Source organism: Acyrthosiphon pisum, chromosome X (genome assembly GCF_005508785.2).
Source record: "Acyrthosiphon pisum isolate AL4f chromosome X, pea_aphid_22Mar2018_4r6ur, whole genome shotgun sequence".
In the NCBI taxonomy this organism is placed as follows: Eukaryota; Metazoa; Arthropoda; class Insecta; order Hemiptera; family Aphididae; genus Acyrthosiphon; species Acyrthosiphon pisum.
In genome coordinates, this window is record NC_042493.1 from 84,271,480 (window position 1) to 84,343,568 (window position 72,089).

Consider the following 72,089-nt stretch of genomic DNA (forward strand, 5'->3'; position numbering starts at 1 on the left):
TCAAAATTATGTGACATATCGCACTAGTATTATATAGGTAGTTTATTCTATATTATAGTCACTGAAATTATAGATTTTTAACTTAGTTCACCGATTTACATTCTCCGTATAGCCTTTAATGAAACGCGATACGATATAAATACACTGATGCATAAAACTCTATACCTGAAATATATATGTATATAATATAGATATACATAGGTACCTAACCCATACGAATACGAGTAATACATAAAGACACACAGTATATTATGGGTATAAGACTGCACGTCGATCGGCAGAGGGTTTGTTGAAAATTCACAAACCCAGAAACATCATTAAACGACATTAATATGAAAACGATTTATATTATGTTATATAATAAGAGCCTATAGAAACCAACAATTACCATTGCTAGCTTATATAATATTATAATATCTTTAAACTTAATTATTATATTAATATCTTATTTAAATATTCATCACAATAAATTATATAATAATATGATGCGCACGTGTCCACGGACTGTCGGTTGCGCTTCGTCATAAATCATAATAAAATAAGTTACAACACCAATTGTAACGGTTAAAACCAAAATCACATCAGAAATCGATTTAGACACCTCCGTCGTGACGCTGCGTTATCGATAATTATTAAGGCTAGCTAAAATTTGCTGCAATTGCCTGAGTTTATTTTCGATTCATTAAATTTATTGCCTGGTGTAAGCACTAAGCAGTTAGCTATAAATTAATTCAAGACTGACTATGCATTTAAGTTTTTAGTGGTTCAAATCATATTTTTGCACATCCAGAGATTTTTTGATTTTAATGACACAGATTATCCGATTTTAAATTTTAAATTATATATTTAATGAATTTTGTGTAGGTATGTTTGATAATTATAAGCATTTTAAAGACACTGAAGTTGTATAATCTCGTCGACTCATTAACATTTTTACTGCGAACATCGTGCTGTAGTTATTAAATTATTTTCCCTACTACAATATACCGAGTTATTGTAAACTTGATGTTGGAGATTTGAAGTGTAGAAAACAATACCTATATTTTATAATTTTATAGCAATTCAAATGTAGACATCTACAAATTTGAAAAAACTTATATCATAATAATTGTAAAATCTTGCAGATACAAGTAATTAAAATAAAATCGACCGAAACGGTGTGTGTTTAGGTAGTTCGTTTTCCAAGTCCAATATATAGTTATTGGTACCGAATAGGCGCGGACGGTCATCGCCGCCGCGTCCGTCGTCACCGTGACGGTGACGCTGCGTAAAGTTTCGCGGCGAAGGGTCTTCGGCGGCGGCAAAGACGAAAATCAAACGGAAAAAAGAAAACGACGGGCCGCCGCCGGCGCGTCGGGTAACGCACACACAATCGGGCGGGCGGGCGCAGGCGGGCGGGCGCGCGCGCACTCGCACCGTCGGACCGGCGGGCGGGCGAGCCGATGGGCGGGCGGCGGCCGCGGCGGCGATGAGCGCGCCCGTGTGTGTACGCGTGTGCGTGTGTACGCGTGTGCGTGTGTGTGTGTGTGTGTACGTGTGTGCGCACACGTGTGTGTGTGTGTGTGTGTGTGGCGCGCGCGGTGTGCCGGGTCCGCGGCGCGACCGTTGGTTCTGATCAGTCTGCGTTCGGCCGTCGTTCATACGCAGCTCTCCCGTCCACGTAGACGATCCTGCTCGTACGCTCCCCCGATCCGGGTCCGAGCCGCGGAAAAACTCCGTTTGACTCCGCCGAGTCGAAAACCGTTCGCGAATTTTTTTGAAAAAAATTTTTTTTGCTAACACTCTCGTCGTATACAATTTTAATATACATGTAGTTTTCGAAAAAAATTTCGTCTACCTCCGAACCCGCCCGCGCGGCCAAAAGCGATCGCGCGATCTCGCGAAGTCCGGCGGGTCACTATGATCGGTCCGTCGCCGTCGCCGACGCTGTCTCTCGACCGGCCGGCGAAACGGTGCGCACCGATCGTCCGAACCAAACGGTAAACCGGCAACGACGATAATATTATTATTGTAACACTGCCGCGGAAATCACCGTCGCGATCCGCACCTGACAATCGTATTATATCATATTATTACTCGTACGATATATATAGTATTTTTTTTTTTTATTATTTATAATTCGTTCGTTCGATCCGTGTATTTATCGCGTGTTAAACGTTCGTCTAAGAATTTTTTCCGCGTCCGTTTTCCTATATAATATATAGAGATCGTCGGAAATATTAATAATAATATTATAATCGCGTATCCGCGGTACACCCGGCAAGAACGCGATAATAATATCGAGTATCGTATTATTATACCACTGTGTACCGGCAACCTTATACCGCACACCGGAGGCGAACCGCAGTGATCGCCGACCGCGAAGAGTTCGCACGCACGAGGAAAAGTCGGTAGGAGCCCACCGCCGCTGGCACGGACGGAGGGAAAACCGGCCAAAGGTCGACGGCAGGTCTATCCGTGCAGACATGGTGTGTGGCCGACGACGACGACGCCGCCGCTACGCACCTGAATCCTCACCTGCTGCATGAGTCGCGTTCAACCACTTACGTGAGTATAAGTACATTTTATTGTCATCGTATTATTATAAGTAACCCACCTAAATACATAGGTATTATTATTATAATATTAAATGTACGCGTACTCATATGTACAGTAGGTATGCGAATTTCGTCAGTCTGTCGAGTCTCTTGACCGTATTGGTTTTCCAGTTTTTCACGCCTATATAGTTTTCCCGCCATGCCAGTCACCCCGTATACCTGGTATACTAAACGCGTACCTATCGCACAGGCAATAATATTTATTTTTTTTTGGTTATTATTATTGTTACTATTATTATTATTATTGTTATTATTATTGTCATTATTATTATTTTTATAACGATCGCCGTGCGTGTGGTCAGTCGATTAAATGCGCGCGATCCATATCCGCGGGTTCGCATTATAATAACACATATTCCTATACACATAATATATTTTAACGGTTTCTATTTCTATTATTATTGTTATTATTTGTATTTGTATATATATTTTTTAATTTAAAAATCTTTGGATAAAAACGTGTGAAAACGACCCGGCGTTGCCTTATTCGGATGAATAAATAATTCGGCGACAGCTCAAAACGCGTGTACAAATCGCCCGCAGTAGGCGTTTTTTTTTATCTGATTTACATATAATAAATAAAATAAAAATGTGTAAATCTAAGTTAGAATCCCATTCACACACGCATTTTTTCACACTAGTTTGTTCACTGGAATATTTCTATCTAGTCACGATGATTAAATCTAACAATATATTAATCTCGTGCGTTATTCAACCGAGGCGCCGCGCCGCCAGAAGTGTATTCAAATATTTCGTTATTTAAATTGTTTTTCAAGTAATATGTATACAATAATATACATAATATAAATAATTAAATTATCCGATCAACCAAGTAATAATGTATGGCTCATTGTTTGAATACAAACAAATGTTTAAACGTATAGAGGCACCTACATAACTAATTTTTTTCACGCAATTGAATGGAAAAATATAGAAACGTAAAATAAAAAACACAATAACTACCTACCCATATTGTTATATTTTATAAAATTCTTAGAGTGTCGTAAATTTTTCCAATATCGTTACGATAATTATTCGGGGATATATAAGGGATGTGTCTGAAGTAGGTAATAAAGTGATGAGATAAAAATTAATCGACAGCGTGACGTTAATCTTAAAGGAAATTACGATGTTTTATAATTTTTCAATTTTCGTTTGAAACGACGCGTCATGTAAACCTGCCGAGGTCGATTGTCGGTCAATTTATTGGTATTCGAAGAGGGTGGGTGTCTACGCGCGCTGACCGGTGATTAAAAACCGTCTAGAGGGCTGGTTTGTAATTAAAACACAAGTTAAAGATAATACAAAATTGTTATGCGTTAATTAAGGCGCCAACCGGCCAAGTGAACGAGAAAAAACACTTACCTATGATTAACGGTCGAGAAAATGTTGTTATTATAATTATAATTATAATTTTTTTATTCAGTAAAACGCCTAAAAACTAATTAATTTTATCAGCAGGTTGTGATGTTTTTTGAAATTTGAAAAACGTGTATAAATTAATCGCGAGTAATCAATTTCCGCAAACGAAAATTAATTTAATTTCGACAGCAGATAAAACTGTTTTCAGCGACCGTTGTACCGTTTAATTATTGTTCAACTCCGACCACTAGCGTGCTAAAACCATGATAATGAATATAATATTTGCACGAAAGTATACATTTTAAATGTATAGACATACCTAATATAACTTATACCGATATTCGTTTGAATTATTTCATTCAAATCCAATGATTCATAAAGTTAAGTTTTTCCTGAAATAAAAAACTGTGTATTTTATAAGTGTTTAATAAACTACTATACTCTTACCATTAGCCAAAATTCAGAAACCACTCTTTTTTCGTTCGATTCAATTTTTTCTTACATCATTTAATCAAAAATAGGAAAATGTTATATCCAGAAAAGTTTATAAAGATTATTAAAAATAAAAACTATTTTATTGTATATCATTTATCATACACGATACATTTTATTTTGTAAACGAGTAATTGTGTATACACAGTACAATATTGACGTAACGTAAAAACATTATAAATTATCATAACATTATGGTTATGTACTTATATATATTTTTTTTTTTTAAATAATTGAAAATACACTAGTGTGAATACTTTAGTAACGAGTTACAATTAATGATTTGGTACACGATAGACCTCTATGTATATCATATTATGTAGGTATAGTTAGAAGTGCGGATGTCCCTTAAAATATAATATAGTATAGTGGTTGAAAAATTTAAATATCTAATAATATGAAACTTTTGAAACTCTTGAATTACGAACTATTGTTTAATTCACTTTCACCGCAATTACCACACACGTACACACATACGCGACGCACGCTCGTTTTTTTCTGTTTATCAACACTCCCTATATACATTATTATTTATTATGTTATGTTTTGTGGGTCATAGTCGACAATTTTCCCACCTGAATGACAAAAATAATAACAATAATAGTAATAGTTATAATAATGATAGTAATAATCATAGTAAGTAAATAACCATTTTGAAAATACATTCTAGTTTTGTTGAACTCTGTAATTTAGCCTGTACGCGGTGCCCCAATCTCGCGCCCGTACGGATCAACTGACCAAAAGAGTTCAACTGACCGTATAGCTGTATAATAGTAGGATGAATATTGTATAGTAATCTCTTCGTCGTCGAGATAGGGAATACGAGCACGCGCGTGCTCTAAGTGGCCACGTTTACGACACTATATTAATGAATTCCTTTTGAAAATCCATCACATCGCTATAGACCGATAAGTATACATCGCATATATATATAGGTATTATAATATTATTATGAGAACATTCCAAACTTCTTCCCCTCTTGGTCTTTCGGGCGGCTGCGCGCATCACGCGGTGTAACAAGCTAGACGAATGGAATGGGAGAGGGGGGGGGGAGAACCTAGTGATTATTAAGTAAACTGTAGGCAATTAACCGGGGTTTGTCGTTTTATGTGTGTGCGAGTGTGTGTGTGAATGTGAGTGTGAGTGTGTGTTTACATACGGAATATCTAACAGGAGAACACACACACACACACACACACACATATATATCCGTTATTAATAGAACGTACCTGGTATACTGCATATAGGAGGTGCGTGTCTTTCGTTTTTCACTTAGGACGCAATCCAGTATTGAGTATATAATATAATATATAATGTGGGGACCCGGAGATAAGGCTCCGGATGCTCCATTACCCGCTTTTTCTTGTTTACACGAGTCGCGTTGTGCTTATAATAATCATTATATTATTGTCTTGTCACATGTACCGGCGTAGCTGGAAACCTTGAACCGGGGAAAAAAGAAATGTAATATATGAAGGTGGTAACACGTGGAAATGTCTAGTTTCTTCGTAACGCGTATAAGTGTAAGACCATTAAATAGAGAGCCACAGATAAAAAAGATCTAGAGCTCAACTATATACACTAAACTATAACTATAACTTACACGTCGATAAGTTGTCGAATTGTATAGTTTAGCTTTAGATCTGTGGCTCTCAGACATCTACTGATATTGTACCCCATCACTGCAGATAGGCCTCGTAAAAATCAAAATAGGAATTTTTGAAAGTTCAGTAAACGACGGACAAAATTCAAGTATAATTACGGTGAATATGGACAGTATTATTAAACCAATAATAATTATTGTTCATAAATATTATTATTAACTGTATATTATCATGCTTGAATTAGTATTTTATTTTTAGTTATGAGTAAGTATATTATATGATAAAAATTAGGTTTATACGAAAAATGTACTTGCGTAAAACTAATAGATAATTATTATTTATTATTAGTTATTAACTATATAGTACGTGAATTATATATAGGTATTATAATATATAAGTGGGCTTAATAAACATGTATAATGTTTAGATTATGGAAGCTATTTTAGTTTTCTTCAGATCATATAAATATTACAATTAGCTAAGTACATGGTTGTTTATTGATTTAAAATGCTACATATTATTTTCAATTTTACATATTTTCAAAACACCCTAAGCAACTTAGTCAGAGAATTTTCCCAGAAAACTCGGAATATAGCTCAAAAATCACTAAGTGTATGTTTAATTTAATGCGTTAACAAATCGTTTATTACTACTAATGGAAACAAATTATGATAATAATATATGAATAGGTACTCGTTAAGTGAGAACTACGTATTAGTTAAACACTGGTTGTTATTGGACATATTTTGTCATTTGGTCGTAAAATTAAAAAAAAAAAATACAGCAAAATGTTCATTACGCAGTCATTGAGCAATTTATTGGAAGCGCAACATTATTATTATATTTGCCAACCTCCGGAATGTCGGTCGAATGGAATAATACGACGATGAATAGTTTATTTTTTTGCATTTTTTATTAATTATCGAATAACCATACGTTACATACAACAACCAAATTATTATACCGTGTCAATTTTTACGTTTTCTATCAATATGAGGCAATCGTAATTAAGTATGAAAATCGTAATCTCTGCCTACTTATTGTAATTTAATTTTCAATTATTGTCGGCTTCTCAGTAACACGATGTCAATCTAGAATGCTCGTCAAATCTATCAGATGATATTATCTTTTGGACGTTGATGTGATCAGTCACTGAAGAGGAAGGTAGATCAAAGGTGGGTTCACACAATTGAACACTTGCCCTCGCGGGTCATCCTCACCGGTTACTGTTAACAATAATAGTCAGTCAACTTGTTTCATCGGAGACACTAATGCGATCAGGCTCGTTCTCATTGTCATGAAAGTGCCTCGCGGTCAATATGAGAGTCATCGATTAACCGAAAACTATACACGGACAGACATCACTATATTCTCTCACCTTCTCTCTCTCTTTCTCTCTCTCTCTCTCTCTCTCTCTCTCTCTCTATTTATTTTTTTAAACATTCTAATATTATAATTGCAACTACATAGTTGATAGATACTCGGATAGAGTCGGGTAGCCAGGATTTTCGCAGTTCAATCTTCGTGTTAATAATATTATCATACACGAAATAGACCCATATAACAACATATTCTATAGAAATCTGAATAATATAGCAAAATATATATTTTTCACATAAATACAGCCGAGGGGGGGAGGGGTGATTAAACATCTAAAACACTGTTCCGATAAAGTATTTTGTGGATTTGATTTTGAAAAAGCCTGTGTTCTAGGTTTCCGCATCATAACTATTCTGTGACTTACTTAAATCGTAACATTGATTATTAAAAAAAAAAAATCATAGATTCAAATGTGAAGTGTACTATAGTTATATTTTGTTTATACGAAATCGATTTTTGCACCATACACTATCAAAATACAAATATTAACTATATCGGTATAATAATATAACATTTTTAATTAACCTTTTAGAAAAAGAAAATGAAAATTCTAAACATATACCTATTTCATGAGTAGGTATTTTATGTGTTTTTTGTAATTGTATAATATAGAATTTCTCCAATATTTATATAATATACGGATTAGTAAAATGGGGTTTCGTTTATTGAGTTTCGGTGAGAGTATTTGGTCATATTTTAAGTCGAATGACCACTTAATAGGTTTCTATATATTGAAATCCTTTTAACTTTTCTAGAAAACAATATAATATAACGTTCTGGTTACATTTTCATTTGGAAAAAAAACTATATACTTAGTGCAGTGACTAATGACTAAATAAGTAGGTATGTCATTTACCATTTGGTCCACTGCTGCTGCAAGTGTCTTGAGAAATTGTAATTATAAAACTCCAAAAGTTATAATATATCTTATTAGATACTCGTGGTGTGCCCGTCACGTCCATCGTCGAGACAATTACCGACTAATGTTTATCGATCGTCCGCGTATTCGAAATCTCAAAGCCGTTCGAAAAATACAGACCACTCGGGTGTGATTAAACATAGGAAACAAGCACAAATTAACGAATAACTATAAGATAAAAATAAGTAATATTGGCTAATATGGGAGCGATGAAGGTACATATTGAAACTAGTCCTCCTTGGATCGGTCACGAGGTGCTCTGAGTTTGAGAAGTGATAGTAGCGTATAATATTATAATGGGTTTTATTTTTATTTTTTTTCCAATCAATAAAATTTATTTTAAAATGTATACAGCTATACGTAGTGCCTGCACATTACCAGTACACGGGTATGTCTCAATGACGTAGATAGTTTTAAACGAATTTCCCTTGGCTAGCAATCAAAAAATAAAAAAAATAAGAATGACGTAGGTATCCGTCCGACAATTACTTTTCACGCGGCCGACGGAGGGATATTCCAAAACGTCACCACTGACGAAGTCTGACTCGACAACGGCATTAATTGAAATTTATGTAAAGTGATGGCAGTTTCGATAATCGGAATTTTTATTTATTTTTTGTCCAAATCGTGGAAACGGTAAATCAAACGTGTTTGTTATTATAGTAATACATCGAAACGACCAGACGCGAGCAGTGCAGCGCACACTCTGCAGAACCTACACGCCGCGGATGATAATGGTTTACAACTCATTTTTATGATCGTTTATTCATTTATTTGTTTTTTACTGCAGGTCACTGCGGGTCGGCGATATTTAACGTTGATTGTACACAGTCTGGGTCTAACAGATTCAGCGCAACACATAATATGTTATTATATTATGTAACAATACTCGCTAGACATATTTCATTATGTTTTTTTTTTGTCTTATCAAAAGTCTATTTCCTGCAGCAGACTCCGAACGCGTGCGCCGGCCCGTCGGATATGTTTCTAATATTGTCCCGACCTGGGGTAACTATAAGTTATAACCACCTTTAACCGCGCGTGTATAGGTTTATACCTTATGTCACGTGCATGGTCGATCCAAGAGCGTAATCGCCGGGGTGGAAAGTGGAAACCCAATGACCCGCGGTGCAACCGACCTTTTTGATTTCGAGAAAAATCACTGTACTTGCTTTATATCGACGTTTATAATATTTTACAATAATATAAATATTTCGCAGTTAAAGTATATAGTGATCGTATTCGTATAAATTAATATTATGTTGAGCCTAATATATAAACGTTCGTACGCGCCCATATGCAGACGCTGCACGTGTGTGTAGAGTACATATAATCGTATTTCGTCCCGTTCGTTATCAGTCGTATAATATATTATAATAGTTGTAGGTAGGCAATAAGCAATAAGCATGGTACATTCAAGTACTGTAATGTACTTTGTAATTTTACAAATACAAAACAAGAAATATAAACGTAAACGAGTTTGAAATATGTATATATATGCGCATACAACATATTATGTATTGTAACAATCAAGGTTGTGCCTTATAGTCGCGGGTTATAGAATATTCAACATAATATATACATACACACGAAGATAAGGAACTCAAAAGAATGTATAGATATTATTAAATTGCGTTTACTTGGTGTACTTTGACGTCACGGTTTATGGTAGTGGTAATTAGGAATTAGCGACTAAAAATATCGATTAATGAGTCGATTGGACGTGTGCGTTCGAAAACGGTCGTCGTCGCGCGTGCTTACAACTTACTCCCTATAATAGGTATAACTTCCGACTTTTTCAATTACGTTCTCGACTCGTAACGATATATGACGATGCAAGGACGCATATAATTTTCCATCGATTGAATGTATGATCGTTTGAGGATGTCGTCCAAATTAAAAGCTGTGAAATCGGCCGCGGACATTGCATGCGAGAAGACGAAATTCAATAAGTCTCATGAAAATCGGCATCAACTCATTCATTATATGATTTTTAAATTTAATGTTGAGGATAATCGATTGCCTGTAGAGATCGAACGAGAAATTTTAGGTATTATTAGAGCATTTAAAATTACGGTTTTGGACATGATTTAAAAAAATGTTAAACTTCAACTTCTCGATTGTAAACTAGGGTCGGATGCGACGAGTTTATAATGGCGTTCGTCCCAAACGTTATAACTCAAATTCTTTAAGTCTCCCGTTTTTCGAGTATTTACGTTTTTACTCTATATTATATGACGCGTTGGGCGCAGAAGAATTTTTATTTAATATTTGTCTTCTATACTCGTGGACGCCTACACCTCGATTGCTATAGTTATTGTTTTCACCAACCTATAATAATCCATTTTATAATGACATAGGAATACTATTTTTTTTTCAAAATAAGTATACTTTCGAAAACAAAAATAAAATCATTTTTTTTTTTTGCTTTGTTCGTATAGTATATTGTGATCCCATCGAATTGTGTTTTGTCCCTTCAAAATAATATGCATCCTACAAAATATTTGTACCTTCCTCTATAACTCAACATGCGTACCTTAGGTATATAATAACATCCTTTTAAAACAAGAATAGGAAAAAATATAATGTAGTTGCACTTTCAGCGTCAGACATTTTCGAAATACAAAAAATAATTGATTCCTGTTGATTATGTAATAATGGCGCATTAAACGAGTTGGATAGTTTGCAGATATTATTCTAATATTTTTTCGTAACTATATAATATTTTAAGAATCCGCAGCGACGCTATATAATAATATTGTTATACGCGACATGAATATATTACCATAAACGAACACCAAGCGGTCTTGGATTCGCTGACCACGGCTTGTTCATCGGGACACGAACGTCATCCGCTCATTGTAATCTATGCACGATTGTGGATCAGCCGGTGTGTAGTACAACTATCATAGGTAATATAGTCGCACTTTCACCGCTAGACATTTTCAAATTCGAAATACAAAAAATGATTTCCATAATATCGATGAGGCTCTATAATATTATGTAATCGTGCTGCACTGAACGCGTTGGATCGTTTTTAGATGTTATTATAATATTTTTTCGTACCTATATAATATTTTAAGAATCCGCAACGGCGCAATATAATAATATTTTTATAATAATATCTATACGTGACACGAATAAATTATTATCATAAACGAACACCGAGTGATCTTGGATTCGCTTAGCACGGCTTGTTCGTCGGGACACGGACGTCGTCATCCGCACATTATAATCTATGCACAGACGTGGATCAGTCGGTGTGTAGTGCAACTATTATTATACAATTGCACTTTCAGCACCGGACATTTTCAAATTCGAAATACAAAAAATGATTTCTATAATATCGACGAGGCTCTATGTTATGAAATCGTACCGCACTGAATCGGTGAGTGAGAGCGTGAGCGGAGTGAGAGTACCGGATCGCTTGCAGATATTATTATAATATTTTTTCGTACCTATAAAACATTTTAAGAATCCGCAACGACGCAACATATTAATAATATTGTTATAATATTTTTATACGCGACACGAATATATTAATAAACGAACACCGAGCGGTCTTGGATTCGCTGACCACGGCTTGTTCGTCGGGACACGGACGTCATCCGCACGTTATAATCTATGCACGGTCGTGGATCGGCCGGTGTGTAGTGCGAGCATATTATAATATACGTCATGTACGTGTACCGCAGCGCGACGAGACGGAGCCCGGCGCGCAGCATCACGTACGACCCGGCACGTAGAAGTCGTTAAAAAAAAAAAATCCACACCGCTTTGTTTCCGAACCGATTAACTGATTTTTATTATTATTATTATTATTATTATTATTATTATTATTATTATTTTACTTCAACAACCCGCCGTCGGTTGCGAAACGCGCCGATCTGAGGGGTGTGCGTGTGGGTTTGAACCGCGGCGCGACGTCCCACATAATATAATATTATTATACATATTATAATATTATACGAATGTCATATTACTCTGCTGCTGCAGCCACATCACGCTAGTGCCTATATTGTATGTGTGTGTGTGTGTGTGTTTTGTTCATAGTATCGTCGTTGTTATCGTATTATTATATTGTTACGCACTAGCCGTGGCTATTATTTTACGAGTAGTCTAAAATCGAATGTAAACGTAAGTCTCGTCGCTAATCGCAACAATAATAATTTTAAAATAATAACGTTTTGGACTATGTTGTATAATACTCATCTAAACTATATAGGCCTAACCATAATGGTCGACCAGATTTAAATATTATATTCTCTACCTACCTACCTACCAATATAATATCCATTGAGTCGCGTTAAGTACTATTATATTATACTACACGTGAACCTACTAAAAAGACATCGTATAAATGGACTCTGTAACCGTTTGACAAACACGGTTAAATGTTCCGCCAGTCAAACAAACGGTAATTTTCTTTTCCTAGTTAGGCGGCTAAATATATTATGAGCCATAAATCAGGGTCCGACTCGAGGATTTGTCACGCTTGTTTTTCTTCACGTCCTAAACGATAATGACGTTTTCCGGCAACTGCTATAGACTTTTTAAGTGTTTGAAAACCGTCCGTGCCTTTTACCTATAGTTATTATATCACTACAATGTCGTATTATTATAGTTCACTAAACGGAGATAAACGAAATGTCTGTTGTTTACGAAAACGCAATGACTTTTGACCGACTGTACGATTGCCCATGTTATTAATAATTATTATTTATTTTCCTTTTTCCGGTCTGTTGCATTGAAACGTTATCTGTTGATCGAATAGTACTCGATGCAGTCGATGATAATATTATATAGGTATGCCTGCTGGCCGCGCTTCATTAATAATAATAGCTAAAAACATTGAAAACTATTTTATTTTCAACGTAGGTACGCTGCACATTTCACAAAAGTGCGATTTCAAGAGATCTACTCGGTGGAAATATACTTCCCGAAGAATAATATTTCACTATAGGTTATATTATGATAATACACGTTAACAGACGTTGTATTATATTATCATAATATTATTATTTCGTTAAAATGCGCATAGGAAATTCGTAGGTACTGAAATATTATTAAAGTAATGTAAACGGCCGACGACGGACAGATGAGGTCAACCGCGTGCACCTATATAGGTACGGCTACGCACGCCGCACACCATTTCAAAACGTAGACATCGGTTATTATAATATTATAATGTTTATATATACTTTGGTTTCTATCGGCGCGTGTGTACCTCCATAATATGTATTATTTTTCAATCTAAACACCGCGCGTTTAGAAACACGGTTTTCGCTGGCACGACGACGTGTTAATGAGAATAGGTAGTTTTCGCTTTGAACATATATTATTATAATATTTACTCGCCGCCGCGGTGTAAACAAGCTGCAGGCGGTTCGCGAGCATATACAGTTTTTAACACCACCGTACGATAGTTTGCACAACAACAATAATAATAATCTGACAATTATACTGATCTCTGTCTGTCTGTCTGTCTGTCTGTCTCTGTCTCTCTCGGAGTCGGCCGGCCGGGCCGAAGAGTGCAGCAGCAGCAGCAGCTGTAGGTACCGGTGTGCCGCAGTATATACCATTCACGGCGAGAAGACCGTAATATATTGTATACAATTCATTCGTACCTACCTATGTATTATTATTATATATAGGTAGGTAGGTAGGTACTGCACTTCTCGCAGCAGCAGCGGCGGCAGAACAATAATTACCGGTGCATTATACCGTCCGCGCGTTTGAGTGCGTTTTTAAGTGTTCATAAAAAAAAAACCAACAACTTTACGGAGGTGTCGAGGTGGACAATAAAACGCCTATATAAATATATACCTATACATAATATGTATTTGCTCGGCGTGTATTATGATTGCGTAGAATATGCGAACCAGCTCGCGCGCGTGTGTGCAGTGACCCTTGGCAACGGATCCTGCGGCTGCTGTATAATATAATAATATATTATATTATATTGTATATGCCTATATATTATTATGAGTTATCCATATTTTACAGGTCTAGACGACAATATAATAATAATATATTATATTATTACTATATTATTATGATATTGAAATACCAGATTATCGCCGGTTATCGTTATTGTAATGTACCTATATATTATACCTAGCTGGTATAATGTGGTACGTTGCTGATTGCGCGTATCATACTAATAATATGATAATACGACGTCTGTATGGTAAAGGCGATATAGGTTTGCTGCTGCAATAATTTCGTGCGGAACCAATGATATTGTATTGCCGTGAACTAACGTCCGGATGTCGATGGCAAGACGCTTGTACCTACCTATAATATTTATTATATGATATGCGATTGCGGGTAAAACGCGACGTCCCATTGTTTTTTTTCTTTTTACTTCAAACGCGCGCGAGAAAAGTACATAAAAAAAATTTAAATATAAATAAATACTGCAAATTACAATACATCGTACATTATATTAAACACGCGTATATTTACTATAATGTTTATTCGAAATATTTATTTGCTCACCAGCCTACCCCCCAAAAAAAAAATTCTAAAAATGTATTTTTCGGTCGACGGTGAAACAATGTGCCTGATATACGGAGATCGAGAAACGTTTGGTGACTATAATGGCCTGCGGATAGCCGATACAACGAGTACGTTGCGCAGTTTTAGTTTAGCAGGTCGTAATAAACAAAATATCGTTATAAATATCCCATAAAATTACAAAAATCTGCCATGCTGCTTCTATAAAATATTATGATATTTTCTATATTTTTCTATTCTATACGAGACATGAGTATTATGATGTTTATAAGTCGTCGAAACCTTCTCCTCACCGAGCCCCCGGTACGGATACGTTGTGTAATTAATTAACGTGACATCGACTACGTTTCCAAATGTCCATCGCCGTACTTAAAAAGTCCTTTCAAATCACAACCCGTTTGGAAAAGAAATTTCGGTGGCCAGATAGGTGTACAGAAAAAAAAACGGTTACGCGGAGTACGCGACGGGCAATACGATATTCGAATTAGAACGACCCTTCGCGGCTCTGCCGAGCACGCGAGTTACCCTCCACCTCCCAAAAAAAAAAACGCGTCCGTCGTCCGAGCGTTGTTATAATATAATATATGTATACATTTCAACCCTTCGCCGGCACAATATACAATACATCAGCACGCGGTGGTGTGATTTACGCATTCGTTAAAATACAATATATATAATATATGTTATAATACGCGTATGCTGTACATGTATATATAGTATAATATCATAATGTGTGTGCGCGCGTCTGTTTTCGGCGCGCGTTGAAAAGTAATAATATTAATAATAATATAATAATGCATCATAATTCCACCTTTCGGTTTCCCGTCCCGTCCGAACGGCGCACACCCCAAAACGAAGGTGCACCGCGAATCCCGCTGCAGTATATTATTATACGTATATACGGTTTTTGCCCTCCTCTTTATTGTATCGTGCCGGCCGATTTGCAATTTAAATTGGCCGTCGTGGGCAACCCTTTCGCCATCCGGTGAAAAACGATCCTTCGTGTTTTGAAAAAAAAAAACGCAAATTCAATAATGCATCACAAAAGACACGGCAGAAACACAGAAAACTATATATCTAGGTACTATTATACCTGCCCACCCGCTTCAGTAGTACGGGTCGAGCACTCGCGAGCGTGTCGCAATACGCTTATTCTGTCCTTTAGATTTGCGTTTCTATACAATCCATTTTTGAAAACCGTTTCATGCTATTATTATCATTATCATTATCTAACCATTAATCCCGCCGATACGACAATATAAATCGCCTGCACTGTCCACACTCGCGGGTGGCGGTGTTATTATTATTTGTATTGTTTATTCGTATCGCAATCCGTCGGCGGGGTTAAAGGGGAGGGGGGAGGCAGGGCCCATGGAAATATAAACAAAACGTAAACGGGTAATCTCGGTGCAATAATCTCGATTCATTATTATTATAATGACGGGCGTAAACCGGTGGCGGCGGCGGCGACGACGACTGGTCTCGCGTACAATCGCGGTCGGTCCACTTGCAAAATCGCCGCGGTGAATCGAATGACGACGATGCGTTCGGATGGGATTTCGTCCGACCGACATATATTGTGACGCGGTGTGTAGGAATCTTCAACGGTATAACTTTTTCGCGAAAAAATCGGGAATACCATCAATCGTCACAATATAATGTAATTAAGTAACACATTTTACGATTACGCGCTACTCATATTATTATTAGTACATTATAACAGCGCGTCCGGATGCGAATCGAGCATTGTGCAACCCCGTGGAATGCATAATATAAATGTTATACGTGTTAAGGCACGTCCTTAATATTTGTACTTATGCAAAGAGGAAGAGACTATATAGATTGCAATCTCTACGTATCTCTGCGATGATCAGCATATCATGTTCACCCACGTCAACGATTATAGAACCGCGACGACCGTCGTCTGATATGATTCCACTGTACGACATACGGCGTATATTATTACTATTATTGCTGTCCATCATTGTTTATACATAATGCATTGTAATATTATGTGTATTACGACGTATCTATGTCTATCTACGATTTACCGAGTAAACGGCAATTTCTATAACCGTTTTGGTGATAAATACAGCTTAATAAAAAATTTACTCGTCTACAATTATATGACATACCTACAACCTATTTAGGCACGACACGTGGATAATATCCTATACCGAAGTCCAAAGTATAATATACATCGTCTCCTTGAAGTGATGATCGATCTGAAAATCTAACGCGAGATCTTATCACCAACAAAATATATTAATATACTATCGTTATTCTGATTTGGTGAGCTTACATAATAACACTTAGGTTAGAAATTACTTGCACTAAACAATGGCCGAAAGAATTCACGAGACCGCGATGTCGTAAACGTATATAGGTAAAATCGTCCATGATCAATAAATATTTCAGAAATAGCTCGAAAAATGCTCGACTAGGGACTTTTTAATTTATCGGCATCGGTACTGGTTCTCCATAAATAAAATAACTGTTCTGGTTCAGTTCTGGTTTTAGATAAAAAAATAAATAAAGGTATAGGTTCCAGATAATTTAGGTACTGAAAAGGATAATAATTTTAAATACCTATCCTGGTGTAATTAATAGTTTGAGAAACATTAGAAAACTCCTATTATGATCATACGTAGTTTATATGATGAATAAAATAATTTTATTTTGGAACCTAAAAGAACCTATTTAATTTAAAAATTCCCGTTCGGTTCTGGTACTTTATTTATTAAAATAAAGGTTCAGGTTCAAGTTCTCAATATGTTAAAGGTTCTTTTAAATTCGGTTCCAGTCCCTGTGTTCGACGCAGACTGCAAAATATTTTTAACACCTGGAAATCTCTATAGACTGTCAATAAATTATCATACGAATAACTCCGTTTCGATCTGACACCTGTGCATGTTATGGCCGTCATCGCGACCAATGTAACGGTGCGTCGTTCGTCTGAAATAATATATTAAATGGTAGGTATTATAATAAATTTTCGTTTGCGATAAAACAAACGTTTGACCACACGCTGCTCAGTCGTCCGTCGAATTTGTTCTGCAACGATGTCACGTTGTACGCACTGTAAACAGTTATATAATATTGTTATAGTAAGTTTCACGGGTTTTGATTTTTATTGCCCAAATTATATTACAGATTTTTAATAAAGTTGTTGTGGTAGCGTTTAAATTTTTATTGCCGAAATTATATTACAGCTTTTATAAAGTTGTCGTAGTATGCTCGCGCGATACTTTTCCTTAGAAACGATATAATATTATTTTAACAAAGCGTGCGATGTGCTTTTCATCCCCTCGGCTGACTGCCGCCGTGACAATATACCCAATGGACTTTTAAAAATGTTACAGCGATAACAATAATAGTGTTACGTCGCGCGATGACATTGGTCGAACAATATTTTTCGTTTTCCGCCGACAACGCGTATCGACCTCCTCCGCGGTGACGATGATAATGTACTTCATAATATATTATAGGTAATATCATGTGCCTGGTATATGCGGTAATATAATTATGTCGGGATAATCGAATCCGTCTTGGCGTACATAACTCAGTAAGATCATAATATTGTATTATATACAAATCGTGACTCAGTTGCGTGTATCATACAAAAATAATGTTGCTCAAATGATTTTTGGTGACCTACATCCCTCATAATTTTATTATCATACCGACCTATAAAATGTCCTATTTTTCTTCTACCCACCCATAGTTAAGGTTTTGCACTGTGTACACTCATCGTACCCGATCTCTAAGACTACACGTTATTAAAATATCATATATTATGATAATATTATTATGTTTTATACCGAATAAACGATATCATAATATAATGCGCACACACATGGGTGGGCGGTTCAACGGCGGTTGGCCGTTATCGTTTTTATGATATTATTTTCACGCGTTTCGACCGCTAATCAATATGTTTTTACCGCAATAATGTTTTATTTTATAAGTCAGAATATTGCGTAGTCATACACAAAAACACGCGCACATTATAATATTATTATTGACACTGGCCGCCTCGGTCCGACCGACGTTCGGATAAAATAGCGTTTTATAATATTATTATATTATATTCACGCGCTGTTCTCGGTCGTAACTCACGGGCATATTATTATCGTCGTTGAGATTTACTTGAGATGTCAAACGTTTTGTTAACAGTCGGTATAATTATTGATTATTATATTGTTATTACCTATATTACAGTCACTATTTATTATTTTATTAAACATTTTTCGCTCGGGGCGCGCCGAATGATGAGACTATACACGCGCGCACATTACTGTCATAATTTATAACCATCGTATATTTTTTTTATATTCCATTTACATGTATCGCGGTGCTATCAAAACACTGCTCACTTTTTAAACGGCTTTTTGTTTTTTCAAACATTAAAATCCGATGATGGATAAAATGTTTTAACGACACGGCGTTCGCTTTCTTCTTCGTAATTATTATTATTGTTCGATTTAAATCTGATTTTTATCACATCGCCGGTTCATCATATTATAATAAGAAAACTCAAATAACGCTTTTATCTATATATTTATATACCATTTGATTACATATTTTTAATACCACGTTAACGTGTTACACGCCTAAATTGCATTAATATTTAATACGGATTCGTTATACTACGTATATAATCGTTATAAGCTCGATAGATTAATAATACATATATAATACATCTCTCGACGTAATCATTTTTCAAATAAAAAAAAAAACCTTTTATCCAAGTCACAATCTCGGTCGTCTACGAACGGTTAATAGAATAATATACATTCGACATTTTCGACAGCCGGTATTATAATACCGCGACCTGTCTTAGTATTATTATTATTACGATTTTCCAACAATCGCCCAATTAGTGGATAAATAAATACATATCTATTATATTATGGTAATAATAATAATAATAATAATAATATTATCATGTCGCATTATTTAACGACCGCCGCAGACGTCGATGACGGATCTACGACGCACGTGTTTGCGCAACCATGCATGTACCTATTGCGGATTTCCACATGTACATTACATTATACCTATATTTATTTACATAGGTGTTGGCGGTAGGTGTAGAGGTACATAACACTATTGTGTTTCGTCGTAATAACAATATTGTAATATCGGCCGAGTGTCTAATTATTTGTGACGTCCGTCATCCGTTCCCCAGATAGATTACAACAAGCGGAATACTTTAAAATTATTATTGAGCGTAATATTAAAACAACGATTGTTCGATATATTGTTTTACGTTATAACGGCGTATTGCGAAAATACGATAAACCTGAAGACGTGAGTGCAATGTGCAAATCGTCGAAAGAACAAATTATATAAATACAAACGCAGAAATTATTTGGCATAACTTTATCGTAATAATATTACTATAAATATTACTTATCATATTATATAAGTATTGTAGACCGACCGCGTATTGACGGGTTGAAACAGTATATATTTTAATTTCAACCTTTTAACTTGACGTAGGTGCCTATACAGTTTTTGTGGTTTTTTTTTTACATCGATTTGGTTTAGTGTAAACGTCAACTCTCATATTAAAATCCCGTTCAAGCGTATTATAAATTTTACTCACGTACATTTATACGTCACTATAAAGGGACACATTTTAAAACGTTTAAAAAAAAAAATGTATGCATGTTGAGCGAACAGTTTTTACTTTTAATTATAGTTTTTTATTCATTAAAACTCGTTGACATCAGCCCTGGTGGATTAACCATATGTACCTTGCAGTCCCACGTGTATGCGAAAATTACGCTTCAAAAATCATTGACATGACACAAGCCGATATATAATGTGACATGTTGTTCATTTTTTATGCTGTGGGTTTAAATCATTCGTCAACTCACCCTATAGCTGCTCGGATTTCGGTAAATTTTTCGTATAACGACAATATTAATATTATACAGTATTTTCCGGCGAATTTTTTTTAATAACAGCAATTATTAATATTAACACAAGAATTTTGTAAGTTTCTTTATGTTTACGATGGGAATCGGTGGGAAGCGCGTGGAGAGGATGAGATACAACGGACGCGTATAGACACCTATGTCAAGAATCATATTTTGGTGTGGTCACGAAATCGTATTAAGCCATTGACCACCGGCTTAACGTTTCAAGTACATAACTCAGTTATAATCAGTTATAACTGTTTATTTTTTACGCCTAATTGTGATGCGGACAGCTGTATACGACAACAATAATAGCAATACAACATTTACTCGAAAAAGGCACAAAACATGAATTGTTTAACTTTTGGAATCACATGTCCACATTATATGGAATATCTCTACATTTCTTTTCTTTCATCGCTCTGTTTTTCTTAAAGCCTATGACCTAACTTATCGAATTTTTCTGTACTGTATACATGTATAGGTACTTATAATGAATACGCTGAAGGACACCGAAAACATCCCGTGTCGTATGCGACTGCAGATGAATAATTTAATTAGAATGTCTTTAAACATTTTTATGACCTGTGCTCGAGGGCCTCGTTCGATATTTAGAAAACCGTACGTCATATTTAGTTATTATTATATTGGAGCACCGAGCATGATGGCGTATAATAATATTTTGTAAAAAAGAGAGCGAGACCAGCAGCAAAGTATAAAATGTGTACACATAACTCATTACACTGTAGGTACACGAGATACATGCATATTGTATATATAACACGCGTGTTATAATCATTGTATTGACGCGCGCATGATTTATATTAATTTATGTTAATTTGGCAGAAACAATTACGCAAGTCGATTGGGAAAAAAAAATGAAAAGAATAAAAACAAAATGAACCCGCGGCGGTGTGTCATTTTCAATGTAATGCAAACACACATGTATAACTTAATTAAAATAATAATAATAATAATAGTAATGCCGCCGTCGCTCGTTTGACTCGCCGAACCGGCTGCCGTGCGCGATATTACACTACATATTATATACCTATGTAAGCCGGAAAAACCTAACTCTGCCGCCGGGCTATCGAGCACACACACACACACACACATACACGCTGACTAAGTAAAAGTATAATATAATATAATATTATATTATTACGTATGTGTACGTGCGCAGACAGTGTCCATGTGACCACCAATGGACGTGCCGGGCGATCCAGCTATAACGCCCAACCAGTGGCGACCGGTTTCGACGAGTCGCGTCCCCATGTCGGAGGTCTACGAGTTTCCCGGCGATATCCGCAAGCCACGACTTACGATTAATACACGTTTACCACCACTATTTGGTGTACAAACACGATAAATTATTATCATACTGTTGTTGAGAAAAATGTTCGACGACCGATGTGCTAACATAGCATATAACTCGGGGGTGGGGCCGGTTGGGATTTCGCCGCGGAGACTCGCGAATGCCCGTTCGGTCGTGCGAATTCATATACCTATCTCGAAGATGGCCTATATATATAATATGGTTTTCGTACCTACGTGAAACGTTGCAATCATGAGGAGGCGGCAGACGCGGTATAGGCGGTGCGGGGGTTGTGATTGAAACAACCTATATTCGTAAGACAGTGTAACACATGGCAATTTTTACGAAAATTCCTATCGACTTCAACACTTCTACATAATATTATTTTAAGTTCGGACGGAAATAAGGCACTAGGTATATTTTTTCTAAATTTGAATCGGTCCAGTTACGTGATTTCACTTCCCCGTTCGGTGGATAAGTATTTTGAAAAAAAACCAAACACCTATACACATGATACATTCACACATTGCATATGGCCACAGGAGGGTCGACGAATCTAAACGTCACGCAACTATATATAGATTATAATAGGTACCTATATAATTTAATAATACGCATTATGCAATAGGTGCACTCGAGATTCTTTTGTAACAAATTTGCCCTATATTTTGCGAGCACATTATTATATATACTTACAATCTACATACATCGTTACTATATATACGTTAAACAGCATAATGTAATACGTTATATGCACACGTTTCGCGGTCAAAGCCGATAAGCGTACCGGTTGTTATAATAATAATTATTAATAACAATAATGATAACACTTCGTCTGTTTATAATATATAGATGTATATATACATATATATATATATGTGTGTGTGTGTGTGTGTCGCATGCGATTTTCTTCATCACGTCATCCTAGTCCGAGTGCAACGCCATCGAATATACTTCTCCTGGTGGCGTGTAAGCACTCCCGAGGGCATTGTACTGATAATTAATATTATTAACCGGCAAATAGTGCCACTTTCATGTGGAAAATCCAATCTGATTCGCATCTGCGTTTTAACTCCATCAAAGTTATGTTTTACTTTATCAAAGTATAATGTAATCACTTATGGTTAGGTACCTAGGTACTGCATTATGCACTACACATACACAGCATGCTATTATTATAATATGAGTATTACGCTGCAGACGTTAAACGATTGCATAAAATATGCTCAAAACACACGATTCCAAGAAATGCTTTCATAGTTCAAACCTCCGATTGCCAAACCACTACCGTGTTTGGGTAAGTATACTTCAAAAACAGTTTCCTAGTAGTACTTACTTGGCTACTGCGATGTTATAGGTAGGTACGCGCACCTTGGCAATAATTATAATTTATATGTATACGTCGCATTGGAAAGTTCAAAAGCGTAGTAGGTGCTTTATATATTATATAAAACATAATAATTATATTAAATATTAAAAATTATACGCATTCCAAGATAATATGGGCTTGTAGACGATATATAGTTGGAACAGTGAACGCGAAACGATTGGGATTTACGATACGAATTATAATAATAATATATAATATTATACTCACGATATAATAACAATAAATCGAATTATTATGAGACAAACAGGCCACGGTAACACTCGATAGTGGCCACCTTATCGTTGTGATTGATTCTCGAATTACAGACTGCCACTCGTCGTGGAATATCTAAAACTCCTTATAAAGAGTGGAAACCGATTTAAATAATAATATATTATATTATATTTCTCGCGGTAACCTAGCGTACAATTTGTGAGTGTGTGTGCGAGTGTTGGTGTGGTTGCGTGCTGTATTTATATTATATATCATATATATGCGCACGATCGTCTCGGTATTTATCGTCATCGCGCCGTTTGTCCGCGTCCGATATAATAATACTAATTTATAATAATTATACATATACATATATAATATATATATATATATATTATATATATATATGTATGTAGGTTGTATACTGACAATCGATCGAAGTCGTAGAAATGTCCAACGTCGCGTAACATATAATCCGGGGCAAAAGCCAATAAAATGCAACGACAAGTATTCGGCTCATATATGATTACATTCGAAGGTTTTATTAATGCCTACACTGGCACTCACTCACACACACACACACACACACACACACGATATTATTTTATAGACGGTTTTTGTACTTTGGTTTTCAATAAAAATAATATTATAATAAGTTAGTTTCTCCGAAATGGTTTGAGACCGGCGGCAGTATAATATAGTTTCCTGCTACGACATTTATATATTATTATCTGTATACAAATAGGTCTTTTATTCGACGGACGACTTTATATCGAAAACGCAATTTATTTCGCTGCGGTGACAACGAGACAACACGCGACGATAGTATAGTTGTACAAGCGACCATCATAATATAATAATATTGGAAGTGAGATTGTTTTTTCAATATAATCATAATATAGAAGCAGTTGCGCAAGAACCCAACAGGCACTGTGTATACAATTTAAAAAAAATTAACCAAGTACGCACTAGAACAACAATCATATATAATAGTAATAGTAAAAAAAATATAATCGTGTTCGATGATTGAAATTGTTTGTACAGATTTTTTAATTACAATATTTTGTTTTAACTCCGAGCCGCATGCGGTAATACGATGCTATATAGGTATATACACTTTAAACGGGTGTCGGCAAGAACGATTAAAAGAAAAAAACCATTTGCCCTCGGATAATTAATAATGATTAGGTATCTACATAGTATTATAATATTATACGTTCGTTTTCTGAAAACGACATTATAGAATCGTGCCATTCTCTGGTTCGCTCGTCGAAGTGCCGGAAAAAAATGTGTTCGATATTTGTTTAAATAAATTGTTATTATCTATATCTCGCATACCTATTATATTATATACTGTTGTTTTAGATAGTATATACGGATTTCGTTCAGTAGAGGTGTCACAAACGAGACGACGCGTTAAAAAGGGTTATAAAAGTTTATGTAATGGGTCTGATAAGGCGTCGTATGGAATGCCGGTATATGCATACGAATGTGTACAAGTCATTTAAATCCCGTGCCTATATAATAATACCTATAAATTCGTATAATATATTATATTTATAGGTATATAATATAGATATATCATATTGTTATATATATTATATCGGTTGATTATACACGGGTGTCTTAAGTAAATCTACATAGAAATGTGTGCTTTTCGTGAATATTTGCCTTAGGGCGGAGATTGACGATCACTCAAAGCCGAAGGTTATTTAATATTACTATCCCATAATAATAATAATAATACATAGCCGGGAGCTGAACACAACGAACTCACTATATAAACTAGTATATTATTATTAAATGAGGAGTTGAGTGACGCAATGTCCGTACACACAGACCGACAGCGGTCGCTATACTCGAAAACTCTTTTCTTGAAAACAATAATAACATATATTTTTAAACTATAACAAAGTCCGCGTAGTAATAAAATATTATTTTTCGAGTAGTTATAAATCTCGATGAGAAAAATGTCAACGGCATAAAATATTATATTATCGACTGTAATGCACGTAGCTGTACTTTAGAAAATGTGTTTTCCGAAAAGTTTAGTTTCAAATGCCGAAAAAGATTTCACGCTCGCAATTGCTGTGACTTAGCTAACTGCGCAAACAACCGTTACTAGCGGTGCAGGCAGCGTCGAGTTTCTAAAAAGGCTTCGGTAAAAAAAATAATAATAATCGTAATCGCCTTAATTCGGACACATATTTGTCATATCGTCTTACTCGAATATTACTTACTGCAGTACATTCATAATAATGATATTATCATGTCTCTTTGTATATACGTTATAATATTATAATGTGCACCCGCTATGGTTTTTACACAGTAACTACATAATATATATACACAAGTCCACGTTATTTCTAAACCGTCATGTTATAGGTATGGTATATATATTTTATCGCCGTGTAATGCTTATATATATATACGTCGACTTCAGTTTAGACTTTAGCCGACACGTCTCGAGTGCGTTATAAAAATTACAAATAATAAAACGGAATAAGTATAATTATTTTACCTATGTATTATATAATGTGCACCTACAATATCGCATACATATTTTGTTCGTGGTATACGGTTATGTGCGTATGGGCCATAACGGCATGATGCCGCTGTACAGAAATGATTTTCTTAGGAATCGCATTGGGTCGATTTAGAAAATATAAGCACATCGATGGAGTGGGGAGAGTGCAATAAACACATAAAAAGGGTAACTATCATTAATAATATTACTACCAATATACATCCAAAGTACTTTCAAAAGTATACTTACCTATATGCATATTATGTTTATTTCTTAGAAAAGCATTTCCAAGCACATTTTTCTTTTTTACCGGTATTTCTTAACCATCCGTTTGTAACACGACGAGATACAACCTTAAATACAGAATATCTAATACCTACTTGTTAATTGTATTTGTGGTAGTTTATAACCTGGTGTATACAAAAGTATATAGTAACTATATACTATAGTTAATCAACACTAAATACACATCGTGAACATGAAATCGCACGTGTTCCTCCTGCTTCGCCACCATCAGACATAGGTATACGTTACCGAGCCTCCATGTGCAGCATATTATAATAATAATTCATCGTGTTTCGAAATGTTTATAAGCGGTGGCCGCGGCGGGAGGAATACGGTACGAAAAACGAACCCGTAAAGGGAAAATATAATAATAGGGACTCACGCAAGACGAGAACTTGTAAATATAATATTATGAAAATATTATCATTATTATTATTATGTGTCTATGCGCGTATATCATGATAATATTATACTATTTTTATTTTTATTATAATAATAATTCTCCGGTCACACATCGTCTTCGCCGGTCGTCTCGCGCGCACGCGTGTGTAGGTTTTCCAGGCAATAAACTCCGCGGCGGTGGCGCCAGCCGTGCCCCGCTCGACGACTCTCGGCGGCGACGTCCGCGCGAGAGGTCCGACCACGCGATTATTGCACACTCTTTCACACACACACACACACAAAATCGTATTATCTTAGAGTTTACGTTAAACGCACACGCGTATACATGTTTTATGTGCACACGAACGTATAATAAAAAATATAATATGGTCATAATATTATCGTTGTGGCGTTTGATTTGCGGTGGATATATTATTTCGTCGGATAACGCGCGTATTGCATTATGTATTAATAATATTATTGGGCCTGTCGTACCGCCGAAGAGATTGCGTTATTACTATATAGGTACTTATCAATTATTGTATACCGCACCATCTCGAAAAACCAGCCGAAAGAATGGCAATAATGCGCGGACAGCGCATACTAGGTAGGTATATATTATTGGCGATGGTGTGGATACAATATTATTATAATTAGCAAACTATATGACGATAATGAGGTGACTGAAAGTAAACGACTCGATTCACAGCATCAATAGTTTCTGGTGTCTGGTGCTCGAAACGGAGTACCATTCGTACATGGCCATACAGCGAGCCTTGTACCGGCTGTCAGCCTGGTGACTGCTGTTCACAGTATAATAATACGTATTATTATGTGTAAAGTTAATTTTTATGAGCACTCGTGGGTGCCTCTATACAATATATTACAATAAAATATCATTACATTACTGTACGATATAAACCGTTGTAAACTCGCACGCGCCCGCGTCGAAAAGAAAGAACACAACAATCGGTAGATAACGACTAGGTATAATAAAAATATAATATTATTGTAATACAGGTGGTAATGACGAAAAAACCGTAATAGTGACGGCAACAGTAATCGTTTATTAAGACATGCGAGTTTTTTGGGTACATATAGTGGTGATCGGCAACATGGCGTCGGACGTCCGATAATAATATAATATAATATCGTATCAAAGTATTATTTATTGATATGTATTCACATTTCTCTGATAGGACGGATTATCTATTTGTAGCTCGTCTAACACGAACTTTCACCCTCCGGGTAGTTATATTATATACCTATAGGACGGACAGTTAATTTCAGCGTAACTCGTCGTATATAGGTGTGACTTTGATTTTTTTTTACAAACTACTTATTGCGAAAGTCTGACTATACTTTCAGTCAAACGTCCGTCTGATTTTAACAATATATATTTAATACACGAACTGTTCACAACGAAATCGCTAAACTCTCTTGCCAATCCCATTCAAAGGCATTTCTCTTAGACATGCTGGTTTGTTACAACAATGGATGATAACAATTATAATAATTACTCACCATATTGTTCGTTTTGTATATTCTGTCGTTATTTTTTTCATTTTTTTTTTTTTTTTTTGTAGTCAAGTGGTATTTCATGTAAACAAGTCAAAAAACTGTGTTTTTTGTTCTATTCAAACTAAAATAATGCTTATGAAAAAACGTTAATTTAAATTTCCATTACTCCAAACCGGTTATAATTAATTTGCAGCCCAGAAATAAACACGGTTCACTTAACCTGGTGCACACCCTTTCGATACCGAAACTTTGAACGTGGCGCGTATATACCTACATTAATGACATTACACCATAAATAACAGATTTTAACGCAGTGTGACGGGAAGACTCTCAAACGGTATCTATGATACTCGTATTGATATTATTTTAAATTAAAAAATGTAATCCGATGCGTTATAATATGTCCGGTGGTACTACGAACTAAATCCGTACACACATATACGTAGTCGATACCTGACGCTGGCTCCACGTATAGGCATACGGGGACAAACAGCAATTTCCCCTTCAAAGGATTATTAATAACTACGATCGAGTTCACGGTCCGCAGACATAAAAGCAGTAGTCCGTTGGGAAATTAATGGTCATCAGATTCGTCCAAGGTATATGATGCCGAAACGATAAAATATCATGATTATTATTATTATCATCGTCGTCGTGTCCTGGGAGATTCGTATACTGCCCGGTGCATGAAGTATATGAAATTTAATAATAATTATTATAGGAATACCGCGTGACCACTACAATATAATATTATAATGCGCACCCACGGGATATGCAACACGCCGGCCGGTTATGAAGTCCTGCGACGTCTGTTAATTTTTCGATATGAATGCACATTTTTTTTTCCTTTCTCCGATCGCCATAATAATATTATCGTCGTTGTCGCCGTCAACATTCGTATACAATAGTCGTATTACAATATCGTATTGTGCAGCGACCAGCGGTCTTATACATACTATAGGTGCTCGCGTTCCGCGTGTAAGTCCACATAAATTATTGAGTGAAAAAATAGTGGAGTGAATAAAGTCCGAAGGAGCGAGTGGGGGTGAAAAAAATTGCGGTGCAGGTGCAAGACACGAATTCCTAAATCGAAATAAGGACTCTCGCAGCTCGCGGTGACCGTATAATATATCCAGCAGCGGCTATCGACGGACTTCACACACGGCTATTATATGGGCGGCGGACCGTGACTTGGGCGACGGTTAGGGGGCCGTGGATGGGTGGGGAGGGTGAGAACGACCTGGACAGGGACACTTTATTCGGAATATATAATTATTTATGTATACCTACTCTTATATTATTATCATACGAAATTCGGTCCATTGTGTCCGTAAATATTGCGTCGGCGGCGGAACACAATCGGGTCGTGCGGAGCGAGTGCCGTTCGGAAAGGTGGAAAACACAAAAAAAAAAATTTAAAACGCCATATTGGACGACGTTAAAACGGTAGTCGATTTTATTATTATATATATTATTATTATTGTTATTATTATAATACGCGGCCTGGTCGACAGCGTATCGCGTGCACGGAATCGAAAATAATAATATTATTTATACGTTCACGGTTGTTATTATTACGTTTATGACATAGGAGCATAGACGTATTATAAAAAACATACGTGTACGGTGTATTGTTGTCCCGAAGACTGCAGCAATTGGAAGACGAGAGCTGCGTAGTTGGTCGGCCGAAACGAGCGGCAGCGCGCGCGCGTGCATAATAATAATAATAATAATAATAATAATAATGTATATAGTTTGATTGATCACGATTTATTAGCCCGTACGGTTCGCGGCAATAATAATTGAAAATCATTAAGACACGGTAATAGGTTATTATTATTATAAACACATGTTTCGGTATTTTTTTTCTCCTCTCTGCCTCGGCAGCACTCATCTGGTCAGCCGCCGCCGCCGCCGTCGGCCGGTTGACAGACTCGTTTTCATCGATACGCTATTAATCCGACGAACGCGAACCGATCATTATCTCTTTCGCTATCCGGCAGGCTCGGTCCGCGGCTCGAAAAACAGGAGAGACCTGGTTGTGGGGGGGGGGGGGGGGCGGCCGTCTAAGACACAATGCGTTAGATAATAATAATATTATACACATCATAATATACATCACATTATTATATTATATACGGGTACACGCGCGTCAAATATTATACAATTATTATACTTTTGACCGCGGTGCACGTGGTGGGCGCATATTATGCGGTACACACGGCGCGTACCGCGTTTATCGTGTAAGTATACCATGTTATAAGTCATAACATATATTATATACGTGTGTATGGATACGACACGCATTATATCGTATTATAATGTATATAGTAGGTACATACATTATAATATGTATATAATGTGCGTCGGAATCGCGCCGGTCGTAAGACGCGCTGCTGTATTATTAACTCGACGACAAGCTTTCATTTCACACCGTGTTAAAGCATTTTATAATGGATCTATCAGAGTAGATTAAAAACCTGTTGTAGCGCCGCCGCTGCAGTTCTTTATCGATTCTCATAATCTCTCGCGCGCGGTCCTTCTTCTCCGCCGTCTTCGTTTTCATCTCCTCCGTATTTTCTTCTCCTCTTCCCGTCGCGTCCATCCGATCGCCCTCCCCTCCCCTCTTTGGTATATCGATTTTTATAAACGTTTTTTTGTTATTTTTTTTTTTTACTTTGATACTGGTACTTTTTCATTATCGACACACACACACGAACGGTTTAAGGCAGGGTCGGGGGTGCAGTGTGGCGGCGACCCGCGGGGGAACCCGTTGAACCGATATTAATTATGTTTGTGTCATAAATTCACGTATAGGTATATATAGGTAATATTATTATAATGTTATGTGCGCGGTGAGAGGAATGCGAGCCGCGGCGTGATAATTCAGCCGGGGAAACGTATAAATACGCGGACGACGACTACCTACACAATAATAATGGGTATAATATACCTAATGCAATATGAATACGCTTTATCGCTATCGATCGGTGTGTAGTTATCATGACATTGACGACGTTTTGGGTAGATTCGGTATATTATATAATATACGCCCCACAGTGTCTACAGATCGCGAATCCAAACACTCGTAGAAGACGTATACCCACGGTTATTGGGTACGATACGTACAGTAGTTTAAGCATATTATTATGATAATATAATAATTAATAATGTACCAATAATTTTATGGACTGTGCTACTACATAACCAAAACCAGTTTCGGCGTTGGTCTTGTGATCGATTGGGCTTCTTGCACAATAGTTTGCAATGCTCCCCGCACGCATGGAATCGTCGAGCTTGGCCCCAACTTGAGCGAAAAAAGCTCGTAGGTACCTAATGTGGTGATTGAAGACAGACTGCCAATAAAACCCAATAATAGTTTAGAAAATGTTTTCTGGTTTATTTTTCTCGTGCATTCCGGTTTGGGGGCAACACGCGTGTAAAAATGTCTATGTAACTAAATGGAATCGAAATGTCAACTCGTGTGGTATCAGGAATTCGCGGCCGACAAGCCTAAAGCTTATTCGCGGTTTATCGGTTTATCGACTTCAATTTTTTCGATTTGATATATTTTCTTAATCGGCCTCACACCATGCGTCCTATTACTATACCGCACACGACTATATTTTTTACTCGGTAGTTTCATACCGTAAAAAAACGATTTACGCTCGCGGCGTGCGCTCCTTGTTTTCGATTATGAAACACGCGGGTGTGTATGTGTGTGTGTAGGTTTGGGCTTAAGCATACGCATTCGCGTACTACAACACATACAACGACCACCCGAACGAATGCTAGGTATAATAATAATATTATAATCTGATATCATCGTACAGTGTACTTACACATAATACTATGTAAGTATAATATGCTATAATTAGGGAGCCACAGTTATAATCCCCCCTACCATAAAGTTTATGTAAGCCTAAGTATTCTACTTATTTCATTCACGAATCAAAGATTGATCAACACTCCCTAGAGCATTTTTATCAACTGGTTTACAGCATTTAACATGATTGGGGTAAATAATAGAATAACGATTAAAACACACTCGTAGTAGGCGGTAGTTAGATTTTTTTTTTTTAATATTAGCATAAACGTTTTAATATTTTCCCAGTCAATTGATGAAAGCTACAAAACAATAATATCCGTGTTTTATTTTTGATTAATATTATTGTATTAACCAGATATTTTGGCCATTTTGGCTACGGCTCTGGAAATAATAATGTTTTACTATAGCTCATCATAATACGCCAATACATATTATTATAGTGCATGCCGTGAACGGGGTTTACGAAGAACAACGTGTTTTTGTTTTTATTTTCGTGATTTTTTTTTAAGATATTATTTGTATTAATTGTTTTTGCTTTTTCAACGAGGAAGTCATTACGTGCCACGAGCGGCACTGGTCGATCACTTTGATGTTTTATTTTATTATTTATTTTGTTTGGCAACTGCAATATTTGTAACGTTTTTTTTTTACGGTTCTCTCGGTATATTATATTATTTTAATTTTTTTACGCATTGGCTGCGTCTCAAAATATTAATAGTTTTTAATGTATATATAATACGGCATTATTATTATATATTATTATGTATGCGTCGGAGGATACGCGCGAATAATTTATTGGAATTTAAATAGAATTAAACCAGCATAGTAATACGCCATACACAACCCGTACGTATTTTTTATTGCCTTCTTTACCTATGCGGCAACGAGTATTATGGGTTCACCTATAACAACATCAAAACATATCGGAGAAAGACATCGTTTCAAGGCGGCATTACATAGGTAGGTATTATATTATGCGCACGGACTTCTATAATAATGTATATGGACAGGAGGTAACTATCTAACCACGGGGAAAAAAAACCTTAATTTACCGTCAATAAACACGCATATAATCGTTTAATTAGGATGAGAAGACGCGGGAGCTCGATAAATTATTATTTACTTTTATACGAATAGTTTGTGAATTCTTTGTTTCTTCTATATTGGCTCTTTTTAAACGTTCACCTAATATAACGTGTAAATTATAGGCATATGGTCATATTATTATACGAACATATATTTTAAATCGATTTCGACGTAATAACACATTTTTGATGTGAACGACTAAAATTATACCCTTTTTACCGACGTATCACGCGCCTGCAATGTGAACGATTTCAAAAACTTTCATTTTTTACATTTTAATTTTCAAACTCATTTTATGGTGTTTTGAAATAACTTTGTTTGATTAAATGAACAAATTTGGTAAGACAATTAAAAATATTTCGGTTGAGAAAAATGATTTTACCTGCTGCAACATTCGATATACCTAACGGACTATAGTCATTATTATAATATGTAGACTCATTAAAATACAAAACATTTCAAAGATACCGATTTTTTAGATCTGTTTCCTATACCTAGTTAATAGTCATTCAATTTTATATTATGGTATTTGTATTTTCAGAACTATAATAATAGTAACTTCATTTTTATATATATATTACCAATAGTTTCTGCATTAATTGTGACGACTAGCTCGGTGGAGTGTCACTAAAACGTCACGTCATCTACCGTGTGTGGAATTTGGATGATTAGTATTGTTGAACAGTAAAAAAAAAAAAATAGTCAATTAATTCTCAATCATTTGTGGGAAAAAAAACCCAATACAATGATAATAATAAAAATTATGCTAAACACTGGCGCCGACCGGGCCGAAAAACGCACTTGACGGACCGAGCGGAATGGGTGTCGAGGTGTCCGTCGGAGAACATAATAATAATATGTATATAATATTATATTGTACCCGAGAGACCGCCGTGGGAAGTCTCGGCCGCCGAAAAACGAAACTCAAACGATAAATCAGGTGGTTTTTTTTCTCTCAGATTTTTTGTTTCTTTTCGCCATATGTCCCCCGCGAGACGTCATATACGTATTATTCGATTGTTCGAACGGCGTTAGCTTTACACACACACACGAGTGCCGTTTAATATTATTATAGTCTGATGTGTGTGTGTATAATAACACAATGCGCGTATTGTGTTAATATATATACGTATTACGCCCATAATAATAATATAATACGTACGACAACCGTTTGCGAGAGTAAAAAATATTTCAAATCCCACACGCGTTTATCCTATTCGCGCCGGTATGTGTATATTATTATATGTAAAAAAATCTAAAACGGCCTCGAGCTTTCGGCTATCGAATATTTTAATCGATTTCTACGACGACGTCCATTATAAATAACAACGCGCGTACCTACCTGTTGGAGTTGTCTGCGGTATATTTATTTTTCATGCCTAATTCGATATAGTAATAATAATAATATGTTTATAATATACATTACACACGGTCGACGTACGTCCGTACAATATCAATAACTAAAAGACGAAAATCGATAAAAGCCTGCCGCAACAGTCGAAAATATTTTTTTTTTAATTTACCGCACGGCCGTTTAGTATAGGTCCTTCCTACCAAATAAAAACAATAGGAAATCATATGGCGACGATCCGAGTACTTACATTAATTTTTATAATATACAATGTTATATATTTTATTATCTGAACATGGTAGGTTGTAATATATATCCAACGCAGAATACACCGCGTGAACAAATCTCATTAAAACATTTTGTACATAATATAATTATAATATTATATTGTATATTACATATTGTGTATTAATTATTTTATAAGGTAGTAAACCCGTTTGTACGGGTATTAAGTGACATGTGATTTTAATAAATCAAGCGACGTATTATTTATATTTTTTAATATTTTCACTTTTACATAAATTTTATGATGATTTATTAAAATTGTTTGCGCATATAGTGAGTTATGAAATAGCAACCGGTTTCTATTCTATATTTTTGTCACGCGGTAATAATAGCAACGCGTCGTGGTGATTTTGTTATTTTCTCGTATACTTAAATTTTTTTTTAGTCCGATCCTTAATCGCGGAACAAGTCTACACACCGGCCATACCGATAGAATTATATATAGGTAGGTAGGTAATGCAAGCAACATGTCCGAAGCAATATTAAAATATTTTGTGTATTAATAATTACAAAGTATAATAATTGAATAACTAAATTCTGCTCCCACAATATAAATACATGTCGAGTACCAATGGCCACGTGTGTGCGTCGAATATAACAGAATACGTAGTTTAAGATAAAAAGAAATTTAGAAATGTCATGTCCCGCGTTCGCCTAAAGTCTAAACGCATGCCAAATGAATTCACATCAAGTCGTTTATGGTGCATGTTTTGCCTAAACGAAACGCCGGCGAAATTGTTGGCGCGTCTGTGTACGAAACTGTACCGAACGAATTTCGATCCTTTTCGCATTGGTATTTATACTGTAAAAAGTAACGACTTACTATTACAACACAATACGCAATCGATAGTAATATACTTTATTATTTATTTAATGTCGTTATAAGAATGCGTATATAATAATAATAATATGATATTATGTACATCACAGTGCGCTATCATACACCGACGTTTTATTAATTGGTTTTTTTTCGTTTCAGGTTAACAAAAATAATCCAGAGTGCTTTCGTTCTATTAATGGTGAGTAGTGCACGTTTTTTTATTTTTTTTATCGAAGTCACATCATTATGCATAGGCATATAATTATATTATAATTTACAATCTTTTGGACGCGACATAACAATTTATTATTACGTCAAAATTAAATTAGAAAACTAATTACAGGTACCTATTTGACGGTAGTTAGGTATTGGGTTATATCCTGAGCTGTTGTTTAATGCGTATAATATGCACTATGTTGTTCACGTGCTTATATGCATTAAAATTTGTCAAAATATGCATTAAGAACCCAAATATTTGTTAGGAACATGTGTTTCATACATTTTACAAATAAAACATAATATATTAATATTTAATTATAATAAAAAATTATTTTAATAGATCTCTATGTAAATCAATAAAAAAAAAAACCGTTCGTAATATTTTTATTGATATTATTATTAATTATTATAATTATTATAATTATTATATATAGGCAATAATAATTTATCTCCGGAATGAATATCGAATACTATACCTATTATAATATTTAAAACAAACATTCACTGATAAAAAAAAACTAATTGGGGGCTATCAGTAATTACCACTCACGATTGCTAGATTGTCCAACAATAAAACAATAATACAATATTAATAAATTATGAAAAATGATCATGTTGAAAAAAATACATAAAACAGTGGGTATAGTGAATAATAAAATATAAAATACGTATGTTCATATTATTATATTTTTGCTCCGAGGTCAAGACGTGTAACAAATTACGACTGAACTTTATTCCATTTATGAATAGTATAACAACAACATTGTTTATGACGGATCGTCTACAATAGTAATATGTACGACCATTATAGAGTACGTCACATACATATATTGTATATTTTCTATATCATCGTTTATGATAATATTATGCACGGGACTTGGGAACACGACAGAACGATTTACGTACATTCCATAAGGAAATTATATAAAAATCACAACCACATAATTATTATTACGTACGTTGTATTTCGTATTATTACGCAGTTGGTCGCATTCAATTTGTTGATGGACACTGCAACGGTGGTAACGTCGAACATCGTAAATTAGTATCGATTAATAGTTTTAACTGCGGGCAAATGTCAAACGACGGGCAGTATCAACCGTTCGTTTTCACCGACCAGATTGGTATTACATACTATCATTTATTATTATTATTATTGTTATTATTAAAGCACCTGATGATGACTGACCGCGGAAAACTGCCAACTCTGATCGAAGGCCATCTTGTAGCACCGTTACAACGTATATACATAAACATCACCCCAGATCGCAACTATTTAAAATTTTAAAATCCGTGAGCAGAGATTTAATATTATAATATATGAAACGGGTATGACCATATTCTTTATATTTATACGTTATTATGGTTTCCTCGATATCTCTAATAAAAATAAAAATAATAGCGAGTTGGGTCGGGGTGATGTACCTACCTACTATCCATATGTAAACGACGATATTATTATTATTATATATTATGATAGTCAACCTGTTGTGCATATGTATAGCCGTGTATATACACGTTGTATGTTGTACAGGCGCCAGCCGACTTCTAGAATTTAATCTATATCAATACTGTGCGTATGTTTTCTGGTTTCTAAAATATATTATCGACATTTGAAATACGACACCCATTAGCAGTTAGATTTTTTTTTTTTTTTATCGCGCGCGGCAATAAAAATAGCCGACAACACCTACAACGATATTATATATATATACTTGCCACGAAGTCTATGCAAATGACCGACACGCATCTATTATGTTATTATATTTTATCGGTGAAAATAATTAAATCGAACCGGAAATATAATATAATATATTACAATAAATAGTGACTGTCGTAGTCCAATAATAATTAAATGTTTGTTTACCGATCGGGAATATTCTCGAAGAAGTACTTTCCGCATGTATACACAGTCGTAAAAACAAACATAAATCGTTATTAATGGTGCCGGGCGTTAAATTATTTTTTTTTTCCAAAACTGTTATCGTACCGTTTGGATGACTCGAAAACCGTTTTTATTATGGACTAGGCCGAAACGAATTCAATGCGTGTAGACATAATATATAGAGATTCGTTTCAAAAACCTGTTTAATATCGGTGCCGATTGGTCGAGTTCACACTTTTGATCATATTTATACCATTATTAGTGCCACTAGTAAAACTACCATGTAATTTTATGTAGTTTTTTTCTCAAGTTTCGGAACCTATAATCTTTTCTAAATTAAACGAACATGAAGAATTTCAAGTGTATCGTGTAAGTTTACACACTGTAAAGTATAATATATTACTATTAAATATTATCGGACAAGCGTTTAGACATATTTCCGAGTGCTAGAAAACATCTGATGGTTCCGAAAAAAAAAAAAAAAAACATTTTTTACGACATAGCGTCATACATTATACGCACTCTACAGGACGTCATTGTTGATATCGGTCTATGTATATATAGAGAAAAGAATCTTATTCGGTTGCGCGTACAATATCGATAAAAAATATTATAATATATAATATAGTGACGTGGCGGCGATCGATAATTTACGTTAATACCTCCGGTCGCTTACGATGGGCGCACATTGTTTATCCACATCACGATATTACAATAATAATATATATATAGGAAAATAATAAAATTATGTAAATAATCGTAAAAAGCGGATGAGTTTCGGAGAAGTAAAAATATACGTAACGTGCAACTAACACGATATAATGTACGCATATATGATGTATGCGCACTTAAACAGCTGCAGGTAACCCGATGGGTATAATATTATAATAATATATTGTACACAGACGATTTTCTCGCCGTGTGAATTTTTTATGTACGCGTCCGCCGAAAATTCGGACGCACTCGCGTCTCGCTGCAGTTTAGCGCCCGCCGACGTCGTCGTAAAAGTAAATAGATAATATAATGAATATGAGTGCGGAAAGAATGAAAAAAAAGCGAAAAGCGTTCGTGACGGGAGCTCATTATCGGGTGATAAATGCGAACGATATTGGCCACGATGTGTTGGGTGCTGCAGACCGCCCTCGCTGCAGCCGCACTTTATAGGTGTGAGAACGGAACGAACTCGGCAAGAATAAAAAAGAAAATATCTCATAATATTTTATATGGAAGCCGCCCGACGCTTTTTTCTCGGCGCAACAAGCAATCAATAAACACTATCGTTTTATTTAGGTTTTTATTATTATTTCTTTTTCAATACCTGCACCTATATACATAACCCGGTAATAATATTATATTATAGCTGGTCTCCCGTTAATGGTCCTACTATATAGGCTGCAGAGGGTGGCCTCCGGGCGATCAAAAACTCGCGTTTTTATGATAGTTACCTAATATGACATGCTATATTGGACCGGCGATGCGCCGTATAGGTACTTCATTATTATATATTATAATAATATTACATATACCTATTATAATTTATCATTATTGCGAGGTGGTCGTCTGCTCGCATGTGGTTTTGTGTACGGCGGGCGGTTTCGCGCCATCACACGTCGTCATGCACAGGACAAAGATGCGCCGTGTCTGCCGTTTTCGATATAATATATTTTCATCGCGCAAACATAATAAATAATTAACCGCAGTAAAAATACTCGTACGAAGACCTGCTGCTTGGTTTTACGACTCACCAACAGCAACCTCACATTCAAAAGTCGTCTTCGTCGACTTTTGCAGAGTCACATTACTATACCGCGGCCCGAGAATGATTTAACCTAATATACCTGGGTAGTTACCTGCCTCCGTGCTTTGAAGGGCCCCCGAAAATAATAAATGAAAATATTTTCATATTATATTTCAATCATACCATAAATACTTTTCCCGGCCGGTTAGGCTATGTTAGGTCTCGTGTTTCTGTTCTGCGGAAAACTTTCGAACCGTGGAAAACTCACTCACGGTGAAAAGTTTTCGGCTGAGAGGAAACGCAATGAACATTAATTGGTGGAACGTTTTCCGCAACGACAATGATATTATGAGGCGTTTCCGTCCACGAGATGCTTTATAGAATCATCAAACAAAATATCATCACCGATCGGTATTTTTACGTTCTAAACGTCCTCAAAAATCGTAAATCAGGCTCTGGCGTCCTAGATATTGGTAGGTACGTATAACAATAATAGTATAATAATATATTATCTTTCCGATTACCATCATGGTTATAACAAATGTATTATAATGATGTTGTGGTTCAAACCACGTGCGGCAGGCGATCGGATATATATTTTTTTATAATAAACGTAATTGTTATTGGAATCGACGCCTAAATATATTCAATCAGTTCTTTATAGGTGGCCTTAGAAAAATCGAGGTTCATCATTGTGCCCGTTAAAATAATATCGAATAACAATCGACAATAATAATTTATTTCTATACATAATTTATTATGTCAATCAATTTCGAATGGCGTTTATACATTATATATTACGTGCTATTACAATTGATTAAATATTATGTCGTTTAAAACAACAATACCGTATACTACGTTATATCAAATTAATACTCAAATCCAATTAGAAAAAACCTTCACGTACGCCATCAACTCAACATTCGTTCAATTACTATACAATTACTACTGATTATATATCAATTACTATATATATTATATACATTGTACCCATACATGCATATTTATAAGCTTACATATATCAATTATATGATTTAAAAGTATAATAATATATTGTATTACGCACGGGTACCTAATTCTTGTTCACAATTGCTTGCATGTACCTATGTAGTATAAAATATAATTATATGGACTTTTGTAGTTGTATACTGAATAGCGTGATTTTGAATATGGTCTGAAAGTTTTGCGCATTTAAATTATGTGAAAACATAGTTTTCTTCGGTTGATAACATTTATCAAAATATTTATAAGTCAATAAATTAGCATTTTGGAAATCAGTCCTACGTAGAATCCGCTCTCCCCCCCCCCCCTAAAATAAAACCGGCATTGCTGTTTTTTATAATATTCACCTATTCGAAATAAATCCGGACCAGGAGATCGACGATACCGGAAACTATAATTTTACTACTCAGAAAGGTCAGATGTTAATTTTTTTTATGTACAATCTGACATATAATATTATTATATATTTGGAAAAAACAAGATGAGTTTTTTCCATTTTGACTATCATGTATCTATGATATACGACTTAGAACGCGGTTTCACGAGTTAAATGTTTTTTTTTCGAACGAATATAATCAATTATAATATAGTAAGTCGGATTTAGATATGCACACCTATTTTTTCCACACCGACTGTGCATAATTATGTTTACGACTGCAACGTGCATTGTTTCGATACCACACTGCATCTATACACGCCCATATTATATATATATATATATATATATATATATTTTATTATAATAATATATTGTTATTATAATCCCAGGTGTGTTTTATTGTCGAAGATTATCATCATCATCATTATCTCTATATATGTATACGAGTGGTATTTTAGGATTCTCGATCAACCAGACGACATTATGTTATTTTCCCCGCACCGTGTATGTCACCACGTCAAACGGATAACGCAACAATATGGTTATGCAGCACAGACCGATTGCAATTTACTATAATTATTATTAAAATGCATTTCAGAATTCCGAAGTACTTTGCATGCACTGACCCAACTCAATCTCCACTGTAGTGGTACCTACGCCACCGCCAACTTGCATAATATAACAAATAAGTACCTAAATAACCTGCATATAGTGTTAGTTTCTGTCGTAATGTCACCGTCCGACTGACTGCAAGGGAGAAAAATAGAGATAGTCAATATTATATTATGTTCGTAAAAAATTGTACAAGTGTAGAGACGATCATAATGTTACGATTTCGAAATAGCTGGCCCTCCGGGTGATGTACCTATAATTATTTGATGATATTTAATTTTTTTAAACATATAATTTTGTATACCATAGCTGCTCTGTACCGAGTATTTCAGAGCTCGTAAACTGTACGCCATATTCTGCCGATTTCTGGGAAATGCGTGGCACAAGAATAATTGTTCATAAATCATAATAATTATTTTTTCTAGTGCATACGTAGCGAGCGACGACTTGCACAGGTTATTGGGATTATTTTCAAAAACTTTTCCTCTCATGGTCTATATTCACCACCATGTTGTATTTAATATAATATAATATCATTATTGTGATACACCATCAACAACAGTGGAGCACCAGTCGGAAAATAACAATATCGTTTTTCCAGGCCGTTTAAACACTACAAACGCGAATAAACAGACAGCCTGTTGGTAATCGAAAACGTGTAGCGTACCAGTTGCATTGTCTCATTGTGTTTTCGTGTTTATTCCGAGTGAATTATTTCTCCAACACTCAAGGTTCGTTCACCTCGTTAAGAAACAAACAAACAGACTCTCTTATTATTATTATTATTATTATTATAATATATAGGTGTACGTATATTATTTTAATAACGCTCACGACTCCCCGTCGGGGTATCATATCTACCTAAATATATTATATGTGTGTGCATATGATAATACGTGTGCGGTATACGTACGCGATGATTGTTGTAATAGTATTACGAGGACGAATTAATATTAATAATACTGAAAACAATAAAATTAATACCTAATAAATAAAATAATTGGTCGCCAAATTCGATTTATATAATATAACATTGTTATGTATATAGAGTATTTCTTATTAACGTCTATCAGTCGACATTTCAGTAAATATTCGTGATTTTAGTTTCTTATAATTGAACCATGGAATGTCCCACCTATACATTTGTATTATTTCTATGTTGTAGTATATTGGTGCAATGAATGATAAAATAATTTATAATTAAATACTTAAATAATTTTACTTTTCGTGCAGCCTACCTACTAATTTGTTCCAACTTTTTATAAAATATTTTATCTAGAACTTAATACATATTTATAATAATGCTGGCGTTAAAACCAAATGGTAAATATCTTATTGATAATATTACTCGATACGTCTGTGGAGTGTCCAATAGCATAAAACCGAACACGTTGACCATAATCGCGAGACTCACGAGGAGGGGAGAAGGATATTATTATTATGCAGTAATTTGTTTATTAGTTGTTAGTTGTTACCAATAAACGATATACGGAATGTATTATAATATATAGCAACGTTTACGGGAAATGTAAATTTTCCGTCCGACGGTTATTCACACGTGTAATAATATATTTTCCAAAAAAAACCACCGAGAACATCATATTATTTACTGTACTACAGAACAATAACCTTAATCCGTATCACGTAATGCACACACGGTTATATTGCCTTATAGTCGGGTGTGGGTTATCGCACTCGTCGAGAAATAAACTCGGTGCCCCGCGTCATATTATATCATACCCGGTACAAGGTATAGGCACGTGGTATTATGTTATACGCGTTGTTCTACATGTAACAACGTCCGATATATGGAGGCGACGATGTCGAAAAGTAATTATTATTACGTCGCCGAGCTGCACGTGAAGACGAAAAACGAAACGCTTAGTATCCCGGACACAAACGGACGAGGCAGCGAAAAGAGCGAGCGGGACGGTGAGAGAAAAAACCGTACAGGTACCCAATTTAAATCGAGTTTTTTCAAAGTGAAAATCCGTTGTTTTAATTACGAGAAAATTTTCGAAACGCCTACCCCTCCCGCTGCCGCCGTCCCCACGTCTCACGCCCCCGTCGTCCGGATCGTATATCACACCCGCCGCAGTATCTCTTTGCAGCCACCGACGCCGCCGCCGTTTATCGTTTGCGCGCGCGTTCGCGCCGAGGAGGTGTCCGTTTGTCGGGACCGAAATTCCGTTCTTACGAGGTATATTATGTTGACCTACCTATCTCGCGGCACTGTTATATAATAATAATATTATATAGTAATTAACCCGTCCGACCCGAAAACGAATATAATACGACCAGTATATACACACGCGCACGCGCGGTGTGCGCATATTATTATATAGATATGTGCTCGGTTTTCGACAAAATTAAGTTTTTTTTTAGTGGGTACACGTATATATTTTTAACGAGGTGCACACCCGCATACCGTGTATGTGGTATAACGCATAACGTTATTGTATAATACGATTGATATGGGTGAACATAAAAAAAAAATTATATACCTAATACAGCTAATATAGGCGCTTGCTAGGCGTCATCGCGGTCAATCATATTAATTATAATAATAGAACTATTATAATATAGCGAGCGTTTTTACTCTTGTCTTTGAAAATACGATATTATTATAAAATTGTTGAAATTTCCACACGTCTACTGAACTGCCGTCGTAGTGGTGCTGCTGAGCGTCTCGTCAGCGGACGTCAAAATGTCGAAACGTTGTTACTTTAGTGCACGTCCGGTGGGTGGTGCGACGTGTACCTATATATAATATAATATTATTTTCATTTTTTACACACATATCATATTATGATTATTCAACTGTTAAGTACATATAGGCCGTATAGTATTTATAGTAATATTGTCCCGTCATATTATAATGAAATAAACCGCTGCAGTGACGGCGTTTGAGAAAGGGGCGTTCGAGAGGCGGTCTTCTCTGAGCTTTTCATAGTCGTTTGGACTGTTATTGCTGCCTCCTACCTTTTTCGACTCCGGACACGTGTAGATGACGTTTTTACAAGGGTGGTATAGTCGGGTTGTAATTCATCAAATTAACGTCACCGATATCTAATATTACCTATATTAAATAACTGTATAGTATAAGATACCTACTTATTGGTACGTCCTATATGTATATTTTTTAAGCCCGCTCACACATAACGGCAAAGATATTTTTTAATGAAATTTGTACCGCACACTTTTAATGTAGGTACAGCAGTCATACATGTGGTGGTGGAGCCGTGAAGGGGAAGGCATAAAATATGTGCTATTTGGAAAATGTTAACGTTTTTACGACTACCTACTTTTTAATTTATGCGATAATTTAAATTGAACACTAAACTATAGGAACTATATTAGGATAACAGATACATATTTCTGGAAAACGGTCCTGCTATTGTATATAGTATTATTACGATATCATAATATATAATTATGTGACTACCATATTATTATATTACGCTCTTCCGACGTAATTTCCCAATATTATTGTTGTTATCGTTATTATAATATTTTGTTCTTATCATATACCAGTGAATATAGTAACGTGAACGTTTACGATTTGTGTTTACAGGTGGTGTTGTGCGACATTTGGAGGTGCGGCCCTGGCTATGGATTTGGGGTCCGACTGTACAACGATTGCAGTAGTCGAAATGTCAGGGTTGACTACCGGGGACGAGTTCTCGCCGACGACGAGACTTCGAACCCATTTCGTAAGTACCTATAACTATATTATACTAATATTTTTATTCACACGTCGTCGTGATCGCACCTCGTCCATTAAACACACAGTGTTTATAGCATAATGAACGCCACTCTCGGGATCGATTGCGACATACCATCGGAACGATAACGATAAAACTAAAGGTCGACAAGTATAATATAAAATTTATATACGCGTATTATTTCGTGCTGCGGAAAAAAAAATATCGAATAACACCGCGTTCACAGGGGTGGCGCAGCGGTGGGGATAATCGTAGTGGCGAAAACGCCATATTCGTGCGAGCGTCCTAATATAATATATTCTACACTTATTATAGGCACCAGCGATAACTTACTATGTTATGCCGAGTTCACGATTATGATTGTTCATTCCGAATTCTCCGCCTCCGATCACGGCCCGTTTGATTTGTCGTGCCGGACGGGTGGGAGATGATTATAATTCATAATAATATTAGATTATATAAGTAGTGCAGGAATGCGTCATAAAATCTCACCGATTTTTTTTTCTCTCCCGTTGACATCGTTATGATAATATTATTACATACACGTCCTGTTGCACGCATATATATATGCATAATATATATTTTTAATAATATAGGTACTCCTCGTGTGTAACGCCTATGCATAATGTACCTACTCCCGCATACTTGCAGGTTTCCTCCGAGAGCGGCGTGTCCCTCGACGATAATTTATACGTATACATCACGCATGTGTATATAAATTTCGACGGTACTGTTTTCAAATCGAACGGAAATATATGAACAGTATATATACCTACCTAATATTAAGTCTAATGTATCAACGCTTCAGTTCCAACAACTCAAATTTTAACAGATCCGAGTTATGTACACCATCTTATAGATCATCTTATAAGACGATGGGGTGGGATATAACCTTCCCATGTGCACTCCACTGCAGATAATAGCTGAACTCAGAATGTTATTTAATACTTATACCTACTTAAAAAATCGACCCAAAGAAGCTATTAGAAAATACCTTAGACAGACCCGCGTATTAAAAAAATATGCGAAAAACAAGATTACTGATATAAAACACTTTTACTTTTCATTTAGTGGCCTTGCATTTAAGTATTTACTATATTTTTTTTTTTTTTTTTAATAGCAATTATTTTTCTTTGGTATATCCGTTTAATTGGCTACACTCCTTTCAAGGATTATGCGATTTATTTCAATGAAACACAGTAACTTAATACAATATTAGGGTTTTTCCTACTAAATAACAATATTGCTGTATTTGTGCAAACGTCTAGATTGGTTATTGATACTAAAATTAAAACTAACTTGAAGTTTTTTAGTATATAAGTATTGAAATAATTTGGAACTCCACCAACCAGTTTCGATTAATCTGATTTAGATTATATTGTTATCATATTATAGTCCTCGTCCTTGTATTGCAATTATATACTTATCAAGCATAGTTTAAATAGGTAACTCCTATAAAATTGAGCAGTTAAAAGTGTCCAACAATGTCCACAGTCAATATTAAGGTGCGCGTCGCGTGGAGTGGTATAGCGTGGTACAGTTGACGCGCCGTCTGATTAGTGTTGCGCGCAAAATTTTTGTGCGCGGCACGCGGCGCGTCTCTTCCCGACAATTGTCGGTCTCTATATCCCGCGCCAAAGGAAAATTGGTGCGGTGCGTCTTATCCAATCTAACGGCGCGTCGGTTTTACTGTGCGCGGTATATATCACACTCATCGCGCCGTGTGATCCCACCTTACGCAAATATAATCAAAACTGAAAGATGACAACGTCCGTTTTTTTTCTTTCCACATTGAAATTAGCTAACCTTATAATATGCTAATTGACTCGGTATTAACACGTTCTTACTCGTAGCTGCCAACTGCAGTTGTCACTTAATACAATTAAGTTAAAGTATGTTTAAATTTATTTATCACAAAAAAAAAACAATTAGTTAAATTAGGTAGGTAGCTTATTATAAACTGAACGTATAGGTACTCATTAATTCAGTTTTCTTTTTTAGTTCATTAAAGCCCAGCCTTTTATACATAATAACATATATTTCGCGGTTATGCTCCTGTACCAAACCTGACCAAACGTTTCTCCAACGCCTATAAATATAATCACGTCATACGCATGACGTGTGTACAATTTATTATTAATTTATTATATTTCAAACTGCAGTTTTGACCAAATATTTTATCGCCACGAATTCGTATAATATATAATAACAATATATTATAGATATAACGCGTCGAGTGAAATTCTTTGAAAATTTTCACGTCCGCCTCCACCAGCTCGTTTCGACAGCTCCGCAGCTCTATACTTACCCATACAATATTATAATATAGTGTCTTTATATATGATACCTGTATAGTATAGGTACCACCGCGGTTATAGTCGTGGGCCAGCGTATACCACGGCCGGCGTATATTATACACTATGCATAATATTATCACACGATATTCGGTTTTGTATTTTATTTTCGTATTTTCCTCTTCGGGCCCTCCGCCGTACCACACCGCAGTACCTCGTATAATATTATACACTCGACGCATATATCATGCACGCATATTATTATATTAAATAGTATAATATAGGTACCTACGATAATAGTACGCGTATTATACATCATATTGTATGTGTAATATCATTATGCGAGAGGCTAGATAATATAATTTTATAATACGAGCGGTGCGCCCCAACTCGTCTCCTCGTCGGTCATATCATAATATATAGGCCCTATATTATATTCGTTTCGAAAAATGGACATTTAAACGAACGGCGACGGCGTAGTCGTCGTCGTCGTCGTCGTCGTCGTCACATCGTACGCACACGTGTGTAACTGTATATACATAATAATGTATATACAATGTATGTACTATATATAATGCTGTATAATATAATATAGTAAACGAATAATGTATAATATTGTATGAGAATACGCGCGCGCACACACGAATATTATAGTTTATGTTCTTTGAATATTAATGGATTCCACTGCCGCCGCCGCCAAACACGAATAATATCAGTTTTGTGTTTTAGAATCGACACGGATCGTTATAATAATAATAATAATAATAATATTACTATCGGTGTTTCTGGCGTCGGCGGTACGACGACGTCGCATGTTTATAGTGCTCACGCCGCCGCCGTTTGGAAAGTATATAGGTACCTTATATTATATTATAATATTATTATATGTATATAGGTACGACGTTTACACGGGCGCGCACGCACTTATTTGATATGTCGATAGCGTAGTTTTTTCGTCGACCGAGAACAATGACAGACGCGATAAACATTTAAGTATATCGCCGCGTATACCGCGTTATAGTATACGTGGTATACGGTGTAATAATGTTATAGCTAACCTCGCGCGCGTGTGTGTGCCGCCGCCGAGCAACAGGTAGCGCGGAGGGTAACGAACTCTCGCCCTACTCGACGTGTGCAGTTAAAATATGTCTTATAGATGTCGTATAATAAGTGACATCAATTAATAGACGGGTATTCGCCAAACGGTTGTCGCGAAAGCTCCAAAAACCCTGCAAGTAACCAAGCGGCCACGGGCAGAACGAGGACTTGATCCGTGAATAGATACTCTGAACTGAATCCTTTTTAGTCACGGCTTATTATGAGAGTATAAATTTACGCTTCGGGTAGGTTTTTTAGTTTTTTCCCGCAATCTTCGTCATCGCTCTTTTCAAATTGATATTTTTGAAATATTATTTCGGAAAAATTAACTCTCTAGCCACGATCAGAGGACCGGAATGGGGCGAGGGGACGTGCGATCGTGCTTAGCACGAACGGCCATTATCTTCTCATTAATTGTGCTAGAGGCAGAGGAGGAAGGGGGAGTTTTTTTACTAGCTAAGACATTTGAGCAAGATTGGCTAAAATTTCACAATCCGGCTCATTGCGGACGTTAATATAAATCTTCAAAATATCTATCAGACGCGTGATGTTCGTGTACATACATCCTGAAAAGCCGAATAGTATACCTACTCAGTGACTATGTTTTCAAGCTGTTTTTCTCGCAGACGAACCAATTTATTTTTCATACTATAAGAATACAGCGTTTACGGCCACTAACATTTAGTATAATATACGTTAAAATATCATATTATATTATCAATAACCACTAAGACGCGAATGTACGATCAAAGATACCGCTGCAGCGATGTCGATAAGATACAATGTATCACGAGCTACTTTAAGAAGATGTTTTAGGCAGTGCTTTATACTTTGATAGAACCATAATAATATGTGCCTACTTAGAGGTGGTGTGACGAGGTGCGTAGCAGAGTTGGTTAACTCGTCACGCAATAGTTGGATTTGTTTTTTAATGGAAAATCGTTGTAAAGTTTGTTTTTTTATTTTGTTTAAAGCGTGTTTGTCCTCTTCGCGTCCTACTCTTCTAACCTCCAAAGCCGCCACAGCGGGATGATAAACACACAAGACACAAAACGTTATATTGTCTGTGTGTACATGCCGAGTGATGTGTGATGCTTGTGATGCTTGTGTGTTTGTTTTATTTATTTATTATTATTATTATTATTATTATTTAAATCAGTTAATACGAAACGCTCTCCTGTACATTCCACGGCCGATCGTGACTTGAAATTTGAAGTACTGGTTTTCTATTATGCGTTTGACAATATTATTATATAATACGAAATGAAGCAGCAGCGAATGATGATGGTCGTGGTTGCGTATGGCGTGTATGTGTTGTGGCGCTTACGTACCCACGGATTGCGTGTGTAACAATATCGAAAAGTGGAGCCTAACCGAAACGCTATGCCACAACAATATAATAATAATAATGTATTGTATCATAATAAATTAACAGCTAATGCGCTATATTTTACCGTATACACCGCGGCGCTGCATAATATTATATGATTATTAACGGTAAGGTTACTTATATCGAATTGAGCGTTTTAGGTAACTATCGTCCCGGGCGCGTACTCGTGTACCTCTGTACCTATACCTAAATACATGGTTTATACCGCATATAGTATATACGTAGATACCTAATATTTTAAAGCCGCCGCAGCCCAGAGCTAACAACTCACTAAAACATTAATATAGGTAGTGCGGTCGATGATTGATCACCGATTTGTTCGTGTATTTATCCGATTTTAACTTTTAACACACTCACACTCACACAAAACATCTCGTCGATATATTATTATTATTATGATTTTTATGATACGGACCCTATTTTATGAACATAATACCATATTGTTTCGGGTAACATACGCATATTATATATATAACGTTACTCGGTTAACGGTAAACTATTAAAACTACCGACCCCTACGTAGATACCTACAGAATTCTTACAGATTATGATAATATGCGTCGTGTAATAATAAAAATAAATTAATACGTTGTCAGCGCCCTGTCAGGACCTAATAAAAATGTTATTGCAGGGATTAAAGAACGGCGTATTGTAACGTTTGTGTTTGAAAAAAATTGTGAATATGTGAATTAGTGTGTGACGTGAGTTAACGTTAATCAATAACGAAAATGATAAAATATCATAGAAAAGGTAATGAAACAAATGTAAACGATGAACATTTAAAAACGAACATCGTTACTTTTAAATTTGAAATGATATTTCGTAATATATAAATATGTTTATTATAAGCATGATTTCACTAAAAAAAAATCCATTGCGTTTTGTTTGTGAAATTAAAATTAACATTTCAGAATTGTGTTACAAAAATATAGTTGTGAATTTTAATTTCAAACGAAATGTGCTATATTTTTCAACAAAGAATTCGTACTTATTTACGTATTATCACCAAAGTCCCACACTCTGCGGATGAGCGATGACGTGCATAAAATATAATATTGAATCTATACAAAACTGTGTCTCATCACATGTGAGCATATTATGCTCGTAATGAACGATTAATTAACTTTTTTATTTTTTTTTTTTTATATCAACAGAAAACCTAACCGTCAAATCCTTGGACTTCAGTATTCGACTGTCGATATTCGCTGAGGAGTCGCATCGGTATTTGTGTTTCAACAACAAATGGTCCCTTGTTGGTTCGGTAAGTGATGTCTATATTATATTATATATATTTTTTATATGTGTACATAACAGTATAGAGTCAACAACTACACACACTATTATTACATACAGTATATTTATTTTTATAAAACATATATTATAATATTAAATAATATATTTAAGAATATCGAATAACAAGGTCCTCGACAGCAGTCGGTCTCGCGCATCTCACCCTTCATACAATGAATTCCTTTTTTTTTTACGATGTACAATAAACCGATATGACTGCTGCGTATCTCCTGCACATTGTTTCAACGTACATTAAAAGACGAATTTCACAATCTAGCACACTCGAATACTATTTTTTATCGTCTGCGTGCGTTGAGCAAATACACCAAAAGAATGTTCAAGAAAAAACACATTTTTCACTCGGCCGTCTTAAATAAATGTCGACACTATTACTTTACAATATTATATTATACCTATAGTAATTACTATTATATGCCTGCCTACCTTTATAATATAATATATTTATATACACGCACAAGTCGCATAGAAATATATAATGTTTAGTCACAATCTTTTCAGCCACTTATTACTTATATAATATACGAAATAGTGCCCGTCTACAAACAATATAATATAATATGCCCGTATAAAAATTAAGAACAATTAAATATTTGTATTGTGTAATTACGTTTATATTGCCATGGATAGGTAGATTCATACATGATACATTTGACACATGTTGACATGAACATTGTACATAATACTATATAATAAGTATAGCTTTTAACAAGTCTTATATAAATGCTTTTTGTGATAATCTATTATGTGAGAACGAATAAATTCAATAGTTTAAATTAATCTAATTTTCATTGGTTACTTCAGGCAAAGCACAGGGTTAAAAATTCAGGGACTGGAACCGAATCTAAAAGAACCTGTTCTGGAAATGGAACCTTTAATATATTAATAACCGGAACCGGAACCGGAACCGAAACCTTTATTTTATTAATAAAGCACCAGAACCGAACTGGAATTTTTAAATAAAATAGGTTCTTTTAGGTTCGAAAATAAAATAATTTTATTTATCATAATTTAATGGCATCACTGTTTTGTGTATAAACTATGTATGGTCATCATATGATTTTCTAATATTTCTCATACTACTAATTAAACAAACATTCTGGATAGATATTTAAGATTATTATACTTTTCGGTAGGTACCTAAATTACCTGGAACCGATACCTTCATTTTTTTTTTTATCAAAAAACTAGAACCGAACGGGAACATTTAGTTTATTTCTGGAGTTATCCGGAATCAATACCGATAAATTCAAAAGGTTTTCCAGTACCTGGTTAAAATATATAAGTGTATGTACAATCATTACAAAATTATTATTATAATAGGCCAACCTAAATATTATGTTGATCTGTGATCTGTCATTTCTTATTTATATGCATTTTAATATAATATAATATTATATATTAGTACAATAGTACCTATACTGTAATATTATGTCATATATTATGGTTGCAAAGTTAAATCACTTAAGATGGGGGGGGGGGTCTATTTATTTTTATAAATCTTAAACTTTCAAGAAAAATATCGATAACATGTGTACCTACTTATATGCAGTTATTTGCACTCTGCGACGTATAGAACTGTGTAGATAGAAGACACATAATATGTCACATACGAGACACTATATCGTCAGATTATAAATCGCATCTAATTAATTTAAGATGATTTGTTTTTGCTTTCAGAAACATTTCCGCGGCCCCAAGTGTCTGTTCTACGAGGAGATGCTGTCCACTGGGTACACACGGTACAAGTCGGTGGTCGATAAGTCGCGGTACATAGGTTTCAACCGGCGGGGCCGTCCAATGAGGCGGCACGTGTTCCACACGGACCCGCTGAACCGATGCCTGAACTTCCTCAAGCTGGACACCAAGTTTGACATCGGTGACCATAATCGCAAGGTGGCCGCTTCGTCGGGCAAGACCATTGTCATCGGCGGCAGTGGCGGCAGCGGAGGAAAGCGCAACGGCTCGTCAAAGAGACCGATCGCGTCGGCCGGCGGCGGTTACAACAGAAAATCGCTAACGACCTCCACGACGACGACCACCACCACCACCACGACAACCACCACCACCACCACCACAACGACCACTACACCACCACCACCACCACCTCCACCATCACCGTCAACACATCCTTCTTCTAAACCACCAGTCAAGCACAGTCGAATTCGGTTCAGACACAACCGGCGCAACAGACACCGTCCCGAAGCCCTTCAATCGTTAGATCAAGACTAGAATAGTATTACATTATTTTACTACTATTATTATTATTATTATTATTATTATGATTTTTACTATTATTATTATTATTATTTATCATCATCATCATCATCGCTATACTATTCTCAAAACCAGACTAGTAAAAAACTAAACAGTTATTATTACTATTATTATTAATATCATATGACTCCGTGAGGAAAATATAGTATACAATGCCTATATTTATTTTAAATTTAAAACGGAACGAATTCCCAGATGAATACACAGGTCGTAGGTTTTTTTTTATCTATGAACACTCGACGATATCGCTGCGATTTAAAGGTAGTGAATACAATATTATAATAGGTTAACGATCGCTTTGTGGGATTTTCAAGTACACTAAAAACCCTTTGGGACTTTTTTTCTTTGAATATTTTTTACCATTGTTTACTTGTTGCGTATAATATAATTATTGCAACGATTAAACGTTTCTTTATTGTTTGATTTTTAAACGTATAGCGTCCAACTGCGTTGATGCAGTCGACAGCACCACGTGCTTGTTATAATGATAATATTTAATACGCGTGATGCATTCATTACCCGGAGAGAGGTAAACACAATCGGTGCACACGCGTAGCGACTGCGGATTTTCCCGTTGCGTTTTCCGAAGACTGTGTATTATTTATATAGCCCTATTATAGCTACCATTACCGTACTGTATAGTGTCTGTTATATTACAAGACGATTTAGTTGGCCAAACGGTCCAGTGTTTGTGGGGCCGATGTACAATAGTTTTATATTCGTACGAAATCGGATCACCCACATGATATTATTATAGGTACCGTTGCTCCGGGAGCACGTCTGACATTCCGTTGGGCATGTTACCGACTCGCATTGTTTTTTTATAATTATAATTATTATTATTATAGGAATTAATATTTATTACCACCCGAAGTATGTGTTATACTATTATTTCTACACCTCCCCTTCACGCGACGATTGGCTCTTCGCGGTACGTGACAGTAATGATGGCGAATATCGCTGCTCGCGTGTTATTATACCATTTTATAACTAAGCGGGTAACGTCCATGTACCATTTTGTAGCCATCGGAGCATATTAAAAAGTCCAACGATATTATTTGAATTTCAACGGAGAACATGTTCAGTAATATTGTTTAGTATCATAATTCTAGTCAATATTTTCTTTTCATAATAAGCACTTTTAATCCACCAACATCACAGTATAAAATTAAATCGTATAATGACACAACATTGTGCAGAATTTCAAATACGTAGTGACGATCGCCGGATCGTGATACTAAAATATTGAACTAGTGTTATGAAATATAATAGATTATATTGTTTAGCGTACATAGAGCCTATAGGTGCTTATATTATAATAAACAAAACGTACTCAATACCGAAAAGTATTAATATTTCTAATTTCTAAAAAAAAATTTAATATTAAAAAGGCTACGGGGAGAAAATAAAATATATGTAGCTCTTAAACAATTTTGTTATTACTTAAACTAAATATGGATAATTTTTTTTTAATTATGAGTGTCCACATGGTATTATATAGGTACAAGCATAATGATAATAAATTGTAAACAAAATGTGTGCATGCATTATCAATATTAACAAAGTAACGAGTTTTAAAATGTTTATGAAACATTATTTTTCATCGTTGATATAATATATTTTATAGCTAACGTTTAAATTTCACCGTATGCATGTACCTATGTTTATATTATAGTAACACTCCGTGTACAGTTTAGGTTATAAGTTTATTTTTGTTCCGTAACGTCTCGTTTTGACCAAACCGCAGGTTGCCGAACTTGAGTTTAATAAAATATAATGTGTTCATGTGTAATAGTGTAATAGTAACAATAATAATGATGATAATTGTTCTGGAAAATTGAGAATAATATAAGATGATGATATTAAATACATAATATCAATGTTATACAGTGCAAATCGTTTATAATGACGTTCGAGGGACCAGTAGTAGATATAGGTCGTAACAAACCGCCATACAACCGGATGGCATAATATTATGTATAGAGGAGTTTTGCTCGGAGTCTCGGACACTCTATTATTTTAGTGTTCACACGGGGACCCGACAATATTATGACAATATTATACAACCACGGTGTCTTTATAAACGATTTCTACTGTACAATATATACCCATACAGTATACATTTCATCAGCATATACAAATAATAATTAACAGACCTGAGTTAGGAGAACCGACCGCGTTCGGATGATATATTGTTTAACGTAAGTATAAAAAAAAAAAAAAAATATCGAATAGCTATCGATAAATCTCTGTGAGATGAACGTTTTGATTTTTATTGTTTTTTTTTTTTGTCTCTCTCTCTTGTAAATATTGTCTATATATAATCACTATGTACATACACGGAACTGTACCATTTTAGTTGCCTCCCCTCCCCGCCCCCAAATTCCTTACAACCCTTTTTATTTATTTATTTATTTTATAATTTTTTTTTTCTTTTACATATAGATACATTTAATATAATATGTGACACCACCCCTACTACACAATATATAATTGTACGCTTTTTTATTCTGACTGTTCTACGTCAGCGTACACCGTAGTATACAGGTACATCTACTACCTATACAACAATATTATTATAGTAACCAAAGTGTATGACCACATAATATGTCTTTTCCAAAAATATTTAGCAGTATTAAAAATAACATTGTATATAACTTAACTGTATTTAGATTAGCGTGTTGGCCGTGTGTGTCGTAATCGAGTACGAAGCCGCACGCCCAAGTTTTGTAATGTTCTAAAACGCTAGACGCGTTAACAGGTGCCATATTATAATATAGTATATATATTATCTTATATATTTATAAAAACCCACGATAATTATGTATTTTTATTTTCATAACCCCCTCCCCTCTCCCGACAACCACCAATTTAATTTTTATTTGATTTGTATAACTATATATGATATATGCATATATATATATTATACCTACATATAATATTATTTATGTATATACATACACACTTATTTTTAACATCATTATTGTTACGATTATTATTATGTTTTTTTTTTTTTTATATAATTCACCTGTACCTACAATGTGTTGTACAAACGTACAATACAAGCGATTTATATAAATTTTTTTTTTTCAATTGGAACTCTATTATTAGGTACCTCTCCCCCACCAGGCACATCATACTATATGGTAACAACCGTCGTCGTGTTATTTTTATTATTGTAAAAACAAAACATATTATTATAATTATAACTATTATTATTATTATTATTATTATTAGGTACCTGAGCAGATCGCCGCTCGCTAACATGTATTTTTTTTTTCAAAAAAAAACTTCGCGCCGGCTAATCGATCATTGTACGCTTATTGCACGTCCCAACTATTGTCCCGTCACTTTCCTCCTATACCATATTATATTTTAATAATATGTATACCCCCGCACTACTATAGGTAGCCGGTCGTGTGATCAACATGTATATTTGTGTGTATGTGTTTGTGTGCATGTGAGAGAGTGTCTGTGTGTGTGTGTTTGTATGTATGTGAGTTGTTTCGCCAAAATGCGTTGCGATTTAATAATAATGTACTACTACTACTACTACTACTACTACTTTTAGTAATCAAAAAAAAACCTAATGTATTAAGCTTTGTAATAATAAACAAAATATGTCTTAACCATTATTTTCAACAATAAAAACGAATCACTTAAGAAAAATGCATACTCAATGTACTCAATATAATAATAATACATACGTAATATATTTTTGTGTACGGAATGTTCATACAAACTATTGTGATGGAGCTACTTCGTCGACTACTATATTCGATATACACGAATTTCGAGTGTTTAAATACATATTTTACAATAATATATGATAATGTATACTGCTCAAAATGAGTGTACAATATAATAATAATTATGTTCACGATATATACCTACCCGTATACCACCTACGTACATAATTACATAACATTATATTGTGCACGTGAGTTGTACCTATCGATATTATTGGCTGGTGTGTACACGCGTATATGGACGCACTCCCGAAGCAAACAATAATTATTGTTTTTGATAATATTCCATTGAAAAACTGCGTGTCCGTCATATAATAATAATATAAGCGCATTGCGCAGCGTTCCAGCCAATCGGTATAATACCTCGTTTTCAAAAATATGGAATATTATGGTATTCTTAAATCCATTTATACCGAGGTAGGTCCTATTTGTTTCACAGTGAGCGTGTGCGTATATAACAGCTATATAAATAAATATGTATATACCTATTATATATATATATATATAGTGGCTGTAATAATATAAATTATAATAATAATTGCATTATTATTGTGTACGCAGTACAGCAAATTATACATAAAAGGTTAATTATGTATCCGGCCAATATAAACTTATTAGTCGCAATAATTGTGAAGTACAGGTATAAACTCGTCATAGGCGTATTATTGTATCTAAATAATATGTATTACCTATGATGAAATATGGATTTGAACAGTCCTAATACAATAATACGCCTAACAATCACGTACCTACGCGTGTAACAATAATCTCACCTAATACATGATACAAACTTAAAATGATTGTTATCACCGAGAAGACTCGGAATAGCTGATGTATTTGACGTTTTAAATTTGTTCAATTTTGGTTCAGTTGACACTTTTTGAAACCCAATAAAGATAAAAATGTTTTTGCACCAAATTCTGACAACATTTAATCGTTATTGGGAGGACTTTTGATTAGAATAGTTTTTTGACTGTTATCATTTATCCCATGTTTAAATATTAAAATCAATTTTGGACACATCTCTATTGATTGTTCAGCTATTAGGTACTTACTAAAGATTGATTTCAATGACTGATTCAACTATTAAAGTGCTTTGAAAATATGAGTATCGGATGAATCTACAGGTACCTGATATGCAGCTGTCACGTAAAAAAACTGTGGTTATTTTGTAATGAAGATCGTGTCACAAAAAAAAAAAATTAAATACTTAAAATATATTATACAATATATATAATATATCATATCCGAAAATATCAATTCATTTAGTTTTTATTATGAACCATCGCATATATTATAACAAACAATGGACATTTTATCATACAACTTACATGCAGGTAAGGAATTTGGATTAGATGAGTGATGATTCAGGCAGCACTTTTCCTGTAGCCAGATTGTTTTTGAATGGTAGGTATTCATTATTTTGTTATTAATAAATTATTATAATATAGGTATTTAGTTACTAGTTTAAATTTTTTTGTTAAATTTAATGTAATAAAACATTAATATTGTTGGGAGACAAAGGTATATTATAATCAATACAACTTCGATTTAATAAGAAAAAAACAGGGTTTGCAAACGTTATAATAACGTTATATTTGACAAAAACGATGGAAATTTGTAAACGTAATTATAACGAAAAGCGATACTCAAAAATAATTAAATACCGCAAAACAAAACATAACGATTAACAAAATATATTATACTATATCATTAAGTACATAACGCAAAACGTAATTGGTAGAATATCATTAAACGAAAAATATCGCAAAACGTAATTTATAAAATTTCATGGAATGAAAAATAACGCAAAACAAAAGTTTAAAATCCATTTATTTAAAAGTTATACTGGCTTCGTAGAAATATTTATTTCATGCATACGGACATTATAAATATTATATTAACATTATATTATATTCCGTATTTGGACCATTACCTACCCGCATTAGTTATTATTAATAAATTTAACAGTTATTGACACTATTCTAAATGACGATAAAAATAAAACTTGTATGAGGTTTTAATTCTAAATAACGGTAAACGAAAAAATGGTGTAACGTTTTAACTCTAAATAAAGATAAACGCAAAAATTGTGTAACGTTTTAATTTAAATAACATAAAATGGAATTTTTTTTTCTAAAGCAAGCCGTGTATATAACATAATGATTATGATAATTATATAATGTAGGTATTGCCTGACATTTATAAATTGTGAAGTTAAAAATTATGATAAACTAAGATTGGTGAAAAAAAATAGATCTGTATATTATATATTTATACGGTCTAAATTAAATCGTTTTATTCCATTCGCTTATAATTGTATATCATCTGCAATCAGTTGTTACTTGTTTGGCTGTCACTTCCAAAAAATGTTCGTATGCCATAATATATATGTAGGTATAGTACCCATTAAAATGGTGAGTATAAATACTATTATAGGCTACCTGCAGTGTTTGATAGTGTTTTAGAAATTTAAAACAATTATGTTTCTAAATTCTAAGTATAAATTAGCTATAAAACGTGTAAAAACAGGTGGAATTAACACAGGTATCATTTTTAATGTTACAAATGAACACCAATAAATTACATTGACATTATTTTTATTGGTTTTCTTACCCTACCAATATTAAGTTTCAGTATTAACATTTTAACAGTGTCAATGGAGATTAACTCGTTTGCGAATAATTTAGTTTGTTAATATAAAATACCAGTGTCTGGTCATGCGTGGAATTTTGTAAATGACATATAATTAACCGCTTAGGAGCTGAATAAGAAGTTTGTTTGCAACCTCAGAAAATCTATTTGGAATACCGAAAACCTTCAAAGTATATTTAAATAGGTCTTGAATGTGTCTACTGTAGCGTTATACAATTTAAAAAGCTAATAAATTGTAGGTGTCATTTCTAATGTATAGGTATTATTACAACCAGTGAGGAATTTAATAACCCATTTGAAAATAAGACAATCACAACAGTAAATCTAATAAATATGTATCCGTATATTGTTTAAATCGTAAAAAATAATAGATGTAGTAGAATGTTATATAATTTTATTCTTATTGATTAATCACACTAGTATTTTTTTTGTTTGGCGTGTGGGCCATTTAATTTAGCAATAACTTTTGAAAAAATACTTAACCGCACATTATGCAGTTTCTATTTATCTAACGATCAAAGTCATCGTCCCACTTAACTATTACTAAAAAGAATGACACTTACATAAATTAAATTAAGTAAGGTGTCATATAATATAAAACAATTATCATATAAAATATAAAATGTATTATAGTATTAAAATGTCATATAATTTAAATTAAATTATTTTTAAGAAGTATTTAAGTATTATATAGATACACACGTATACCCGATTAGTTACCAGTTGGTTATCAATATTTTTATTTGGTAATTTATTGCTTAGAGCCACGGATGCCGACGTTTTAATAAAATATACTATTTGGAGTTTCGGACTTCCTTCATAATATTAACTACCTATTAGAGAAGTACCTAAACGCTTTGCTAGTTACCAAGTCAGTCTCCAAACGATTTCTTGTTTGGAGCTAGGCATATAAATGTACACCAACGTATTAACAATATTGGAAGACATAGCTATAATTGATTATACTAAGTATGTGCAAAGCGTATTCGATTCGCATGTACGACTATCTGAGGGTCGTCTTTAAACGCTACAATAGGTTAGGTCTCACTTGATTTATTCTGACCGCGGTACAATCGATCGATTTTCTAACCACAAAGTATGTTCATAGTTATACCTACATAATATATTTTATATGTGCGACACATCGCCGACCGAAAAGAAGACGCGTGGAATTTGATTGGCCACAGTGATATTTTTGTAATAGGTTCACATCGAGCACACTGCAGGTATCTTAGAACTCTTAAACGATAAAAATTTTTGCATTCCATAAGCGTGTCGTGTTGGGAGTGTGGACTGTACGCTGGACACGCGGCCGTCAGAGGTTAGTTAGCAAAATATTTGAATGAATTTCAACCTATACCCAGATTAGCTGTAGCCACGACCACGTGTCCGTACCACATTTTGTGCAGATGCTCGGGAATAATAACATACAATACCTAACATTATAAAAGGCAGATATAAGAGATAAAGCAATTGTATATGGTTTTCAAGTGGCGTTCGGAGTTTGACGGTGGCCAGACGATTGCACCTGTCGTAGGTAGGTACTCTATAATAATTGAGAAATTAACGAAAATTGAATTATTCCTAATGGATACCTCTTCATATAAATCGTTTAGCAACTGTTTAAACGATCCTCAAATTATTATATAATTTTTGTGGGGATGTTTGCAGTGCGGAGGGTCGATTGTCAGCTGCGGTGTTGGACAAATCGCTTTCCCCGATTTTCAAACCCATTGAATAACATAATATCTCATGTATTGCGGTGTACCAAATTGTTTCATTTATTTTTAATCACTAGTTTTCGTTTAAAAAAAAAAAACAATGAATAGCGTAGTAATTACGGTCAGAAAAAATTACTCGAAAGAGACTAATATTAGACGAGACAAGTTAAAACGATTTTGGGTGGGATTTATTTTTTAAGCCGGTAATTGAATTGTAAAAATAAAAATGGTAACTCAGCTCGAATGATAGGTTTTAATCGTTTTGTACGCATGAATGAGTTGTCACTATTATTATTCATAATTTATATGTCTAAAATAAAACACTGGAAGTATAATCACAAACAAGTGTATAGATATTATTTTATATTAATTAAAAATAAAATATTTTGTAGACTATAAGAAAAATATGTTTTGAAATAATTATAAGCCACAAAAACATTTTTTTCATTCATTTACTCTACCAGTATATCGTATTTTAAAATTTTAAAATAATAATTGTGTATTTTCACAAGGATTTGAGTATTATACAACGAACGTACACACCACATAATATAATATGGTAACTGTATACATTACACATGTATGATTATACCAAATTTAAACTTGTACAATGTAGGTACAGCTATCTGATCATGTTTTATTAACCAAAGACATGCTTATAAATATGCACAACATAAGTACTCTAAATATACCTACGTAATACGAATTATTTAAATCTTAGGTATGAGCTAATTTTCGTCGATGAGCAATGGAAATATTTACATGAAACGATAATCACTTCACTCGGAACTCCACCGATAATGAGTAATGAGTTCCGTTTGGAATTGGTTTTTTTTCATGTCTCATTTTAATAGGCATTACAGTTTAATATAATATGTTATTATTAAGCATTATGAGTACTATAATATGTATATCTGGACACGGCACTTTTTATAATATTCTAATATTGTTGTTTGTTACTCTCTTTCTGATGTTTGAATGATTATTGTGACTGTATCAGTCACATTTTTTTCCGATGCAGCACGATTGGGAATTATTAACAGTTTGGGCATTCAATATATAGGTAGGTATATTTTGTTAAAATATTATATTATTATAATTTGTACTATAATTACTTTTGGCTAATATGACTTCAGTTGCCTTCACTAAAAAAAACACTTAAAGTAATACAAACAAAGGTTGACAAGTGGGTACCACTGTGCTGTATGCATTAGGTGTCGTATGGGTCACTGTAATGGATGTGTTAAATTTGAATACAATGATAATATTATATCGTTATATACGAAAAACGATTTCCAACGAAGACTGTCCGTCAGCCAATATTATACTAAAATTATAATATCATAGGTATACTTTTATTGCTATTAAAGTAATTTATTTTACTAATAGTAAATACCTACAATAGGTTGAATTATTTTTTGCCGAAAACATTGATTTTTAATATGTCATTGTGTGCAATGTGCATTAAATATAATTATGTACGTTAATTGTTTAAAGTAGGTATCAATATTTTTAAATTACAACAAAATAACTAAAACTATTATTCTTTGTTAAAATATTTAATTTTGTTCAAATTTGAACTTATTACTATAAAAGAAAACTGTGTTTGTATATTATTTTAGATTTTTAGTTATAGTGAGAACTACACGTGAAAAAAGTTTTATTAAGTTTTCAACCATTATACATTTATACCACATGAATACCAATATTATACATTTAAATGATCTACACCAGGGGTGTCCAACTTTTTATGAAGACTGGGCCACATCATATGGGTAGAAGTTATTGTGGACATAGGCGCAATTTCAACTTTTGACTTGGAAGAGGCTGAATATCTTAAAGGCAAGCAGACCATTGCAATACAGCATTTTAAAATTGTATGTCCTACGTTTTTGGGAGGGCTACGGCTAAGTTTGGGGGGGATTATACAATTTGTTGGTCACATATTTTTTAATAATAATACATTCAAATTAAGTACTTGAATGATTAAATCATATTCTATAATACAACAATACATTTTTTATAATTTTACTATAGCGAATAATAAGCAGAAATATTTTTGTTGATAAATGACACGGAATATTGCCATCGGAGCCAATCAAGATAAAACACTAATAAAGTTTATCTTTATTTGATGTTTAATATTTTATAGTATTATATTCTTAAAATAAATTTTTTCTCGTAATATTAATATATTATAAGAGATTCTACACATTTTTTTGATTTTGATGAATTTTGTCAAAATGTAAACTTCTAATAGATAGGTATTTATAAAATAATCGTGCCTACTTATCAAAGATATAATAAATTGCAATAATAATTACTTATAAGAAACCGTGTTTATATTTTCAAGCTTTTAGACTTAAAAAAAATTTTTAATTTACAGTATAAAAAAAAAACTAAAAATTAATGAAAATTTCAGATGTATGTAAATAGGTAACTCAAAATATTACGATTTTCGATATACTTAAGTTTGAACGATTATAAAAAATATTGTGACTACATATTTTTGTTATTTTTTAATAAATATATTATCAACAACTTTTGAGAAACTTCGTATTACATTATTAAGCTTTCGAAAACATTTTTTTATCGACATTTTAAGAATAATAAATGTTCAGTAAATTGTTTATTACAATATTTTCTTTTAAGAATAACAAGAATAGAAAAATAGAAATATTATTTTTTGAAAATTATGGATGGCTTGATTTTGAACTTTGATCCATATGAATTATCCTTATTTGTTTTTTCAAATTGTTATTGACATTTTCTGTGATATCGTGGTAGGGTGACGATGACGGGGTTAGTCCCCATAGCTCCCTTCCTATTCTACGAATTTAATATATGTGTATATATATTATATACATTATATAGTATATTATTTATACATATAAACTATGGTAGGTAGGTACCAAGGTTGTTGCGTGTATAACTGTATAAGTATTTTGTATATATTATTATATATTTATATATATATTATCAGTCCCTATTTTGTTTATAATAATTCGTTCTACATTGAGATAATACAGAGATGTATGCACCATTCGTATCACTTCCAAATCTTTATGATTAGAAAAATATTTTAGTAGGAAAAACCTCAAGGCTTTAAAAATATGGTCTCATGTATACAGGACGATTCAGCAAGCATCCTTTCTAGTTACCACCATTTTTCTTTAGTCATGGCATTATTCGAATTCTAAAATGTAGAATTGTTAAATATACACGGAAACCAATTTTTTAAATTGTTGAATTTGTTTGTTCTATTTATGGAGTGTCATGAGGTGATACAAATGTCTGTTTTTCAAATGAGAACTCCTCCCCCTTTTTTACTGTAAATTATTAAGGGAAAAATTGTTTTGAAAAACTTAACATACCTACCTAATTCAAAATCGAACGAGTAATTTTTCAGCTATTAAAATGTTTATTTTAAGGACGATAGTTTTTAGAAATGATTTTATAAAAATACAAAACAGATGTAATATTGGATCTTGTATTTATTATACCAGGGCCATTTTTACAAATTATTAATGTTGACTGGTAAATATTAATTGCGAACATATTTAAATCCACTTATACCCATATCTTCCAAATCCATTATCGTGGATCTATTATCCTTAGTACACAATGTTGAAGGACTCAAAAAGAATTAATTGTTCGAATTTTGATTTTAGATATGTCATCGTTTTCAGAAAAATTATCCGGTAATAAATTTATAATTGAAGGGGGGAGGGGTTCACATTTTAAAAACAGTAGTTTGTGTTAAATAGAAAACTCCAAGTATTACAAAAAAATTCAAGAATTTAAAAAAATGGTCTTTGAGTATATTTAAAAATTTCAGAAATCAGAATTTGAATAGTTTCATTATCAAAAGAAAAAATTGGGCGAGCATGATTATTAGATCACTGTGTATAGTATCTTTATGACTAAATAATATATTATATATACGTATCGTGAGCCGAAAACTACTCAAGGCAACACAATACATTTTTTTCGCTTCATCGACATATTTCAGATAACAAAATCTTTACAAATACACGTGACTTTGCAATCTATAAACGTCCGTAAATGACTGACTACGAAATGTGATAAAGTTTTTTTAAGTGACGTCTGTGGTGTAGTGTTAAGTCAAAAATGTAACGACAAACAGAAAATCCCGTCACTAGAGTACAAATTATAACGGCAATAATAATGTTATAAAATATGTAAGGGATTGTTTTTGGGCGGTTTTTACCTGAGTCGCGGAGACGCTGCGTGGCGTTCACATAACTACAAAATTACACTTCAATATCTCCACACACCTGCTCGTGGACCATAATGTTATGGATTTCAGTCACTCGCAGTTCAACAACAATGGTTATTCTAGTGTTTACTTGTCTCATTCGTTTCTCACCTCTCACTCTCTCTCTCTCACCCTCTCTCTTTGGTATGTCAATAAAAGTAACCATACTATTGGAACTAGGGCCGATCTTGTGGTTTTATCACTCTTTCAAGTGACGATTCGTCTTTGTCGATATTATTATTTAGTATTTGCAAAACCGTGAGATGTTTTGAGTGAATTCCAATCATTTCAACGGCAGTTCATTGCTGTTTTATTATATTTGATTAATAAGACGATTTTATTATGAAAAATAATCGATTCATCCATAATGATAATATTCCGGTTAATATGAGTACCGAGTACAATGGTGTGACATAGATATATTATTTAAAATTAAACAAAATTCAAAAATATTGTATATAAATAATGATTCAGTTAGGTATTGGACGGCCTATAATGACAGAGAAAAACTTAAACTTTTATTGTGCACCTATCTACTATACTTAGGTACATATATTATTTATATTTTATTATATTTATTATATAATATCAGCGATTAAAGTAGATAGAATTGAAGCGTTATCATAATAACTTCACGCGTAAATATTGTGCACATTTTTATCCGATCATACAAAATATTAAAACATAATTTTTGTTGTTTTTAAAAAAATGATGATAAAATTATATTAAGCGCTCTTTCAAATTATACTTTAATGTTAGTTATTATACCTAATCAATTATATAATATATTATAGTAGTTCGTTTGAGTAACATTATTCAATTATGATTAATACATATAAAATAATTGATTATAGGTAGTATTGTATACAACTTTTATATAAACAATTTGGTTTACAGTATTACCTCTAAAAAGTATTGATACTTTATAAGGGTAGGTTGATGAAATAACTATATTATTAGCTATTCGGATCTAATATATAATAGGTCTGTATTTAGTAAGATTTTTAAAGAAAATTTACTACACATTGAAAATCTATGAAGTTTAAATTTTTTACAAAGATTTTAATTTTTAACTAATTAAAAATGAATGAAATCACTGAGTTTGCTTTGAAAAAAAATTGCGTTTTATGTTATTTGCAATTAAAACGTTACACAACTTTTGCATTTATCGTTTTTTAGAATAGTATTAATACATCTACTATATATATAAATAATAACCAGGGCTGTGAATTTAATGCACTAAAAAACCTTTAAAAAATGCATTAAAAATGTCAAAAAAAGCAAAATATGCACTTAAAATGCAAAAAAAGGAATATAAAATGCCAAAAATTATAATATAAAATTCATTTGAAATGGTTTTCAATTTAATTTGTACATTTATATTAATATTAGGTACAGGATATTTGATAATTTTTTATCCAACAAATAAAATTTTATTGATATTTTTAGAAAAAAAACTAAAAAAAAATTAAAACTGACAATGTCCGTAAAGAGCTCAAAATATTTTGAAAATGTTATGGTGTATAGAAAATGCTAATATAAACATTCAGTCAAAACTTCATGTACCTACGGTTATTTTTATAAGAGTTGCACCAAAAACCAAAATCAATTTTGTGAAAAATCGATTTTGCGTAAAAATTCCCGTTTTTCCTTAATTTTTCTTTGGTTTTTCTTGGCGCTCTTGAAAAATTACTGTGAATTTTAAATTTTGACCTCCCCAATGCACCAACGATATTCACTTTCCAATCGATCAAGATACTGAAGTTGAAAATCGAAGCATTATTTCGACTACTTATCGTGTACACAGACACAAACAAAAAAAAAAAAAAAATGAAGAAAAAAAAAACACACTTCATTGTAAAATCAATACATTCATCGTTCCACTCAGAATCTAAAATTTTCTTTTATATTTATTTTGTTAAAATAATAAAACAAACTTAAAGATATTTATTTCTATAGCGTCTTCCCGGCTATCTAGTTGTCTATCAATTGCCTTATTTTATCGAATCGTTATCTTTACCTAACCCGTGACTTGTGTAAAATATTATTTAATAAAATATAAATTTGACATAATATATACAGCCTGTGTAAAATAAAAAAAAAATGTTTTCAAACAAGTCAATTGACGGAATTTGATTAAAAATACTAGAAAATGAACTAAAAAAGCAAAATATGACCTAAAAATGCGAAAAAATAACCTAAAAAATTTAAAACGTCAAAAAATGCAAAAATATGCAAATTAAAAGTTTCATAGATGGGTTTGTAGTTACATAATTAAAAAATTTAACCTGCAATGATATAATTGAAAAATATCATTCTATCGTATCAAAGGTTTAATACAAAATATTATAAATTGAATGCGATTAAATTAATGTAATTATCGTCATAATTATATAGTTGCTTTTCTCGTATGGGTAAACAGATAATAATTTTATGCAAATGTTTTTTCTGAACGTTTCGCATTATATTTTTATAACTAAACATTAATTAATTATAAAAACAAAAAGGGTGAAAACGTTTTTACTCTTTAATCTGTGCTATTGTACGCAGGTTAAATATTAGATAATAATAAAAATTGAGTTTTTCATGGGTAGTGTTAATAGGTAGGTACTAGATAATATATTAATTAATAATTATTATTTTAAATAGCTAAACGAATTATTAACTTTTGTAGAAAGTTAAGAGTTTTATATCATGACAAACTACCTTAAATGTATGCATATTAAATTATAAGGCATAGCCACCTATTATTTTATATAATTAAGTCTACATAATATACGCTTTCACAATAACAAACATTACGCTTTAATTATAAGATATGCCATGATAATTAAATGTATCAACCATCTTAGGTATGATAATAATATAATCTCAGCAACTAATTATAATCAAAAACAACCATATGGTCTCTGGTGTAGGGTTCGTACTCGGTACGCTCATTAATAACATAAAATCGTTTGTCGGTTTATTTTAATGTGAATCCGTCAATAATTATTAATCTCCAGTCATTTAAATAATTTGGATTTTATTTTTTCCAAATACTCAGCAATTTTACGTTGTTTACTTATTGATTTTGATTATTTTAGTTTATCCTTATTCTATTAAAGTAGAACCAAGGTTTGGTTTTCAAATGGTAACCTATAATTATTATTCCATTATTGGTGATATAGGTATACCACCTATATGTGTAAGAGTGTAGTTGAGTTTATTTTTAACCAGGATTTTTAAGTTTGAAATTGTTGACGAGAACAGATGAGTACACTTTAATTAAAACGTCAGTTCCCATCTAATATTGGCCGTGAATTTATGTTGGTTTAATATATGCTATCTAAAAATTAAAACTTTATTACTTCAGCCCAATAACACTCATTTTAATTACACAAATTACGAGTTAAAAAATAATACACTGACGCACAAATCCGGTATCTATGTTGAATATTTACTTATTTTATTTTTGTAGTAAAATCTAGTCGGTATACACCTCCTTGATTTCTAATCAGATTTTATTGCAAAACGATTATGTATATTTGTTATTTAAATGCTATAATGCAATATAATATGCCATATTAGGAAAAAAAACTAAAGCCTATAGATATTAGTAAATATTAAATACCTATACTTTGTTAAGCCTACCTATACTTCATTAAGCTACCAAACGTGCCTATAAATGGCCTATTTTTACTAATATGTCCAAGTTTAGAATTCATATTTCGTGTCATTGTGTCAACGTATATAATAATGTATATCTATATTATATTATATCATAATTATTAACTGTTCTTTTTTTTTTTTTTAAATTATTACTACCATATTATTATAAATACTTAAATCGCTTATACCTATGTATATTGTATATATTATATAACTAGACGTCCTATTAGCTATGAGTATTTGGTAGCATATACTTTATGGAATAACGACATGACAAAACAAACAATAAATTAAAAATACAGCTACTTCAAAGCTATTACAATGTCCAGTATAATGTAGGTGCCTATATTATACTGCCTACCGAATATATACGTATATACGAATAACGTAATCTAAGACAAATCATACACTCATAGAATAGGTAATATATTATTAGAAAACTGTAATATATTATAATATTGAGTGTTTTTTAAATGTTATAATTGCGATAAAATAGTCATAATACTCGGATATCGTGTTTAAGATGTATTTTACAGTTTTCGGACATTTTCTCCTTTCGTATATACGCAGCAGGAGCTTCGATACTCATGCTTGTTCGTAGGTGACTGCTTTTAGCATTGCGTGAGGCTGCTGTGGTTGCAAAACAAAAATGTCAACATTTACATTGTTAAAGGAATAAATAAGTATATAATATTACACATTAAAATATTATTTGACATTATGATCATAAATTAATATGAATATGTCCGATTCTTTTTTTATTTCGATAATTTATATGTCACCGAATTTATGTATAATTTATGCCTTATGTATTCGTTCAATTGAGTAACATGACTATTTTTTAGTTTTTCAGTCGAGAAATCGTGAAAGTTTTTAATAATTTGTATCAATAATAATAGGTTGCATATCCGAGGTCGTTGCTTAGTCGGCCAAGAACATAACTCAAATTTTAATTGTTTTGATTTTTTAAGACGTATAATAATATAATGGTAGATATTGATCAGTTTATAAGTGAATTCTAACAAAACAAGAAGAAAACTATTTAATCGGGTTTTTTTTTTAAATTTTAATTCTTAAAATTAATTATTACAAAAATATCGGAAATCAAATTTTTCGTTATCTACTTATACTGTTAAAATATATATAAGTCCATCGATAACAACTATCGACGAGACGATCTTTTAAACGTCATATAATATATTATAATATGCATAGTATAGATATGTTGCCGAGATAAAGTCTTTATCGCTGTTCATGAAAATAACTTTAATCGATCTCGCATCATACCACTCGGCCGAGACGAGAAAATAAATAGATATTTTCTACTCACTTTAATGAGTAGAAATAGTTTTCTGATTATACCCGAATAGAAAATAAAAATAAAATCCCCGAGTTCCGGCTGCCAAATGTGCCCCGAATTCAAAAGCGTGAGGCTACGATCACTTTGAAAAATTAATAACCAATTAGTGTGTTTATAATATACAAGATTTTATTTTAATAAGAAATTCGTAATTTAAAACTGTCAGGTCTCCCACTCTCCCACCAGTCTAAAAAAATTCATTGACATTTCAATTTTCGGGATGCTGCGGTCTGATGAACCCAAATCGCGGTGACGATACAATAATAAATTTTATATGTTTACACATATACTGATATACACGTTCTTAGGGGTTGCCCTAAAAGCTAAAGGCGCCCTTGGGGGGGGGGCAGGAGGTTCACTTGCCCCGCTGGAAATTTTCGTGCCTGGAAAATGTTGTGTAAAGTTTAATTAAATTATTTATATATGAAGTTTCAACCCCGGAAAAAAATGTATTTGGGCGCCCATATACATATATGAAAATATACACCTACATTTGCGGGCCGACGCGTTACGAAAGAAGGTGTACTACCTATGTATATAAAATAATAATGGGAGCGTGCGTATAATGCAACGTATATAGAATTCAGTGTGGCAGAGTTGATGGGCGGAGGGTGGGTGGACGAGAGATCGGACACGCGATTTTCGGATAACATCGTCGTCGCGTGTAAATAGGATTTTATGATATTTATGTACAGGTACGAATATACCTATATATATATATGTATATCCCTATGTATATATTATATTATTATACTGCAGCAGTGCAGTGCGTATATAGAGTCGTTCGCTGGTTTGACGTGCGCGGCGGCGTCTGAGTAAGTGTGCACCTATATAATATAATAATAATATAATACAAGCGATGACAATAAAAAAGCGATAACGGATAAATAAATGAAATGAGAAAATGAAAAAAAAAAAAAAAACAAACAACCGACGACGTAATTATCGAGACTGGCAGCCGCGCG

General features: G+C 33.7%; 1 protein-coding gene across 1 annotated transcript; it reads left to right on the forward strand.

The window, feature by feature from the left end:
- Positions 1-1,605: 1,605 nt before the first annotated feature.
- On the forward strand, positions 1,606-54,999 carry LOC100569010 (merozoite surface antigen 2). Its single transcript, XM_003244288.4, has 5 exons — positions 1,606-2,547; positions 35,942-35,981; positions 45,192-45,330; positions 51,279-51,385; positions 53,113-54,999. The coding sequence occupies exons 1-5, from the start codon at positions 2,525-2,527 to the stop codon at positions 53,662-53,664; spliced, it is 861 nt and encodes a 286-aa protein (XP_003244336.1). The 5' UTR covers positions 1,606-2,524; the 3' UTR covers positions 53,665-54,999.
- Positions 55,000-72,089: the final 17,090 nt, after the last annotated feature.

Excerpts from the sequence above, each read along its gene's own strand:
- LOC100569010 (XM_003244288.4), top strand. The coding sequence starts at position 2,525 with ATGAGTCGCGTTCAACCACTTAC. Across the intron at positions 2,548-35,941 it reads AGTCGCGTTCAACCACTTAC|GTTAACAAAAATAATCCAGA; the intron begins GTGAGTATAAGT and ends TTTTCGTTTCAG. Across the intron at positions 35,982-45,191 it reads GTGCTTTCGTTCTATTAATG|GTGGTGTTGTGCGACATTTG; the intron begins GTGAGTAGTGCA and ends TTGTGTTTACAG.